The 64,828-nt window shown below is 46.2% G+C and overlaps 1 protein-coding gene across 2 annotated transcripts; it reads left to right on the top strand.

Moving 5' to 3' along the window:
• The first annotated feature begins 7,271 nt into the window (after nucleotides 1-7,271).
• ARRDC2 (arrestin domain containing 2) lies at nucleotides 7,272-61,281 on the top strand. 2 transcript variants are annotated; one of them, XM_040417663.1, is made up of 8 exons: nucleotides 7,272-7,611; nucleotides 52,417-52,483; nucleotides 53,696-53,843; nucleotides 55,199-55,301; nucleotides 56,362-56,618; nucleotides 56,724-56,886; nucleotides 57,593-57,744; nucleotides 59,428-61,281. In XM_040417663.1, the coding sequence occupies exons 1-8, from the start codon at nucleotides 7,350-7,352 to the stop codon at nucleotides 59,479-59,481; spliced, it is 1,206 nt and encodes a 401-aa protein (XP_040273597.1). In that variant the 5' UTR covers nucleotides 7,272-7,349; the 3' UTR covers nucleotides 59,482-61,281. The 2 variants fall into 2 exon arrangements, with proteins under 2 accessions (XP_040273597.1, XP_040273596.1); XM_040417662.1 differs by lacking the exon at nucleotides 7,272-7,611 and adding an exon at nucleotides 51,655-51,975.
• Nucleotides 61,282-64,828: the final 3,547 nt, after the last annotated feature.

Raw genomic sequence — 64,828 nt, 5'->3', positions numbered from 1 at the left:
CAGCCTCTCCTATCTACGTGGAGAAGATAATATCTTTATTAGTTTTGTTTATTATATTTGTGTGTGTCCTTACTTGTGGGTTACTTTTAACTATACATTGATTTAAAGGCTATGTTTTATTAGGGTGGTAATCTGTGAAATCTCTTTTTGATATATACTGTCCCTACTACACTTATACCCACTGGCGGATGATTGGACTTTTGTTCCATTTGTTCCATTTATTGGTTTTTGGTATGGCAGGCTTTCTTAGCACTCAACTTGATAAGGACAGATGGCTATTAGAAGCTACTGAAATATTTTTGGAGAAAGAACTATCCTCTCTGAATACCATGACCCCTTCGGTTAAGACCATCTTTAGGGACTTGGATAACACCCATAAAGAACATCTCAAATAGTGGGGGGAAATCCAATCCCTTGATAATTACATAAAAAAAAACTCCATTATACCACAGGGCTTACGTATTTTCATCAAACCAGCGAAATGTATATGCACTCCAGATTTATTGTCCAAATGGGAAGCAGAGGTTACTGCTAGCTCGCTACGTTTGATGAGGTTGTTATTAGATCAGGAAAAGACTAATATAGAAATAATTGAGCAACAACTCAAAAGCCAAATAGAGGCAGCACTGCGGTTCAAGGATCATGTGGAATTTTCCAAAAGAGAACACGAGTTGCAACAGAACATAGAGAGGTTAAAATCTGGCCTGGTTGAACGCAAACATCGCCAATTCATTAAAGAACGGAGTTTAGGAACAAAACAGCATACAAAGTGATCCAATCTAATCAGAAGGGATCCGTAATGAGGAGTTCCCTCTATGAAGCTTATAGCTCCGATCTGGAATATAGTCAACCTCAACAATATCAGAACCGACATTTCAATTGGAGAGGTAGAGGACGAGGTAGGGGTAGATCTAGGAGTTCCATTTCCAGATACCAATCAAGGGGAAATCAGCAATTTCCCTCCAAACAATGGGACCCCCAACACCCTCAGACAACAGGGGGAGAACGTATGATTGCTCGGGGTGGGGAACATCAAGTAGTGGTAAAATCATCCACACTCGGGTGCCTCCTTCTCCTCAATATCCTCCACTATAAACACCACACCTTTTTTAGGTCAACCTCCTATGAACTCTTATGCCCTGAGAGACCGAGCACAACTACCACCCCAACAGAACAAGAGGCACTAATCTCATCTTGTACCAATTCAGTGGTTCTCAATCTGTCAGGAGTGGTGCTATCTAATACTGAACAAGCCACTTTAGCGAAAGGCTTGTCTTTTGTACCGACCACCTGATTTAACCTGTTTGCATGGGTGAAGGACCTTCACCTGTTCATCAGAAAATTAAGGTGGCATAAAATCTTCTGCTCCTCTGACAGAAAGAGATGCTTAGAGTTGGGGCTTGAACCCAGTGATCTACAGGGTTATGATGATCTGATTGGACTGTTAGATGAAAGTGAACGCCCCAAGTGACGGGGCCCCTTCACCACCCTGAAAAATAAGAGCACTAAAATGCCCCCTAAAACCTTAGGGGAGGCAAATATTGACCTCTTTTTGAGATCTGTCACTAGGGACCGTGAGAGAATCGAACCAGGATATGGCTACAAAAACTATACGTCTACAGAAATGGAAGCATTACAACACCTTAGCATGAACAAAAAGCTGGTAATTAAGCCCTCAGATAAATGGGGTAATGTGGTAGTCATGTCTGTCCAACAGTATAGGGACATGTGTGTATCACTTTTGTCCGACATAATGAGTTACGAAGTACTCAAATCTGACCCCAACTCTTTCTATTCACAGAAGCTGTCCCAGATGCTGCAGGGGGCCGGAAAACTAAGGCCTCTTTCACACGGGCGTTGCGGGAAAATGTGCGGGTGCGTTACGGGAACACCCGCGATCTTTCCGCACGAGTGCAAAACATTGTAATACATTTTGCACTCGCGTGAGAAAAATTGCGCCTGTTTGGTACCCAAACCCGAACTTCTTCACAGAAGTTCGGGTTTGGGTTAGGTGTTCTGTAGATTGTATTATTTCCCCTTATAACATGGTTATAAGGAAAAATAATAGCATTCTGAATACAGAATGCATAGTAAAATAGCGCTGGAGGGGTTAAAAATAAATAAAAATAAAATTAACCTTAGTCCACTTGTTTGCGGCCCGGCATCTCCTTCTGGCTTCATCTGATCTCTGTGCAGCAACAGGACCTTTGGTGACGTCATTCCGGTCATCACATGATCCATCACCATGGTAAAAGATCATGTGACGTACCATGTGATGACCGGAGTGACGTCCTCAAAGGTCCTGTAACTGTATTTAATGCTCACCACAGGTCCTATTCAAGAAAGGAGACACAAGGAGATGCCGGGCTACGCGATCAAGTGGACTAAGGTGAGTTAATTTTTTTAAAAATTTTTTTTAACCCCTCCAGCCCTATTTTACTATGCATTTTGTATTCAGAATGCTATCATTTTCCCTTATAACCATGTTATAAGGGAAAATAATAATGATCGGGTCTACATCCCGATCGTCTCCTAGCAACCGTGCGTGAAAATCGCACCGCATCCGCACTTGCTTGCGATTTTCACGCAACCCCATTCACTTCTATGGGGCCTGCGTTGCGTGAAAAACGCAGAATATAGAGCATGCTGCGATTTTCACGCAACGCATAAGTGATGCGTGAAAATCACCGCTCATTTGAACAGCCCCATAGAAATGAATGGGTCGGTATTCAGTGAAGGTGCAATGCGTTCACCTCACGCATCGCATCCGCGCGGAATACTCGCCCGTGTGAAAGGGGCCTAATTGATCGGAAGGAATTTGAATACCTTAGACCACCTTATCCTAGAGTAGCAGTGTCCTGCAATACACTACGGATGTGTGAGTGGACCCTAAAGGCGCAATGTTGCAGATCGCAAACCGCAGATCAGCTGTGTGTACTCAGCATCGTTATGCGGACCCATTGGCTTCAATGGATTTATGATCTGCAGAATGCGGCTGAAGATAGAACATTTGCTATCTTCTGCGACAGACACAGAACCAGAAGCACACTGAAACACACGGAAGCCCTTCCATGTGCTTCCGGGTCCATGCCTCCGCACTTCAAAAGATAGGACGTGTCCTCTCTTTTTTCCGCATCAGGCAGATCACGGACCCATTGAAGTCACATCTCATGATCACGTGAATGTGGCCTAAGATTAACAGGAGCTGCCCAAAACTATTAAGTCCCTGTATGCTAGATCCCAAAGTTACTGACCTTGACCACTTCACTTCATAGAACCACAGGGAAGGTTTAATAAATATTTTTTTGTGGACTAAACCTGGGGTACATCTCATAGGGCCAGATTTATCATTAGCTCACGTCAAAATAATGGAGTGAAAAAGTCGCAAATTTTTGCGCAATCGCTAAAACCGCAAAAATGGGTGACTTTTATTAGCTCTGCGCTATGCTCGCCAGTTTTCTGAAAGTGGGTGTGTTTTCTTATGTAAATGAATCTCTAGACAGATTTACTATTGCGACAATTATGCAACTTTTTAATAGCACATGCGACTTTTTCGTAAAGATGTGCGACTTTTGTAAAGCCGCTTACGTCAAACCACATTTATCACAGTATTAAAGGACCACTAATAAATCTGACTTAGCCAACAGTGACTTTGGACATATGTAAAAGTGGAGTAAGATGTAAATGTAATGATAAATCTGGCCCATAGTCCGAAAAAGATGGTATGTTATCCTGCACTTTTGACACTGGCCACTAGGTCTAATAATAGGTCATGATTGTATGTTCTGCTAAGCTGACTTTTCAGTAGCTATTATTATCACAGGCAGAATTACAGTGACAAGTAACACCTCTATACAGATAAGACAGGATCCACCATTCATAATAGGTGATATCACAGCTGATCGTCGCCACACCGCATGCCTAGAAACTCTCTCATACAAGTCAATGGGATCAGCTATTGTCCATTGAGTGTATGGTCTGTGTAGCTGCTAACAAAGAATAGAAAGTCTTAACCCCTTAGTGACCAGCCTGTTTTGGGCCTTACTGACCAAGCGTTTTTCTTCCTTTTTTCATTTCGATTCATACATTTTTCTGTTTATATAGCTTTATGAGGGCTTGTTTTTGTGGGACAAGTTGTACTTTTAATGGCGCCATTTTGGGGTACACATAACTTTCTGATTAACTTTTAACACTTTCTGGGAGGGAGATGGGGAAAAACAGCAATATTGCCACTGTGTTTTAATGTTATAAATTTGACGGCGTTTCGGTATAAATAACATAATATCTTTATTCTCTGGGTCAGTACGATTACAGTGATACCATATACATATAGCTTTTTTCTGTTTTACTACTTTTGTGCAATAAAACCCCTTTTTTTTAAAGGAATAAAATCTTTTTGCATCGTCACTTCCCAAGACCCATAACTTATTTTTTTCTTTCTATCGAGTTGTGTGAGGGCTTGAATTTTGTGGGGTGACTTGTATTTTTCATTGATATCATTTTGATCGCTTGCTATTATGTTTTTTGTCAGTGGAAACTGAGTATAAGTGAGCAATTCTGTAATTCTTTTTATTTTTTTTACAGTGTTCACCGTAGGGGATAATTTACATGATATTTATGTAGTGTGGGTCATTACGGATGCGGCTATACCAAACATATGGGAATTTTATTTTATTTTTTATTGAAATGCGTATTTTTTATGGAAAAAAAGGCATATTTTACTGGTTTTTATTTATTAATTTTTTATTTATTTTTTAACTTTTTTTACCACTTTATTGTCCCACAAGGCAACTATAACAGCATTCTGATTGACTTTAAAATACAATGCACTATTCCTATAGTGCATTGCATTTTAATCTCAGTACTATACAGACCTTGAGCCGCAGGCTGCGCGAGAGAGGCACAGCCTGCTGGAAACTACTCGAGGCTGGTTTGGGGCCTACATCAGACCCCAGCCTTCACACACATGCAATGAGATGCGGGGTGCCTATGGGAGACAGAGGGAGTCCGCTCCCTCTGTCAGTTCTTTACATGCGGTGGGCGCCATTGCCCACGGCATATAAAGCATTAAACAGCCTGGATCGGCACTCCTGCCAGTGCGGGCTGTGAGAGCCAAGCACCCACTTCCCGCTGCATGGAGGACCCGTGAAGGGCTTAGACTGAGCCGCCATAGAAAAAGCGTTGGCCCAGCCTAAGACCCCTCGGTGACCGCCGTATAAAGGAATATGGGTGGTCACTAAGGGGAAAACATGTTTTAGGCCTAGTGGCGAATGTGAAAATTGCAGGATTATATAAATTTTTTTAAAATATAACGACATGGAAAAATTTAAAAATGTTTAAGAACTTGATTTAAACAATGCAGTAGGTCATTTTCTGATGACACATTACCTTTAATCCCTTCATGACAGTGATTTGTCTTTGCTTTTTCATTTTTCACTCCCTGCCTTCCTAGAGTCATTAGTTATTTTCTATTCACATAGCCATATGAGGGTTTGTCATTTGTGGGACAAGTTGAACTTTTCAATGACATCATTTAGTATTGCATATGATGTAGTGGGAAGCTGCAAAAAGATTCCAAACGAGGTAGAATTGGAAAGAAATTTGGCCGTAGTTTTACGAGTTTCTTTTTATGGCATCCCCTTTGCAGTAAAACTGACCTGTTATCTTCATTTTCTGGGTCATTATGATTACAGCGATTACCACATTTATATAGTTTTTCTTGTGTCTTATTACTTAAAATTAACTGCAGAAAAATATTTTTTTTCTTTTCATCACAATATTCTGACTCCAATAACTTTTTTTATGTTTACCTTTTTGTTTTTACTTTCTTAATTTCCCCTAGGGGACCTGAACGTACAATTATTACATTGCTTCTCCCATACACTACTGTGATTCAATACAGTAGTGTATGGGAAATTCTGTATATGCCTACATTGGGATGTCTTCTTGTTGACACTATTTCCGATGTTCTGTTTCTTTCTTGTTATATTATATGGATGTTGTTACTTTCATCCTTTGTATGTTTTATATGAAAACCCAATAAAATTATAAAAAATAAAAAAAAGTATATCAAAGATACAATGGAGTCACGTAGTATTAATCCTACTCTTAATTCCCTGATGTACTGCAGATTTACAATCACAGTATCAAGTTTATCGAACAATTTGACATTCTTGGATTCTTCTTTCTAGAGTTTTTCTTCAGTGTCTTTTTCAAGAACATTTTATGTATAAATGTCTAGTCTGTTGAGGCCTGTCTACTAGACCGCCCAGAATCCCAAGAAGAAGAGGGTGTGGTCACCACCTAATGTAGTGAGCATATTGAATGAGTGTGCTTGGCTCTTTCCATATTTCCAGAGACTTTATGGCCTCTTGCACACGAACGTGTGCGCCCCGTGGCCGTGCTGCGGGCCGCAATGCACGAACACCCACCGTGGGGCAGCTGAAGCGGATCTAGGACCCATTTACTTTAATGGGTCCGCGATCCGGCTGTTCCGCAAAAAGATAGGACATGTTCTATCTTTTGCAGAACGGAAGTATGGGACAAAACACCACGGAAGCATTCCGTAGTGCTTCCGTAGGGTTCCTTTCCGCAACACGGCCACGGAGCGCACACGTTCGTGTGCAAGAAGTCTATAACGGACGGCCTACCCTCAGGATAGGTCATCAGTATCTGATCGTGGGGGCCGACACCCGGAACCCCTGCCGATCAGCACTCCTCTGATAGACGCAGCCTTCTCGCAGCTTGGCCTAACATTTTTACCGGTCTGCGCATGTGCAGACCGGAAGGGCAGATCCAGCATTTTGGTATTTTGAATGCCGGATCTGGCACTAATACATTCCTATGGAAAAAAATGCCGGAGATAAAACCGTAGCATGTTGCGGTATTATCTCCGACCTGATCAGTCAAAAAGACTGAACTGAAGACATCCTGATCGGATCGCTCTCCATTCAGAATGCATTAGGATAAAACGGATCAGTTCTTTTCCGGTATTGAGCCCCTAGGACGGAACTCTATGCCGGGAAAGAAAAACGCTAGTGTGAAAGTACCCTTAATGTATACTGCATATGCCATACGGAAAAACGTAACGGAACCCCTACTGGAAAAAAACAAACGGAAAAGCAGCCGCAAAACACTGAAACAGACATATGGTCCTGTGAAGGAGCCCTTTAATTCACGCACGATCTGTTTAGAGGGCTCCGCTCCCTGTGTTGACTAGGTGATGCAGCAGGGGGCGCGGTCCTGCTGGGCGGAGCTAGCACTTCATTCCCCAGCCGTCAGTTGTACAGTGCGGCCTCCAGATAACAGCTTCCCTGCCCTGTGCCCATTCTACCCTGCGAGCCTGGTACATGATGCACTTCAGTAAGATAACGGACTTCAGCGTGGAGCTCAGCCCCAGTGCCTACGGGGTGTACACGGCCGGGGATGTGCTGACCGGGCAGGTGGCACTGGAGCTCTGTAAGGCCATGAGAGTTACCGCTCTGGAGGTCTGTGCCAGGGGGCTGGCCACCGTGCACTGGCTGGAGACCCGCAGCATTGGCATGAATACAGTCTACAGCGACTTTACCGCCCACGAGACTTACTTAAGAAAGAGGCAGCACTTGATAAGAGGTAGGTGGGTATCGTGCCCCTTACAGAATGAGATTAGCTACAATGCTCCCTCTGTGTGGTGGGTACAAGCTCCAGAAGCAGCAGGGGATGCCAGCTCTTGACCAACTTACCCCCGCGCAGGTAATTCAGGCTTCTTGGCAAAAAGCTGGTATTCACCCACTGGCATAACTTCTCAGCTGCCCTCATTTTCCAGCGGTTGTTCCAGCATTTACCTCTGGACCGCTGCCTATATTCCAACTGCCTACAAGTTGGCATCAGTGTTCTCCTGATAACCTGCATGACTGGCACCATTTACCAGGCAGAACCATTCAGATCATAGCAGAACTGCATATAAAGGAAAACAAAATGCTCAGCCTAGTGGTAGCAAATCATCAGTTCCTGTAAAACAGAGAAGGGCTGTGACTCCATTTTGGGGGGGTCACTTTGCAATATGCTTTATGTACATATTTGGTGCAGCAGACGTGAGTGGTAGACACCCGTATACATGGCTGGCAGATAAGAGTATGTTCACACCTGCTGCGTATCCACTGCGGTTTCTCATTTTGACAGCTCAGTTGAATGGATTTTGCTGTTGACAGGCTCCTACCGCAGCGTTGTGTGTGGTAACCTCCATAGCACGGTCTAGAAAACTGCACGTGAAAAATCATCAGCCACATAATCTGCGGGCAGCGGAAGTGGTCTCCGCGCAATTTCGGCATGACATCTGCGCCGAGACCCCAGCCAAAAATCCATTGTGTGAATACACCCAGAGGGTGCCTTCACACGTAGCAAATTGTGTTGCAGAAATGATCTCGGACTGAAATTCGGTTCCATTCACATGAATGAGGCTTGCCGAAATCAATGTGCTTCCTGCCAGATGAATGGAATAGGCCCCTAGCAACATCCCTCATGACAACACTTCCTGAGCCTCTGGGATCAACAGGGGTGTTCCTGTTGCACCTAGAGCTCAGCTGTTTCTGCAGCTGCTGTGCCCCCTACACGTTAATTGACAGGGCCAGGTATGATAATGGTTTCAGTGCCTGACCCTATCGATGAAAGTGGAGAGGGTGCAGCAGTTGCAGAGAGCAGACCCTCTAGGTGTAATGACCCCCCCCCCCCCCACCATTGCTCCTAGAAGCTCATTTGCATATATTAAAACTTCATTTTCCTCAGCAATGCGGGCACATATGGACGGGGACCAACACAGATGTCTTCAGCTGCCAAGCGCACATGTAACAGGTCAGCCAGTTTCATAGGTACACATCTGCTGACCGATGCCCTCTAAATTAAAGGGGTTGTCCGGGATTGGGGACATTGGTGTAATAGTACTACAGTGACATACATACATCCATGTCCTACCTTTGCCACATATTTCTGAAGCCCTGTTTTCATATAGGAAATTCTTAGCCGGAAGTGACTGTTTTCTTATACTCAGTGACGTGCCGGGTCTCTTGCAGGCGAGCGGAAGCCTCTTCTTCCGACTGCTCAGGGAGCCTGGTGACATCACCGGCACTGATGGGCGGGCTTTATCGCTGCTCTAGCCAGTAAAACGGCTAGGGCAGCGCTAATGCCCACCCATCAGAGCTGGTGACGTCACCGAACACACTGCTGGGCGGAAGCCTCTTCCCAGCAGTGTGTTATCGTAAACAAAAGAGCCTTTGCCATGTGCGATTTAGTGCAGCGCAAAGGAGAGCATCGGAGCAAGTCAGGGGGGCTGCCTGGGTGAAAATGGAGGTTTGCTCAGAACCTGGACAACCCCTTTAAGCCTCATTCACACGTCAGTGATTTTTGAGCCAAAACCAGGTGCGGCTCTAAACACAGGACAGGTGCAGATCTTTCCCTTATACCTTATCTCTGCAGAGGCTCCAATCCTGGTTTTGGCTCATAATCACTGACCAAAGCAGTGACGTGTGAATGAGGCTTTATGATGAGGCAGTCCGTGCCCCTTAATTGAAATCTATGCAGCGACTGAGTCCGCAGGAGCAACACATGAGGCATGGTGGGCCGATGGGGGTAGTAGTTGATTTACTCATGGCTAGCAGAACCTCCCTGGACCGGCGTGTAGTGATGGGAAGGACAGCACCAGTTCTTTTGGGGCACTCTGTTTCTCCAGGGAATCCCGCCAGATGGTGTTTGAGGTGCCCTGAGTGGAATGGGATTTTTGTTAAGGTGCCTTGGCGGCAGGGTCCCTGGTATTCATGACGCCAGCAATGTTGGGTACAAAAGAAAAGTAATAAACGGAGTCCAGACCTTGTGTGAAGTTCAATAGCAGCTTTAGACCTTATGCAAACGATCGTTGTGTGTTTTGCGGTCCGCAAAACACAGATGGCGTCCGTGTGTGTTCCGCAATTTGCGGAATGGACAGCCTTTAATTTAACTGCCTATCCTTGTCCGCAAAGCATCCGAGCCTCCAAAACTGCATCTCTGATGCGGACCAAAACAACGGCTGTGTGCATGAGGCCTTACTTGAATAAATGTTCTCCAACAGTTTACAGGCGTTATCTTGGTTCCAGCAGGCATTAGCATTAACTCTGGCAGGCAAACACACTCAACTCTGCTACATCGGTTGCTCTCTGACTCTGCTGTGCTGACAAGCTTAAAGGGCTTCTGTCACCCCACTAAACAGTTTATTATATTTTTTTTTTGGTTACTTATAATGCGATTTATGCATACAAAACAAACTGTAATTAATCATTTTCGTTCAGCAGATTCTGTTAAAAACTTACTTTTAAAATATGCAAATTACCTTGCTACCAGCAAGTAGAGCTGCTACTTGCTGGTAGCAGCCGCATCCTCCTATCCTAAAGTCGCCCCCTCCGCATGTTGATTGACAGGGCCAGCGGACGGGATCTTTCTCTGCTGGCCCTGTCTGCATTCAAAATCTGGCGCCTGCGCCGTACCTGTCTTCAGTCGGCGCAGGCACACTCAGAGAAGGACGCTCGCTCGGTCGCTCCTTTCTCAATGCGCCTGCGCCGGGTGTAGATGTGACGTCATCGGCGCAGGCGCATTGAGGATGGAGCGACCTAGCGAGCGTCCGCCTCTCAGTGCGTCTGCGCCGACTGAAGACAGGTACGGCGCAGGCGCCTGATTTTGAATGCAGACAGGGCCAGCAGAGAAAGATCCCGTTCCCTGGCCCTGTCAATCAACATGCGGAGGGGGCGACTTTAGGATAGGAGGATGCGGCTGCTACCAGCAAGTAGCCGCCCTACTTGCTGGTAGCAAGGTAATTTGCAAATTTTAAAAGTACGTTTTTAACAGAATCTGCTGAACGAAAATGATTAATTACAGTATGTATGCATAAATCGCAGTATAGGGATTATAAGTAACCAAAAAAATAAATAAAAATGTTTAGTGGGGTGACAGAAGCCCTTGAATGGAATCTTTGCTTCTTACTTTAAGCTGAAACTTCTCTCTCTGTAGTCTGACTCTAGATTAATCCAGGGAACTTTTCCTCCTGGCTGATGAGGTTTCAAGCTATCCAGCAGAGCTGAAGGTGCTCTAACTGGTTTAGGCAGGACACGTCCACCAGGGACGTGGACCTACTTCTTCCCTTGGCAGGGGGTGAGCTGAAGCTGAACTAAGGGCTCTTTCACACTTGCGTTGTTCTGTTCCGGCATAGAGTTCCGTCGTCGGGGCTCTATGCCGGAAGAATCCTCATCAGGATTATCCCAATGCATTCTGAATGGAGAGAAATCTGTCAGGATGTCTTCAGTTCCGGACCGGAACGTTTTTTGGCCGGAGAAAATACCGCAGCATGCTGCTCTTTTTGCTCCGGTCAAAAATCCTGAACACTTGCCGCAAGGGCGGATCCGGAATTAATGCCCATTGAAAGGCATTAATCCGGATCCGGCCTTAAGCTAAACGTCGTTTCGGTGCATTACCGGATCCGACGTTTAGCTTTTTCTGAATGGTTACCATGGCTGCCAGGACACTAAAGTCCTGTTTGCCATGGTAAAGTGTAGTGGGGAGCGGGGGAGCAGTATACTTACCGTCCATGCGGCTCCCGGGGCGCTTCAAAGTGACGTCAGGGCGCCCCACGTGCATGGATGACGTGTCGCATGGATCACGTCATCCATGCGCGTGGGGCGCCCTGACGTCATTCTGGAGCGCCCCGGGAGCCGCACGGACGGTAAGTATACTGCCCCCCCTAAGCTCCCCACTACTACTATGGCAACCAGGACTTTAATAGCGTCCTGGGTGCCATAGTAACACTGAAAGCATTTTGAAGACGGATCCGTCTTCAAATGCTTTCAGTTCACTTGCAGTGTTACGGATCCGGCGGGCACCTCCGGCAAATGGAGTGCACGACGGATCCGGACAACGCAAGTGTGAAAGAGGCCTAACCCTAACTAACTAGTCTCTTCCTCTCCTTAGAGAGGGAGTTTAGAATGGAAAGAAGGGTTCCATCATCTGCAAAGTAGCACTGCCATGTTTGCTGCCACCTCTGGTGAACCAGGTACATTACATTTGAACATAACAGTTACAAGAAATAGATAGGCACATTGTTATGGACCTGAAATAAATACACAAATGACATGGAATTAGCCTATAGGAGACAGTAGCAGGGTGCAGAAGTGGTAATGGCACTCTGGGTCATTACATCTACACCAGCCCATAGCTGGCTTAGATTTCAGTCATCATTTACTCCAGTTTCTGGAGTACATGATGATCAATGTATCAGGGCTGATGGTCCCGCCAATGCATTCCCCCTGCCATGCCTCTATTCAGAAACTGGTGAGCGTGGCATAAAAATACCAATTGCGACTAAGTTTAAAAATGTGGCAAAACTGACTTTTACAACTTTGTAATGCCAAATACAAGGCGTAGGGGATCTCTCCCCATGTTCCCATGATAACAGAAACGACTGGACGTAGGCGGGAGGCTTTATCACTGCGGACACTGGGCTATATTTCTCCATGTTTTATCTTGTATTATAGCATTTGTAGTTGTTCACCTCCTATGTCTGGGGAGATTTCTTAGGACTGTGTGTACGCCAGTTGATAAAAATGGCGCAGACTTGTAAACAATGTTGAATTGTTTGGCCACACCCACTGTTACAGACGACTGTTGCCTGAGTAACTGTTAGGCCCCTTTCACATGAGCGAGTTTTCCGCGCTGAAGCCTGACCCATTCATTTCAATGGGTCTGTGTACACGAGCATTTTTTTTCACGCATCAGTTCTGCGATGCGTGAGAATCGCAACATGTTCTATATTCTGCATTTTTCATGCAGCCCTGGCCCCATAGAAGTAAATGGGGCTTCAGTGAAAAACGCATTGAATCCGGAAGTTTTTTATCACGCCTGTGAAAAACGCATCAAAACGCATTGCAATCGCACAGAAAAAATGAACGCAATCACAGACAAAACTGACTGAACTTGCTTGCAAAATGGTACGAGTTTCACTGAACGCACCCTGAACGCATCCAGAGCCAATCCGTCACGCTCGTGTGAAAGAGGCCTAATGTGACATATAACCTATATACACTTTTTACAGTTGAACTTGACCTAATTCCTTAAATATCCAGTTTTACTTGGTGAAATTAGAGCTAAAAAGATAAAGATCAGAAATAGAAACTAACACGCCTCTGAAATTCTTATAATATTTTCTTATGCTTGGAAGAAAAAAAAAAAAAGCTACTTTGCCAATTCCATCTAGAAATGAACCCAGTCACCCCTGAGAGCTTTCAATGGTAGGACATGGACGTATGCGCCCTCTTGTGGTAGTGTTGTGAAATGCCTCTGTACGTGGCCAAAGCATTACATTGAAGGTCAATAGAGGACGGAACTGTTTTCTATTGTGCCAGATTGTGCCATAGAAAACGGATCCGTCCCCCTTGACTTACATTGTGTGTCAGACTCTGCAAGCAGCGTTTTGGTGTCCGTCTCCAGAGCGGAATGGAGACTGAACTGATGCCTTCTGAGCGGATCCTTTTCCATTCAGAATGCATTAGGGCAAAACTGATCCGTTTTGGACCGATTGTGAGAGCCCTGAACGGATCTCACAAACGGAAACCAAAACGCCAGTGTGAAAGTAGCCCAACTGGTTTATAGTTAGCAGCAAAATCCACAGTAGGTCCGTCTAATTTATAATTTTCTACGCCTGTTTTAGGCGTAGAAAATGGTATAAATGTAAGACGGCTAGGAAGCTGGCTTACATTTAGACTGGCGCTGGTGTAAATAAATGTGCCTCTATATCTGTATAATTCTACACAGTTTAATGTCAAACAGACATACGGTAACCTGATTTTTCTTTTTTCCGGCCACTGAAGGGAGACTACAGGTGAGGGATTATTACTTGGAAGTCATGTTAATCCAGAGTGGCGTGGTCAGAGACATGGAAAGTTGTGCAGCCCCTGCTGAGAATGCTAATACTAAGCACATGCTACAATACAGAACACATGCTTACCATAGGGAGTGTGCCACCAGGTCCTACTGTTGTCATGCATTAAAAAAATCCACTTCCGCCTCAGAATCTGATGTACTAAAACGGATGTTTCATATGTCTTAGTCCACACTGCGTTGGAGTAGGATGTGCAGGCCTCTTCAGGGCCATTCACACAACTGTGCCTGCTTTGTTGTTTGTTCCGCAAAACACGAACATGTGTTCTGCATTTTGCAGATCGGCATGCCCCGCGCCCTTTGTTAGAAATGCCTACATGTTCTATGTTTGTGGGGTTTTTTGCGGGCCCGTGGAACAGACATGTCCACATCTTTTGCAGAGGGCGCTGGGGGCAGCCAATAGCAGGCCGCGACAGGCCTCCGTACTGTCCCCCACTGTCGCCGGATGTTTTGATCTGCGTGACTGGGAGATGCATTGGTGGGTGCTGGGGGGCCATTACCAATCAGTTCCTGCTATGTAAAAGATCCTTGAATACGCTGTTTGGCCATCTACTAGCGCCTCTCTCCTGTACAGTACAGTACTATATGTCCTGTTCTGCCTTCTGTTTGTGCCAGGATGAGTTGCTCCTTTGGACACCAAAGAGGGTGGCTCAATTTAATTTTTTTGGTACATTGTGTACTAAACAGCACTCCTCTCCTCATCATGGAAAGTGTTTTCCAGCTTCCAGCAGCTATTTCTAGTATATGTAAGAGCTTGCTGAGTGAGCGCCAGAAAGCTGCTAAAAGGGGTTGTCCATTTACTACAATTTTTCCTCTGTCCCCAGGGAGGACCCCAGTGGTTGAAGCCCCACCGACCACTAGAATGGGAGCTCGTGTTCTCCGTTCTGAATGAGCGCCTGACACACATGCATATGCAGCCTCTGCCTTCCATGTATGGGGCTCTATAGAGATCAATGGAGCAGCACTGTGCTTACGCATCCTCTGCTCCATTCAAACAGGGGGAACACGGGCCCCCTTTCTAGTTTCTGAAGGAGCACCACTGGTCTGTGAATAGAGGATAAGATGTCAACCCCTTTAGGACAAAAGAAGCCATTTACCATTCCATCAATGAAGCTTTGGTCCCAGCTGCTGCAGCCCCCATTGGACCAGAAGTAGTCATGTTAACTGCTGCCGCCATAATTTCATAATTTGGCACCTCTTTAAACGTAACATTTTTCTCTAAAATTGTTACTCCAGTTTTTTACACTACCCATTACTGGAGTAAGATTGTGTCTACACTTAATTAACATAGCTAACCGTGTCCACTTTTTCACCAACTTTGAAAAAGTAGCAAGTATGCAGTCAAATCAAAAGAAGTTGCAAAGTAATAATAAAAAAAATGTAACCAACTTTTTTCACGCCAGAATTTTGGCACATAAGGGTTGATAAATACTGTTCACGGTCTTATGTATTAGGTATTTAGAGCACTCTAAAAGCTTTTCGAAAACCTAAACACCCCTTTAGCGCCACTTTGGAAAACACACATACCATATTGAGCTTGTTTTTGTTCCCGTCATGACCCAATTGTTGGAATGCATCCAGCCCTGTATTAGAACAAACAGATGGGAATCTGTGATTTATATTCTAGAGAGGGGAATGAGGCTTCACATGACTGAGGATTGAGCGCAGAAAAAGAGTAATGTCAAAAAAAAATGTACCAAGCAATGTTTTTCTCTACAGATATTTTTGTGGGAGAATTTAAAGAAACTTCCAGACAGCTGCTTTATAGAGGAGCAGAGGACAGAGCACTGGATACAGCAGGGACTGTTTGCTGACAGTGGAATGATATCACAGGAATGTGCTCCAAACCTGCCAAATCTTTCTCTATATTGGTCTCCTGGGAGGCTCTGCAGAAGGAAAAAGCTGCGGATGGTCAGCAAAACATGTTTACTATGAGGGGCCTCTTTGCTAGAAACCATAATATGAAGTATCATAGCATGCAGAGCCTCATCTATGGTCATGAAAGCATGAATGTGGGAAGCAGTGGAAACACTGACCACGTATTAAATTAGTGTGATATATAGCTGAGTCTGCTGGCATGGAGCGAGGTCACCAGTCATGGTCTGCAAGAGAGGTAGCATCTGTAGTGGACACAGCGGGGAGATTTATCAAAACTCACAGCAACCAATCAGATCTTTTCATTTTTCAGAGCTCCTTAAGAAAATGAAAGGTGGAATCTGATTGGTTGATATGGGCCACTAAAGCGTGTTTCACAATTGCGCTGTGGCTTTCTGTTTTTGAGATCCAGCAGAGGATCTCCAAACCGGAATTAAACGGATCCGTGTCATCCGTGTCATTTAATACATCTGGATGCATCAGTTTTGGCCGGATCTGGTTGTATTAAATCTAAACTGGATCTGGTATGAAAATCATTATAAGGCCTCCTGCACACGACAGTTGTGTGCACCCGTGGTCGTTGTGCCGTTTTCAGTTTTTTTTTTGAAAAATCGGAAAATGCACCGTTTTGCAGCCGCATCCGTGATCCGTGTTTCCTGTCTGTCTAAAAAATATGACCTGTCCTATTTTTTTGATGGACAACGGATGCACACAAGATTGGCATTCGCGTCTGTGATCCGTGGCCATAGGTTACTTTCATACAGACGGATCCGAAGATCCGTCTGCATAAAAACTATTTCAGAGATGAGTTTTCACATCGTGAAAACTCATATCCGACAGTATATTCTAACATAGAGGCGTTCCCATAGTGATGGGGACGCTTCTAGTTAGAATATACTACGAACTGTGTACATGACTGCCCCCTGCTGCCTGGCAGCACCCGATCTCTTACAGGGGGCTGTGATCCGCACAATTAACCCCTCAGGTGCTGCACCTGAGGGGTTAATTGTGCATATCATAGCCCCCTATAAGAGATCAGAGGCTGCCAGGCAGCAGGGGGCAGACCCCCCTCCCTCCCCAGTTTTAATATCATTGGTGGCCAGTGTGCGGCCTCCCCTCCCCTCCTCCCTTTATTGTATTATCATTGGTGGCCAGTGTGCGGCCCCCCCTCCCTCTATTGTATTATCATTGGTGGCCAGTGTGCGGCCTCCCCCGGCCCCCCCTCCCTCCCTCTATTGTATTATCATTGGTGGCCAGTCTCCTACTGGTAAGTGACAGATCATTAAGCAATGCGCCGCACAGACCTGTCACTTACCAGTAGGAGGAGCTCCCGGCCGGTCACAGACAGCGCAGCAGGTAAGTATGATGCTTCTAATATTGTAATATTGCTAAGTAACCATGGCAACCAGGCCTGCAGTAGAGTCCTGGTTGCCATGGTTACCGATCGGAGCCCCAGCGATTAAACTGGGACTACGATCGGAACTCTCCGCTGCCACCAATGATCGGAAGGGGGGGGGGGGGAGAGGGGAGGTCGCACACTGGCCACCAATGATATTACAATAGAGGGGGGGCGGGGGGGCCGCACACTGGCCACCAATGATAATACAATAGAGGGGGGGCCGCACACTGGCCACCAATGATATTACAATAGAGGGAGGGAGGGGGGGCGGGGGAGGACGGATCCTCCAAAAATCAAGGAAGACCCACGGACGAAAAAACGGTCACGGATCACGGAAAAACGGAACCCGTTTTTGCGGACCGCAAAAAAAAACGGTCGTGTGCAGGAGACCTAAGTCAATGGGTGCCGGACTGAGGTCGCTTTGCTGGGGTGGATGGGCACAGATATTTTTGATCAATATACTGGTATATTTTGTAAGCACTCTCTTGTTTATATTCATAGTAAATGTGGTATTAATTTATATATAGAAAAGACTGTATACTTTTTATTACATTTATAACTGCCGATTTTTGCCTAAAAACAAGTTTAAAAAATGCTAACAAAACAAAAATACACCGAAAACCACACAACACAAAGAAAACAACTTTGTATGACACCAGCCTTATGAGAAATTATTCAGCCCATGTTTTTGGGCATACATTCTCCACTCTGTGGCAGCTTATTAACATACAGGTAAAAGATTTCTCAGCACAAGGTAACACAAGTGGATATTGGATAAAACAAAGGGGGTCATTTACTATCAGTGCTACGCCAATTTTTGGCTTCGCAAAAGTCAGAAGACCCCATTGTTGCACAGGCGTTTTTTGCACTTTGCCCTCCACTAAGGTGTGGTAAAGGATTGGAGGGCAGGAAATTTACTAACACTTAAGTGGGTTATCGGGTGACCTAGGGAGTCTTGTCCCCTTTGCGGCCCGCTATTGGCTGCTGCCCCCGTCGCCAGATGTTTTGATCCATGCGACGGGGAGATGCAGCGGCTGCAGTCAGGGATTGGAGTAGTTTTTACTCCTGGCACATGGACTGCCGTAGGTGCGCCTAATTTATGACTAGGCCTGCGCTATCAAAGACCAGCGTAAAAAGCCGGACTTTGATAAATGAAACCCTAAAAGTGAATCTAAGGCACAATGAAGGCAGATTAGACTTTCCTGTTCTATCTATCTGAATGGGACTTGCAGAAACAATCTAATGGAGATGGATGGAAAATTAGTTTCTTCGTCAAAACTGCCACATGAACTAAGGACTCGCATGCGATTTTCTTTTTTCTTTTTTTTTCTTTCAGCGTTTTGGAGTGCATGGTTTTAATGACCTTTTATCAAGTGATTAGATTTAGTATAGTTCATACATGTATAGTGTACATGTGTTTCTCCTATTTTTGAAGTCCTATATGGACTATGGAGAAAATAGAAAGAAAAACACCATTGACCACAAAAACGTTAGAAAAACACCAAAAAGCACAAAACACATTTTAAAGGGGTATTCCCATCTGTACATTTATAGCATATCCAGAAAATGTGTCATAAATGTCCAATCCGCTCTTAATGGAAGAATGGGACCCCATCATGCTGCAGTGAAGGGAGCGGTGGCTACGCATGTTCGTCTCTCTCCAGCCACTGCTTTTGGAAACTCGCCAGGTGTGCTTACTGGGCTGTACAGTACAGTAAGGCCTCATGCACACGGCCGTTGCCCAGCCGTGGCCGTATTGCGGCCCGCAGACAGCGGGTCCTTAATACACAGGTACCGGCCGTATGCACCCCGCATCACGGATGCGGACCCAGTCACATGTTCTGTATTTTTTTTTTACGGTGCCGACGGATCTCTGATAAAGCTGAATGGGTCTCGCTCTGTCCCGGGCACCGCACGGATGCAAATTGCGGTACCCAATGAACGGAACTGCCTCACAACGGCCGCACAGTCTTTTATATTAGTGAATGGAAAGAGCTGCGCATGTGCCCCCACATTTATATTCACTGCAGCGAGATGGGGTCTCATGCTTGAGATTCGAGTGGGTCCCAGAAGCAAGATCCACACCTATCAGACATTTCTACCAAATGACCTAAAATGTCCAGAGGGGACAACCCCTTTAAAGAAACATCTGACCATAGCATTTTAGTTCAGAAAACCTTTTATTTATTTATTTTTTAACATCCTGTTTAGTTTTAAAAATTCTTTTTGCAAAGGCGGCTTTGACTTTTTTTTTTTTAAGTTAAATTGAAATTCTTACAAGGACCAAACATCTTGGTGGCATACACTAGCTCGTCCTACATGAACGTCGCTGTGCAAGCTCAAGAGCAGAGCCTGCAGCAGTTGTCACCTGAGAAGACTTACCTGGCCATTTCAAGGTGTTGTCTGGCCGATCACTTTCTTTTTAGAAAGGCTCATACTGGCAAAAACAAACAATAAGTTTATGGGTCCATTTAACAGGAGCATATGGTAAATGGAAACAATGGGAAAAGCCCATGACTAATACCATAGGAAATTCCAGTAATTACCAGTTTCCCTTTCAGTTCTCTATTTAGACAGTATTTCAACAAAACGTATTGACCTGAACAGGAGTTATGTAAGGTCGCGGTAATATCTAAGCGGCTGAGGCACACTTTGTAAATGCTGCTACATTTATAAAGAAGTCTATTCAGGGGAGAGAGCTATGTGGTTCGGAACCTGTGACCTTGTCTACTCTCCACACTGTAGTACTGCATGTGTACACTAGATGGCAGGATCCTCCCAGTCTTACAATGTGCTGACAGTGGTATCTTTGACTTCTTTTCAGGATGTAGACCATTTTGTGGCTTAGGAGTATAAACTGTATGCCATTGGGGAGGGGGTAGTTTTCCTTTCTCATAACTTTCCATAGATTTCATAACTTTTTTTTTCCTTTGATTTCTGCACATCTCCAAGTATCATAATGTCATAAGCCTCAAAACATTCCCTACTTCACATCCCAATATCCCTCTATGATTCTTAAAGGGGTTGGCCACTTTATTTCAATGTTATACCCGGAATCTTGCCGTGGATGAAACATCACTTGCTAATACATGTTTATTACAGCTTCTGGGCCATTTTTACATTTATTTGAAGCCCCCTGGCCTTTAGACAGGGCCAGAAGTTTTAATAAAGAGGTATATTGGTAAGTGATTATCATCCACAGTAAGGTGTCAATACTGAGTAAGGCCGAATGCACACGGCCGTTTTCCGCGGCCGAGAGCGGTCCGTGGTGTGCCGGGCTGGATTCCTGTTCAGAGCAGGAGCGCACGGCGTCATTGGTTGCTATAACGCCGTGCGCTTCATGTCGCCGCTGCACTACATTAATACACTATACGAGTGTATTACTGTACAGCAGCGGCGGCATGAAGCGCACGGCGTCATAGCAACCAATGACGCCGTGCGCTCCTACTCTGAACAGGAATCCAGCCCAGCATACCACGGACCGCTCTCGGCGGCGGAAAACGGCCGTGTGCATTCGGCCTTAAGGTCCTTTTACACAAGCGATTATTAACCGAAAGATCATTGTTGGTATGACCATTCCTGATATTTGACCAGTGTAAACATGTCAAGCAGTTGAACAAGAGTAGCAGCAGATCTTCTAAACATGCGACTTGTTGCTATTTGTAATGGAAATGAATAGTAGTATACAATAGTAGCATAATAGTACTATAACAGTAGTATACGCAGTACGGGCACGGAGCCCTTGCGTTCGTGGGCAAGAGGCCTAATTGTGTATCCACAGATACCTGTCAGTCACTGATAGTTGTATATGGGGAGATGCTATCAAGGATTGATAGCATTCTCTGTGTAAGTGTGTATACATACATAGCAGTTAGTCATTGGTAGTTGTATACAGGGGAGGTGTTATCAGTGATTGATAACATTCTCTATGTAAGTGTGTATACATAGATAGCTGTCAGTCACTGATAGCTGTACATGGGGAGCTGTTATCAGTGATTGTTAGCATACCCCGTGTGAGTGTGTGTATATATAGCTGTTCTTCACTGATAGCTGTACATAGGGAGCTGTTATCAGTGATTGTTAGCATACCCTGTGTGAGTGTGTATACATAGTTGTTCTTCACTGATGGCTGTACACGGGGAGGTGTTATCAGTGATTGATAGCATTCTCTGTGTGTGTATAAACAGATCACTGTACAGCTATCAGTGACTGACAGCAATCTCGAATAGCATTTTCTGTGCAAGTGTGCATACAATCACTGATAAGACAACCCTGTGTACAGATGATCTCGGAAAGGGCGGACACTTTTCCCGAAAAACGCTATATGAAACTGCTCATTGGCTCCTTCTCTATACACTGTATTTCCTGGTGACTGGTTCTCTTTAAAGGAGAGCTGTTCATCATGAAGTCCAGACCTAAGCGCTGTGTTTGTCACATTTGCCTATTCATGACCATTCCACTGTAAGGGCAAATTGTGAAATAGCACACGGGCCACGATCTGCAATTTGCAGACTGCAAAGTCTACGGTCGTCTGAATGAGCTACTATCCTTATTGAGGGGTATAAGCCCTGGGTGTTATTTTGGAATTTGTGGTATATGCTGTCATATGAAATACCAGCATGGAAGGGATTAAAATAATTATGGATTAGCAGAATGAATATGGTTTCCACTTCACCACCATGACGGCCCAGAGAGAGATTGACCCCTGACCTCTGTAGGGGCAGGAACAGAGATAGGTTAAAGGACCCCTCCCACCACCATTCACCAGTGTGTTCCTGCCCCTATAGTGGCCAGGACAGAGAAAAGTCCTCTCTGGCTTTCAGGGAGGTGAAGTGGATAAGGACCTCTTTTTTATTTTCTGTACCTGGGTGTCACGGATGGTGTACAGGAAACAATATGATACAAATAACAAACGATGACTAACTGGATCCACAACTAAGGAACAAAAAGGGAGACCCCTGCAATCGACCTGCCGCTCTCCCTTATTGCTCAGCCTATGCGACCACTCTAAAGGTGAATGGGCGCATATCCACGTACCTCGGCTATCTTAACCTGAAGGCCCTACAATAGTGAGGGGACACGACCACCGGCTCCCTACACAGACACGGAGGGAGTCAGGGTCACCTGGATCCAGACAACAGAAAATCATAAATACTAAAACAGCACTTATCTGAAGACGACTGTGAACTGCGAACTGGTAGCTGCGAGCTGGGAGCTGATCTGCAGACGACTGTGAACTGAGAACTGGGAGCTGGGAGCAAAAGACAGCATGCACACTCAATCCAGGAAGTTGTATCAGCCACACCCAACTACCTTATGGGGGAGAATATAAAGGGAGGTAATGAGTCTGACTGCATGACAGCTGAGATAGCCTAACAAGGTGAGAAACAGAAACCAAAACAAAGAAACTCAAAGGGGAGGATCTGAACGACTCCTGTCAGAGCTTCTCAGCTGTCTGGTTGTGACAGTACCCCTCCCTCTAGGAGTGGACTCTGGACACTCAGGGCCCACCTTCTCAGGATGGGACCTATGGAAAGCCCTGATGAGGCGAGAGGCCTTAATGTCCGTCACTGGGAGCCACATCCTCTCCTCAGGACCATAACCCTCCCAATGAACGAGGTACTGGAGGGAACCGCGGACAAGACGAGAATCCACAATCCTAGAGACCTGAAATTCAAGATTCCCATCAACCATAATCGGAGGAGGAGGCAAAGGTGAGGGTACAATAGGTTGAACATAAGGTTTCAATAAGGACTTATGGAAAACATTATGGATCTTCCAAGTCTGAGGAAGATCAAGATGGTAGGCAACAGGATTGATGACAGACAGGATCTTATAAGGCCCAATAAACCTAGGACCCAACTTCCAGGAGGGAACCTTCAATTTGATATTCTTGGTAGACAGCCACACCAAATCACCAACATTCAGGTCCGGACCAGGCATACGTCTCTTATCTGCCACACGCTTATATCTCTCACTCATATTCTTTAGATTATTCTGAATCTTTTGCCAAATAGATGACAAAGACGAGGAGAATCTGTCCTCATCAGGCAAACCAGAAGAGCCCTCTCCAGAGAAAGTCCCAAACTGCGGATGAAACCCATATGCACCAAAAAATGGTGACTTATCAGAGGACTCCTGACGACGGTTATTTAAAGCAAACTCAGCAAGGGACAAAAAAGAACACCAATCCTCCTGATTCTCCGCCACAAAACAGCGCAGATATGTCTCCAGATTCTGATTGACACGCTCTGTCTGGCCATTCGACTGCGGATGGAAAGCAGAAGAGAATGACAAGCGGACCCCCAAGCGAGAACAGAAAGCCTTCCAGAATCTGGAAACAAACTGCGTGCCCCTATCAGAGACTATGTCTGAAGGAATCCCATGCAATTTGACAATGTGGTCAACAAATGCCTGCGCCAGCGTCTTAGCATTGGGCAAACCGGGAAAAGGGATAAAGTGCACCATTTTGCTAAAACGGTCCACCACCACCAGAATCACAGACTTCCCCGAGGAACGAGGCAAGTCCGTTATGAAATCCATGGACAGATGTGTCCAAGGACGGGAAGGAATGGGCAAAGGAAGGAGAGGACCTGATGGCCGTGAGTGAGGGACCTTGGCACGAGCGCAAGTCTCGCAAGCTGCCACAAAACCCTCAACCGACTTACGAAGCGCAGGCCACCAGAATCTCCGAGCAATGAGATCCAGTGTGGCTCTTGTCCCCGGGTGCCCAGCAAGGACCGTATCATGGTGTTCTTTAAAAATCTTGTGTCTCAAAGCGAGAGGCACAAACAACCTCCCAGGAGGACAAAGATCAGGAGCTTCTGACTGGGCTGCCTGCACCTCTGCCTCCAATTCAGGAAAAAGAGCAGAGACCACCACACCTTCAGCTAAAATGGGACCCGGGTCTTCAAAATTCCCACCTCCCGGAAAACAACGTGACAGGGCATCTGCCTTCACATTCTTAACCCCAGGGCGGAACGTAACAACAAAGTTAAACCTTGAAAAGAACAAAGACCATCTGGCCTGTCTCGGGTTCAGACGCTTGGCTGACTCCAAGTAGGCCAGATTTTTATGGTCAGTAAACACGGTAATAGGGTGTCTGGCTCCCTCTAGCCAATGGCGCCATTCCTCAAAAGCCAACTTGATGGCCAACAATTCTCTATCTCCCACATCATAATTTCTCTCTGCGGAGGAGAGCTTCTTTGAGAAAAAGGCACACGGTTGCCACTTGGCAGGAGAGGAACCCTGAGACAAGACCGCACCCACCCCTACCTCAGAAGCATCAACCTCAACTATGAAGGGTAACGAAACATCAGGTTGTACTAGGATGGGAGCGGAAGCAAAACTCTCCTTGATATTAGAAAAGGCCTTACGCGCCTCTACCGACCAGGAAGAAAAATCTACCCCCTTTCTGGTCATATCCGTGAGTGGTTTAACAACAGAGGAATAATTCAAAATAAATTTCCTGTAATAATTAGCAAAGCCCAAAAAACGCATCAGCGCCTTCTGATTCTCAGGAAGCTCCCACTCAAGCACAGCGCGGACCTTCTCGGGGTCCATGCGAAAACCAGAAGCGGAGACAAGAAACCCCAGAAATTGGATCTCTGGAACCGCAAACACACATTTTTCCAGTTTCGCGTATAATTTATTCTCCCGCAGGATGAGTAAGACCTGACATAAGTGTTCCTTATGAGTCTTGAAATCAGGAGAAAAAATCAAAATGTCATCCAAATACACTAATACAAATTTTCCCATTAAATGATAAAAAATGCTGTTGACGAAATGTTGAAAAACGGCTGGGGCATTCATCAAACCAAAAGGCATAACTAAATTCTCAAAATGGCCCTCAGGGGTATTGAAAGCCGTCTTCCATTCGTCTCCTTCTCTGACCCTAACCAGGTTGTATGCTCCTCTTAGGTCTAATTTGGAAAAGACTTTCGCCCCAACAACCTGGTTAAACAAATCTGGGATTAAAGGAAGCGGATACGGATCACGAATAGTGATACTGTTCAGCTCCCTGAAATCCAGACAAGGTCTTAAAGAACCATCTTTTTTCTTAACAAAGAAAAAACCAGCGGCAACAGGTGACTTTGAGGGTCGTATGTGTCCTTTTCTCAGACTCTCAGAGATATAAGCACGCATCGCGACCCTCTCAGGTTGGGAAAGATTGTATAAACGAGATTTAGGCAGCTTGGCGCCTGGGATGAGATCAATAGGGCAATCATACTCCCTGTGCAGAGGCAAATCCTGAACTCCACTCTCAGAGAAAACATCCAAAAATTCAGAGAGGAAAGGTGGTACGGTTTTAGTAGAAACCTCAGAAATAGATGTTATGAGGCAATTCTCTCTGCAAAAGTCACTCCAACCATTTATTTGCCTCGCTGGCCAATCAATGGTGGGGTTATGTTTAGTGAGCCAGGGTAGCCCCAACACTAGAGGAGTAGGCAAACCGCTAAGGACGAAACATGACACATCCTCAACATGAGCATCATTCACAATTAAACGGATATTGTGAACTATGCCCTTTAATGATTTCTGAGAAAGTGGAGCTGAATCAATAGAAAAAACAGGAATATTTTTTCGCAAAGTGCATACCTGGAAACCATGAGTTATTGCAAATTGGTTATCAATGAGGTTGACAGCTGCTCCACTATCCACAAAAATCTCACAAAAAATGCTCTTGCTCTCTAGCGCCACCCTAGCAGGCAGGACAAAACGGGAACTACAAGCAAAAGACAATTCTTCAATTTCCGCCTCAACCCTGCCAATAGTAACAGACGGAATATTCTTAAAAGATTTCTTCCTTTTTGTCTCTTTATTACTCCCAGAAAACTGCCTGAATCTCCTAGAGGGACAAACATTTGCCAGATGATTTATACCTCCACAACAAAAGCAAACCCTGCCCTGCGGGCTGAATCCTCTATTATCAGAGGCAATCAACCCCAGCTGCATGGGCTCCTGCTCAGAAGGGGCTGACAGCGACTGAGACCCCTGTGCACAGAATGACACCGGTGCACTGTCCCGGGACTGAGCATGACAAGAAGGAGAAATCTCTCCTCTTTCTCTAAGACGCCTGTCAATACGAACAGCCTGAGACATAGCAGAATTCAAGGAGGTAGGTCTTTCATGAAAGGCAAATGCATCTTTTAATCCCTCAGAAAGACCATAGCAGAATTGACTTCGGAGTGCAGCATCATTCCAACCCGTATCTGCTGCCCATCTCCGAAATTCTGAGCAGTATATCTCTGCGGATTGTTTACCCTGGCATAACAGACGTAGTCTAGACTCAGCCAGAGCAATACGATCCGGATCATCATATATCTGACCCAGGGCTAAAAAGAATTCATCCACTGAACGGAGGGGTTGTGCCCCCTCCGGCAGCGAAAAGGCCCAGGACTGAGCATTACCCCTGAGCAGCGATATAATGATGCCCACCCTTCGTTCTTCATCACCGGAAGAATGGGGAAGAAGGCGAAAATGGAGTTTGCAAGCCTCCCTAAAACGTACAAAATTCTCACTACCCCCGGAAAACGTATCCGGGAGCGAAATCTTAGGCTCAGCGCAAACTCCATGAACGCAAGCTGAACCGGTCACTTGAAACTGAGAAAAAGTCTTACGGAGATCAGCTACCTCCAATGAAAGACCCTGGAAGCGTTCAGCCAAAAGTGTAACCGGATCCATGCTTGAGACGGTTTTGGTGGCTGATAATGTCACGGATGGTGTACAGGAAACAATATGATACAAATAACAAACGATGACTAACTGGATCCACAACTAAGGAACAAAAAGGGAGACCCCTGCAATCGACCTGCCGCTCTCCCTTATTGCTCAGCCTATGCGACCACTCTAAAGGTGAATGGGCGCATATCCACGTACCTCGGCTATCTTAACCTGAAGGCCCTACAATAGTGAGGGGACACGACCACCGGCTCCCTACACAGACACGGAGGGAGTCAGGGTCACCTGGATCCAGACAACAGAAAATCATAAATACTAAAACAGCACTTATCTGAAGACGACTGTGAACTGCGAACTGGTAGCTGCGAGCTGGGAGCTGATCTGCAGACGACTGTGAACTGAGAACTGGGAGCTGGGAGCAAAAGACAGCATGCACACTCAATCCAGGAAGTTGTATCAGCCACACCCAACTACCTTATGGGGGAGAATATAAAGGGAGGTAATGAGTCTGACTGCATGACAGCTGAGATAGCCTAACAAGGTGAGAAACAGAAACCAAAACAAAGAAACTCAAAGGGGAGGATCTGAACGACTCCTGTCAGAGCTTCTCAGCTGTCTGGTTGTGACACTGGGTGACCGCATCGGCGGAAAATATTGCCTCCCTTGCGGGCTTCTTATCCAGGACTGCGTCCCCTGCTCTCCGGCGGACTTCGTTCCAAAGCTGACAGGGAGACGCCAGGGTCACGCTCCCTGTTGCGGGAAGTCTGCCCTGAGCTGCCGCTGGGTCGCCTACCTCCCTATGTAGGTAGCTGGCTGGGAGGACGTTTGCGCAGGCGCGCGCGTCTGACGTCACTTCCGGGCCGCCGGATGAAACCCGGAACTGGACGTCCTTACAAAAGCTCACATGAACTTTCCTGCTGCGCTCTCTGCATTGCCGGACGACATGTCGGACCAGGAGAAGGAGCCGCAGCAGAAGGAGCAGACTGCTCCAGAGCGCCCCTGTGTGAGTAGACCACCTGGGCATGCCGGCAGCTTGACAGATGCGGGGTCAGTGGGGAGGGTGCCTCAGTATTACTGTTCTGATAACCACTGGTATGAGCCCCCCTCCCCTAGGGTCTTCTGGTTTACTGCATCTAAAGTTTATGCACCTATACTGGATCGGCACAAAATTGATGGGCTGCTCTCTCACTTTAGGCCAAACTTGCTTTGAAAAGGCCCAGGAAGACCGCCAGATGCATCCAGTGCTCCGTCAGGCTTCCCGATGATTATCTTAAGAAACTTTGCAAAGATTGTATTGCCAAGTTGGTGAGAGAAGAACAACCCTCAATTATGCAGGAATTTAGAACTATGATTCAGGAGAAAGTTAGATCTTCTCTAGCCTCCCACCGTGAGGACACCCTGGGGGCTCGCCTACCCAAGCGTCCTAGAATGGCAGACATCTCCTCCTCAGACTCCGAGGATTTGGGGGGTGAGGCCTCATCTTCCAAAACGGAGGACGACGAGTACCCCCTATCAGAGGGCGAAATCGTCGAGGACTCCAGAACATTCTTCTTCACTCCTAGCGAAATGAGTGACCTTCTAAAAGCAGTCAGGGATACAATGGGGGTGGAGGACATCCAGCGACCCCACTCAGTTCAGTAAGAAATGTTTGGGGGATTGAAGGTCAAACGTTCCCGTGTATTCCCCATAAATGAAAATGTTAAAGAGATGGTGATGGACGAATGGGCCCATCCAGAAAAGAAACTAGGTATTTCCAAGGAATTCAGGAATGTATTTGACCCGTCAGACTCTAGGATCTTTGACGAGGTTCCCAGAATTGACGTCCAGGTGGCCAAAGTTAATAAAAAAACCTTGCTACCATTCGAGGACTCCTGTCAGTTAAAGGACACCATGGAGAGGAAGGCGGACAGTCTATTAAAAAAATCCTGGTTGGCAGCTATGTTCAGTGTGTCATAGCCGCTACTTTCGTCGCCAGGTCTATGTACCTATGGCTGAATGAGTTAGAAAATCATCTAATCAACAAGACGTCCAGGGAACAAATACTAGACTCTATTCCCTTGTTAAAATCCACCACAGGGTTCTTAGCGGATGCCTCCGCCGAGACAATTTGATTCTCCGCCAAGGACGCGGCTTTGTCCAATGCTGCCCGGAGGGCACTTTGTATGAAATCTTGGTCAGGCGACATCGCTTCCAAAATAAAGCTGTGCTCTATAGCCTTCTCAGGTGAATACGTGTTCGGTCCTGTATTGGACAAGATCTTCGAGAAGGCTACTGATAAAAAGAAAGGGTTCCCTGAAGAGAAAACCCCTAAAAAGAAACCCTCCTTTCGTAACCAATACTCCCAAAATAGCTCCTTTTATGGTAAAGGTAGATCCGGACGTTGGAATTACCCAAGAGGGCGGAAAGATAGAGGGTTCCTCCTTAATCTCCAGAACAAGGGCGGTGAGAAACAGTGATGCCAGGATAGGGGGAAGACTATCCAAATTTTTTGCCCAGTGGCATCAGACTTCTCCCAACCCCTGGGCGCAAAATCTTATCAAAAACGGCTACAGGATAGAGTTATCTCCCCCCCCCCCCCCCCCCCCCCCCTCCGAATGTATTTCTGGTATCTCACCACTCTTCCCCATTTCAGCAGAATCAAATTTGGAAGGAGGTCTAGAATCTTCTGGACTTAAAAGTAGTGGTTCCTGTTCCCGAGACTCAACGGGGGCAGGGATTCTACTCCAACCTTTTCTTAGTAAAAAAGCCAGGGGGTTCCTTTCGCATGATTATAAACCTCAAAAGGTTCAACAGATTTGTAGTTTACAAAAGGTTCAAGATGGAATCCCTAAACTCTACCATTCCTTTAATTCAAAAAGACGCGTACCTTTGCACAATCGACCTGAAGGACGCATATTATCACGTTCCTATTCACATCCAGTCTCAGAGGCTCCTGCGTTTTGCATTGAGGGATCACAGGGGCTCTGTTCACCATTTCCAGTTCGTGGCTCTCCCCTTCGGGCTGGCCTCAGCCCCAAGGATTTTCACGAAACTGGTGGTAGAGATGGTCGCCTCCCTGAGATCTCAGGGGGTGACTGTCGTTCCTTACCTAGACGACTTTTTGATGATTTCAGACACGGTGGATCAGTCTATAGCGGATCGAGAGACCTTCTGTGCCCTTCTAACAGCCTTAGGTTGGGTGATAAACCTAAAAAAGTCATCCCTAGTTCCAGATACCAGGGTAAAATTCCTAGTGGTATTGCTGGATTCGGCAAAACGGACAACCTTTCTTCCAGCAGAAAGAATTCAGAACCTTCAGACATCAATCAGGGCCTTCCTAGGACATCGCTCCTTCTCTTTCAGAGAAACATTGAGCCTTTTAGGTCAAATGACAGCCTGTATAGTAGCAGTCCCTTGGTGCCAGGCCCATTACAGGGCTCTTCAGTCCTGGCTTCTAAGAAGACAAACATCTGTCCTCTCTAGACAAAAAGATCCTAATCCCGGGCCATGTAAAATCTTTAGTCCGGTGGTGGCTTCCCACAGAAAATCTAAAAAAGGGCATGGTCTGGCTCAAGACCCCAGCAGTGCATGTTCAGACAGATGCCAGCATAAAAGGATGGGGCGCAAAAATATACTCCAACCTCTACCAGGGAGACTGGTCCCCAAAAATTGCAGCTCAGTCCTCAAATTACAGGGAGCTCAGGGCAGTTTGGGAGACAATACGCGCAGCTGCTCCAAAACGAAAGAACCAGCATATAAAAATCTATTCAGACAATGTAACGACCGTGTCCTACCTCAAACACCAAGGGGGCACACGGTCTCAAAAACTAGAAAGTCTGTGCAGAAGAATCTTCCTTTGGGGGAAAAAAATTTAAAATCAGTATCTGCGATTCATTTAAAAGGAAGCCTAAACAGCGCTGCGGACTTCCTCAGCAGGACCACTATAGACCAGGCGGAATGGTCTCTAAACATCAACGTCTTCAATCTAATTGTCCAGAGATGGGGCCTCCCATTGGTAGATCTATTCGCTTCAAGGAAAAACACAAAGGTATCAACCTTTTGCTCCCTAAACCCGAGGGACAGGCCTCTAGCGATCAACGCCTTCTCCCTGCACTGGAAATGGGATCTTGCATATGCCTTCCCTCCATTCCCGTTAATCCCAAGGGTTCTCCAGAAGATCATCAGGGACAAGGCCAGAATAATCCTGGTCACCCCGTACTGGCCCAAGAGGAGCTGGTTCTCGATCTTAACCAACCTCTCCCCACAGGAAGTATTCATTCTCCCAAGGAGGAAAGATATCCTGATCCAGGGGCTGGTTCTCCATCCACATCCAGAAATCTTCAACCTCTTGGCTTGGATCCTGAGTCCGACCTTCTGAGATGCAGAGGTCTCTCAGAGGGAGTGATATCTACCTTGAAGGCCAGCAGAAAGAAAGTGACTAACTCCATCTATTTAAAAACTTGGAGAAGATTCTGCACCTGGTCAGGTGAAGAAGCCCCAGACCAGGCTAAACCAAATATACAGAGGATCCTGGACTTCCTGCAAAAAGGACTAGAGTCAGGATTAAGTCCATCTACCCATAGAGTCCAGGTCTCAGCGATTAGCGCTTTTTTCGATTCTGAATTTGGATCCATCTATGGCTGGCTAAGATTCCTGAGGTCTGCAGCCAGACTAAGACCATCTCTTAAATCAAGGGTGCCTACCTGGGACTTAAACATTGTCCTTAGGGGACTCACAGGTCCGCCTTACGAACCCCTGGACTCGGGTTCCCTAAAGCACCTTTCTCAGAAGGTGGCTTTTCTTGTAGCTATAACATCAGCAAAGAGACTATGCGAGATCCAGGCATTGTCAATAAGACAACCATACCTCACAATCCAGGAAGATTGAATTACCTTGAGGCTAGACCCGGGGTTTTTGCCAAAAGTAGTAACAGACTTCCATAGAAACCAGGAGATCGTTCTTCCTTCCTTTTGCGAGAATCCTAAAAATTCTGGGGAGGAACGATTCCATACCCTGGACGTCAAGCGAACAGTACTAAAATACCTAGAGGTCTGTCACGGAACCATGAACCAGACGTACAACAAGGGATAAGTGAAAATAAGAAGGCTTTATTGAAAATAAAGCTGTAAAGCAAAAGTCCAAACGGATGGCGAAACCGAAGCAGAGTCTTTGCAAAGCCAGAGGTCAGGAACCAGAAGGGTAGTCAGACGAAGCCAGGATCAGGAACCAGCAGGGTAGTCAGACGAAGCCAGGATCAGGAACCAGCAGGGTAGTCGGACGAAACCAGGATCAGGAACCAGCAGGGTAGTCGGACGAAACCAGGATCAGGAACCAGAAGCAGCAGCAGTCTAGAAGCATGTGAACACAGGAGGACCAAGCAAGGAACTGAAGCCACAGACCTCCTATATATATGAGCTAGGCATCCAGCTCCTCCCAGTGGGAAGGAGGAGCCGCAGGGTGGGAGGCTACAAGAAACCCAGAAACCAAGATGGCCGCCAGCACATGTCAAACGAAAGAGAACAGCAAGAGGGTAAGACCATGACAGTACCTCCCCCTCAAGGGCCCCTCCTCCGCGGAGTAAAGAACGGTTTCTGAGGGAAGCGTGCGTGGAAGGCTCGGAGCAAGGCAGGAGCATGGACATCTGCGGAGGGAACCCAGGAACGCTCCTCTGGACCATAACCACGCCAATGGACCAAAAACTGCACCCGACCGCGGACCAGGCGTGAGTCCAGGATATTGCTCACCTCATACTCCTCACGATTACCCACTTGGACCGGACAAGGTCGAGGAACCGAGGAAGTGAAACGATTACACACCAGTGGCTTCAACAGGGAGACATGAAACACGTTGGAGATCCGCATGCCAGGAGGAAGCGCAAGGGCATAGGCTACCGGGTTTACCCTGCGAAGCACTCGGAAGGGACCAACAAAGCGAGGCGCCAGCTTGGGAGTGGGCACTCGAAGGTTGAGGTTGCGGGTGGACAACCATACACGGTCTCCGACCTGGTAGGAAGGAGCAGGCGCTCGTCTGCGATCAGCCTGGAGTCTCTGGCGCTGCGCAGAGACCTCAAGGGACTTCTGGATCAGTACCCAAGAAGCACGTAGGACGGAAAGGTGATCCTCCACAGCCGGAATATCCTGGGGAGAGAATACCTCCGGTAACACGGCAGGTTGGAACCCATAATTGGCCATGAAGGGAGACGTCCCAGAGGAAGAGTTCACCGCCGTGTTCCTGGCAAACTCAGCCCAAGGCAGGAGGTCAACCCAATTGTCTTGGTGATCGGAGACATAGCAACGAAGGAATTGTTCCAAGGCCTGATTGGATCGTTCTGCGGCCCCATTGGACTGAGGGTGGTAGGCCGAGGAGAAGGAGAGATGAATCCCCAACTGGGAGCAAAAGGCGCGCCAGAACCTGGACACAAACTGACTCCCCCGATCCGACACAATCTCCTTGGGCAAACCGTGCAACCGGAAGACCTCCCTGGCAAAAATCGTGGCCAACTCTTGTGCAGAGGGTAACTTCTTGAGAGGAACACAGTGGCACATTTTGGAAAACCGATCCACAATCATGAGAATGACCGTATGGCCTCGGGATGCAGGGAGGTCCACAATGAAATCCATCCCCAGGTGTGACCATGGGCGCTCCCCGGTGGGTTGCAGAAGGCCCAACGGAAGGTGCCGAGGGGACTTACTCTGGGCACAAACGGAGTATGCCGCTACATATGCGGTGATGTCGGAACGTAGGGAAGGCCACCAGAACAGACGTGAAACAGCCCAGGACAGCTGATTCTTTCCAGGATGCCCCGCGGTCTTGGAGTTATGGTAGGTTCGCAACAACCGAGTGCGCAACTCCTCAGGCACAAAACATCTGCCGTTGGGTCTCCCAGAGGGAGCACCAGATTGAGCCGCCAAAATCTGCTCACCCAGGGGAGAGGTCAGGCTGGTGCGAATGGCGGCCAAGATCTGATTCGGAGGTATGACCGAAGTCGGAATCGACTCCTCCCTGGACAGCTCGGAGTACTGCCGTGATAAGGCATCCGCCCTGATGTTCTTGGAACCGGGTAGGTAGGAGACCACGTAATTAAAACGTGACAAGAACAGAGCCCATCTGGCCTGACGTGGTGTCAATCTCTTGGCCTCAGAAAGGTAGGTCAGATTCTTGTGGTCCGTCAGGATGAGGACCGGAACCACCGAACCCTCGAGCAAGTGCCTCCATTCTTTAAGGGCCTGCACGATGGCCAATAACTCCCTGTCACCAATCTGATAGTTGCACTCCGCGGAAGACAGTTTCCGGGAGTAAAACCCACAAGGAAGCAGAGGACCCTCTGGTGTTCTACGCTGAGACAGAAGGGCGCCTACTCCCGTCTCAGACGCGTCCACCTCGAGGACAAAGGGCAACCCAGGGTTGGGATGCGACAGAATCGGAGCCGACACAAAGGCGGACTTTAGAGCCTTAAAAGCTCGGATGGCCTCGAGCGGCCAGACCTGAGAATTACTGCCCTTCCTGGTCAGATCCGTGAGAGGCTTGGCTAGCATGGAAAAGTCCCTGATGAACTTCCGATAATAATTGGCGAAGCCCAAAAAGCGCTGCAGGGAACGAAGACCACTGGGCTGGGGCCACTGTAAGACAGCCGAAACCTTCTCAGGATCCATGGAGAACCCCTCAGCGGAAATGATGTAACCTAAGAAGGTTACCTGGGATCGGTGAAATTCGCATTTCTCAAGCTTACCGAACAGCTTGTTCTCTCGTAACCGTTGCAACACTCGTCTGACATCCAGAATGTGGGCCTCCATGGATTCAGAATATACCAAGATGTCATCCAAATAGACCACCACACACTGCTGCAACAGGTCACGGAAAACATCGTTGATGAATTCCTGAAAGACTGCGGGCGCATTGCACAACCCAAAGGGCATAACCAAGGATTCATAATGACCGGTCCTGGTGTTAAACGCGGTCTTCCACTCATCGCCCGCCCTGATCCTTACCAGGTTATATGCCGCCCTCAGGTCGAGTTTGGTAAAGACCGTGGCCCCTTTAAGGCGATCGAACAGCTCGGAAATCAAGGGTATCGGGTAAGCGTTCTTGATCGTGATGCGATTGAGACCCCTGTAATCGATGCAAGGCCTCAACTCACCGCCCTTCTTTTTCACAAAGAAAAATCCAGCCCCTGCCGGGGACGAGGATTTGCGAATGTGTCCGCGTGAAAGCGCCTCCCTCACGTACTCCTCCATGGCCTCATTCTCCGCTACCGACAGTGGATAGACTTTGCCACGAGGAGGAACGGCACCAGATTGTAACTCTATGGCACAATCGTATGGGCGGTGCGGAGGTAGGGCAACCGCGCGCACCTTATCGAATACATCCCGGTACTCCTCGTATTCAGGAGGCAACAGAGAGTCCGAGGAAGTACACAGCAACTTGACAGACCCATGGATGCAACTAGCCCCACACTGCGGTGACCACGAGAGGATCTCGGCCGATCTCCAATCGAAAGTCGGATTATGCTTCCGGAGCCAGGGGTACCCCAAGACCACCGAGTAGTGTGGAGACGAAATAACCTGGAGGCAGACCGACTCTCTGTGAACGGCACCAATGGCTATCCCCACTGGAAGGGTCTCATGAGTCACGTGTGGCGGCAGAAGGGGTCTGCCGTCTATCGCCTCAAGAGCCAGTGGGGAACCTCGAGCCTGCAGAGGAATGGAATTGGCGGCAGCGAACACATTATCAATGAACAAACCACCAGCACCAGAGTCCACCAACGCCTGGGTCGTCACCGAGCCCCCGACCCAGGAGAGGACAACAGTGATCAGTGGTTTGTCAACACGGGAAACCGGGGACGAGGAGACTCCACCCAAGATCTGCCCCCGACAGGATCTCAGGTGCAAGCGTTTCCCGGACGGTTCGGACATGCCAACCGAAAATTCCCACCGAGACCACAGTACATGCATCGGCCCTCGCGTCTCCGGAGTACCCTCTCCCCCTCGGACAGGCGAGCAAACCCCAGCTGCATGGGTTCACCCCCAGACAAGTCATCCCCAGGAGGCGTGGGAGGAGAGGGAGGCACGGGTGGGACAGCAAACGTAGGCGCCAATCTGTTAGAAAACCTCCGCAGGCTCTCCTTAAAGGAAGGTCTCTCCCTGAGTCTGGTGTCAATCAAAATCAGGAAAGAAATAAGAGACTCGAGCTCCACTGGTAGGTCCTTAGCTGCAACCTCATCCTTCAAGGCATCCGAGAGACCATGAGAGAAAGCAGCGACCAGAGCCTCATTATTCCAGCCCACCTCTGCTGCCAGGGTACGAAACTCAATGGCGTATTCAGCTACGGATCGTGAACCCTGTCTGATGGACATAAGGAGCTTCGCAGCAGAGGCAGCACGAGCCGGCACATCGAATACCTTCCGAAGAGAAGCAACAAAAACGGAAAACTCGGCAACCACCGGATTGTTGTTCTCCCATAAAGGGCTGGCCCAGGCCAAGGCCTTGTCCGAAAGCAGCGAGATCAAGAAGCCCACCTTTGATCTCTCAGTGGGAAAGGCATGTGGCAGCAACTCGAAATAAATGCCCACCTGGTTAAGGAAACCTCGGCACTGAGTTGGCTCTCCCCCAAAGCGCTGTGGAAGAGGGGCAGAACCGGTCATACCCCGAAACACCGCAGGTGCAACAACAGGTGTCGGGGTAGACTCTGGCGCAACAACCGGAGCGGCAGTAGGAGCGGGCCCAGGAGCGACAACCGACCCATCGGCAACGGGAGCGAAATGAGCCGTGCGTTCAAGCAGGGTTTGCAACGCCACAGCGAACCGACCCAACAGGTGATCCTGCTGATCAAGTCTGGCAACCAGCGTGGGTAGCGAGGATGGCCCTGTACCGTCAGAATTCATGGCTTGGTCCTAATGTCACGGAACCATGAACCAGACGTACAACAAGGGATAAGTGAAAATAAGAAGGCTTTATTGAAAATAAAGCTGTAAAGCAAAAGTCCAAACGGATGGCGAAACCGAAGCAGAGTCTTTGCGAAGCCAGAGGTCAGGAACCAGCAGGGTAGTCAGACGAAGCCAGGATCAGGAACCAGCAGGGTAGTCAGACGAAGCCAGGATCAGGAACCAGCAGGGTAGTCGGACGAAACCAGGATCAGGAACCAGCAGGGTAGTCGGACGAAACCAGGATCAGGAACCAGAAGCAGCAGCAGTCTAGAAGCATGTGAACACAGGAGGACCAAGCAAGGAACTGAAGCCACAGACCTCCTATATATATGAGCTAGGCATCCAGCTCCTCCCAGTGGGAAGGAGGAGCCGCAGGGTGGGAGGCTACAAGAAACCCAGAAACCAAGATGGCCGCCAGCACATGTCAAACGAAGGAGAACAGCAAGAGGGTAAGACCATGACAAGGTCACTAAGGACCTAAGAAAGGTGGATAATTTGCTAGTACTCTTCAGTGGTAAAAATAAAGGGAAGGCAGCTTCCCGATCTACCATTGCCCGATGGGTAAAATAGGCTATTTCAGACTGCTACAGGATCGAGGGCATCAGTTGTCCAGACGTCATTCGGGCTCACTCTACGAGAGCCATATCTGCCTCATTCGCTGAAAAGGCAGGAGCTTCCCTAGATCAGATATGCCGGGCCGCAACCTGGTCCAGTGTAAACACTTTCGTTAAACATTATAGACTTGACTTATCCAGGTCTTCCGACCTGGCCTTTGGTCGCAAGGTCCTACAGGCCGTTGCCCCACCCTAAGATGTATATAATCTGTTATGTCTCTCTGGGCCGTCATGGTGGTGAAGTGGAAAGCCGGAATTAGACTTACCGGTAATAAATTTTCCACTAATCCACCATGACGGCATGATATCCCACCCAAGAAATTATTATACGGATTTGGTATGAATTAATACCCCCAAAAAAATAAAAAACTTTTGAGTGTTTCACTTCTTAACCGGTGGTTGTGGCACTATAATCTGGAACTCACTGGTGAATGGTGGTGGGAGGGGTCCTTTGACCTATCTCTGTTCATGCCCCTACAGAGGTCAGGAGTCAATCTCTCTCTGGGCCGTCATGGTGGATTTGTGGAAAATGAATTACCGGTAAGTCTAATTCCGGCTTTTGCGCGTAAGTGTCTGTATGATTAAAGGGGTTGTCTGAGTTTTTTTTTTTTTGTTCCTTGTATGTTTCTAACTAGGCAAACATAAGGACTTTATAATTCACTTATTTTATCTCCCGTTTCCCCGTTCTCAGATTTCACTGAGGGGCACATGACCTGTGATGTCAGCTTTTCTCCCTGCTCTGATGATGTTTCGTGCACAAGCCTGAGAGCAGATACAGTTGCAAGAAAAAAAATGTGAACCCTTTGGAATGATATGGATTTCTGTACAAATTGGTCATAAAATGTGATCTGATCTTCATCTAAGTCACAACAATAGACAATCACAGTCTGCTTAAAGGATAACTGTCACATTTAGACCCTAATTTCAATTCTCATATATGTAGTTACTAATAACATGATATTCCAGAATCCGTTACTATTAGACCGACTTACCCCATATTCAATAAGATTCAGCCCTTAGCAACCAGTCTGCATAAAACTGCAATTTCACTATTCAGTTAAGTGGCCGCCACTGCCCTCACCCTGAGGCTAATCCCGCCTGCCCTCACTAGCCAGTAACAATAGCCCCCCAAAAGTGTCAGTAACCAGAGCCCTCCCCCTCAAGGGTTAATCTCCTGCAGCACAAAGGGGTCCTCTTACCACATGTTGCTTTCATTTATACACTGAGCAGATGGAAGATCTCCCATCCCTGTTGTGCGCTGCTGCCACTCTGCATTCTCCAGCTCTGCTGAGTGAGGGAGCATCTGCCAAGCGCAGGGACAGGGAGACGTGCACACAGCCCAGGCACTGTTATCAGCTGCTGGGGAGGACCTGGCTTTAATAATTTACTTACAGTCACTGGCTGTCAGGATTGTGACCCTGCACGCTGCGTGCTCCGTCCTTCAACAGATAGACGGACCATGCCTAGCAACCCTATTTTAAGCACAGGTAAAAGTAGGCAGTACAGGGAACAAAAATGTGGAATTAAGGGGTAATTGAATACACAGTGAAAAGTTGAAATAGGGCCACCAATAACTTCAACCAAACGTTTCCTGTAGTTGCAGATCAGACGTGCACAACGGTCAGGAGTAATTCTTGACCATTCCTCTTTACAGAACTGTTTCAGTTCAGCAATATTCTTGGGATGTCTGGTGTGAATCGCTTTCTTGAGGTCATGCCACAGCATTTCAATCGGGTTGAGGTCAGGACTCTGACTGGGCCACTCCAGAAGGTGTATTTTCTTCTGTTTAAGCCATTCTGTTGTTGATTTACTTCCATGCTTTGGGTAGTTGTCCTGTTGCAACACCCATCTTCTGTTGAGCTTCAGCTGGTGGACAGATGGCCTTAAGTTCTCCTGCAAAATGTCTTGACAAACTTGGGAATTCATTTTTCTTTCGATGATAACAATCTGTCCGGCCCTGATGCAGCAAAGCTGCCCCAAACCATGATGCCCCCACCACCATACTTCACGGTTGGGATGAGGTTTTGATGTTGGTGTGCTGTGCCTCTTTCTCCACACATAGTGTTGTGTGTTTCTTCCAAACAAATCAACTTTGGTTTCATCTGTCCACAGAATATTTTGCCAGTACTGCTGTGGAACATCCAGGTGCTCTTGTGCAAATTGTAAATGTGCAGCAATGTTTTTTTTGGACAGCAGTGGCTTCCTCTGTGGTATCCTCCCATGAAATCCATTCTTGTTTAGTGTTTTACGTATCGTAGATTCGCTAACAGGGATGTTAGCATATGCCAGAGACTTTTGTAAGTCTTTAGCTGACACTCTAGGATTCTTCTTCACCTCATTGAGCAGTCTGCGCTGTGCTCTTGCAGCCATCTTTACAGGGCGGCCACTCCTAGGGAGAGTAGCAGCAGTGCTGATCTTTCTCCATTTATAGACAATTTGTCTTACCGTGGAATGATGAACGGCAAGGCTTTTGGAGATACTTTTATAACCCTTTGCAGCTTTATGCAAGTCAACAATTCTTAATTGTAGGTCTTCTGAGAGCTCTTTTGTGCGAGGCATCATTCACATCAGGCAATGCTTCTTGTGAAAAGCAAACCCAGAACTGGTGTGTGTTTTTTTTTATAGGGCAGGGCAGCTGTAACCAACACCTCCAATCTCATCTCATTGATTGGACTCCAGTTGACACCTCACTCCATTTAGCTCTTAGAGATGTCATTAGTCTACAGGTTCAGATACTTTTTCCACCTGCACTGTGAATGTTTACATGGTGTGTTCAATAAAAACATGGTAACATTTAATTCTTTGTGTGTTATTAGTTTAAGCAGACTGTGATTGTCTATTGTTGTGACTTAGATGAAGATCAGATCACATTTTATGACCAATTTGTGCAGAAATCCATATAATTCCAAAGGGTTCATACATACTTTTTCTTGCAACTGTATGTGCCTGTACACCAGATGTCACTGTGGTGACCACGCCCCCTGCACTGCTGGCTGCTGCTTATTGCTCTCTCCCTGGATTTTTGAGGAAAAACATTAACCCCTTCAGCTGCACAGACTCGGGGCTGAAGGCTTTACTGAGTAGCTGCAGGCAGTGAGGAGACCAATGCTGGGTACAGGAGCTGACAGACTGGAGGAGTTCTGCAGAGCATTGCACAAGAACAGGTAGGGAGAAGATCCTGTGTATATCAGCAGTGTCATTGTACAGCTGGAACTTGTAGTCCTACAAATACAACATGCTGTTGAGTCTCCCAGCAGGCAGACATGTCACTCAGGGCAGCACTTGTATTCACTCCCTTTGCAGAGCAGGGGGAGGGGCAGAGAGTGTTATTGCAGGTGAACAAAGAACCAGGGAAATGAGGAAATATATAAAACTTGCTTAGCTCAGTTATATATTGCTGCCCATCAGATTTACAGTGCTATTTATTTATTTTCATAACTCTGACAACCCCTTTAAACAAGCAAGAGGATATGCAGTTAGAGGAGTTTAGAGGCAGCACCCTGTACAGGCCAACATCAGCTTTAAAATTCATCATAAAAGGAAGTTCCATCCTTTAACAGGGCGCAGAGGGTGTGTTTGTTTTCAGAATTGGGAGGTATTGCCACAATTACTTGGCTTTGGTATGTTGAAGTGTCTGTGCAGTATATAGTAGTCTAGTGGTCACAGTGGCTATAATCACGTGCATACTGTGACACATTCTTTAGTGTTATGGTAAATAATCGTGCCAATGTTGATATCCATTTACTGGAGTAAGATGCGCATAATTTATTGAGCGGTAGATGTGCATGTCTGCCCCTCTGTGCACCAGGAACTCCAGTCTATGCCAGCTAGGAGATGGTGCAGACTTGAACTATAACTTATGCCAGTTTCTTTATATATACACCAGCCTTGCAGGCTTAATACCAAATATGACCCAGATAAACAATTACATATCGATAAAATGTAACTTTTAATTGTAAGTGTTAAAAACTAAAATTGTGAGTCAAACAAAAAAGGTTTAAAAATAAACTGTTCCCTGTGTTTACTGTCTAAGGGTACTTTCACACTAGCGTTATTCTTTTCCGGCGCTGAGTTCCGTCCTAGGGGCTCAATATCGGAAAAGAACTGATCAGTTTTATCCTAATGCATTCTGAATGGAGAGTAATCCGTTCAGGATGCATCAGGATGTCTTCAGTTCAGTCTTTTTGACTGATCAGGCTTTTCAGAAAAACGTAGCATGTTGTATTTTTACCTCCGGCCAAAAATCCTGAACACTTTGACTGAACGCCGGATCCGGTCTTTTTCCCATTGACTTGCATTAACGCCGGATCCGGCGCTGTGTGTTCAGTCAAACCGGATCCGGCTTTTGCATGTTAAACCCGAAAAATGTGAAAAAAAAGTTAAAGTCCATAAATGGCGGATCCGTTTTTTCCAATGCATTTTTTCATTGTGATCAAAATCCTGATCAGGATTCAAATGTAATCCGTTTTCACACGTTTTTCTGGATCCGGCGGGCAGTTCCGGTGTCGGAATTGAACGCCGGATTCAAACAACGCTAGTGTGACAATAGCCTAACATATTAATATTGTATTGCTAATAGCAGGGATGTGCACTCTCCCTGCTAAGTAGCACCGTTGCTGCTGCCTCCTGAGTAATTGCCAGTTACTTCACTGGTTCTCTTTTGGAACCCGAAGTTCCTATTGGAAATGCACTCTTAAGCCTCATGCACACGTCCGTGGAACACGGTCCGTGTGATACCAGCCTGGATTTCTTCTGAGTGCAGGAGCACACGACGTCATTGGTTGCTATGATGCCATGCGCTTTCTGCTGCCGCCGCAGTACAGTAATGCACTCGTATGATCTATACCAGTGTATAACTGTACTGCGGCAGCAGGAAGCGCACGGCATCATAGCAACCAATCCAGATCCAGGCCGGTATCACACGGACCGTGTTCCACGGACGTGTGCGTGAGGCTTAAGAGTGCATTTCCAATAGGAACTTCGGGTTCCAAAAGAGAACCAGTGAAGTAACTGGCAATTACTCAGGAGGCAGCAGCAACGGTGCTACTTAGCAGGGAGAGTGCACATCCCTGCTATTAGCAATACAATATTAATATGTTAAACTGTTCCCTGTGTTCACTGTCTATTTTTAAACCTTTTTGTTTGGCTCACAATTTAGTTTTTAACACTTACAATTAAAAGTTACATTTTCGATTATGTAATTGTTTATCTGGGTCAATTTTGGTATTAAAGGGAACCTGTCACCGGGATTTTGTGTATAGAGCTGAGGACATGGGTTGCTAGATGGCCGCTAGCACATCCGCAATATCCAGTCCCCATAGCTCTGTGTGCTTTTATTGTTTAAAAAAAACAGATTTGATACATATGCAAATTAACCTGAGAAGAGTCCTGTACGTGAGAGGAGTCCAGCGTGAAGGAGCCCAGCACCGCCCCGCATCCTCAGAATCTCCTCCTTGCTCCCTGACGTCAGAAAGCCGTAATCTCGCGATGCGCGAGCTAGCACATGCGCAGTGTCGTCATTGTGTTCCTTCCCTGTGCTGGCATCAGCCTCAGGGAAGGAACTGCGCATGCGCTAGCTCGCACATCGCAAGATTACGGCGCTCTGGCTTTTTTACGCCAGGGAGCAAGTAGGAGATTCTGAGGATGCGGGCGGTTCTGGGCTCCTTCATGCTGGACTCATCTCAGGTTAATTTGCATATGTATCAAATAGGTTTTTTTTACACAATAAAAACTCACTGAGCTTAATTTTTATTTTATTTTTCTGTTAATATACCTATACCCAAATAGGGTCCTCCATTACTAGATGTATATTATGCCAGTTTTTGGCGTAAGGTATAGTAAATCCAGCGGGCTGCACTAAGACCTGCCCCACCCCTTTTACTGTCACCTTTGAAAAATGGTGACAAGCTTAAAAAGTCGCAAACTATTGCGCACACCACAATAGTGTAGCTAATGCATTCGCTTATCACTGAAGCAGATTGCCTACTTTTATCTTCATGTGGTTGGTTTACATATAAGTATCCTTCCTTTTTCTCATAGTAGTGTTACCCTTTTCTACACTGGAAGTCATTGGGAATGGCAATATGTCTTAATACGCCTATCTAGACAAAGACATTAGATGAAGTTCATTAAGGAACATAATTTTTGAGAAGGTAAATCTGTTCATTAAATCATCAAGTATTCCAACCAAATTTTTCCTGTTTTGGCCTACTCTGGGCCTTCTTCTTTAGATCATACATCCAAAAGTCGCTTTGGTTAAAACTTCGATTGAATGCTGTACGGAGATCCACCTCCATAGACCATACAAATGCACCGCGAGGTGAAATTCATTAGCACTTGAAAACCATTTTAAAACTTAAATACAAAGTCTGCTTCAGTAAAGCCGACTTTGGACTCAAGTTTTTAAATGGTTTTCAAGTTTAAAAATCAAAGTCCAAGGTTATTCACCAAAGTCTTGCGAGGCTTTAATGTTGACGAATTTCACCTCGCCAGAGCCCATACATTTGAATGCTGTTGTTAATGCCTAAAACGGACAAGAATAGGACATGTTTTTTTATTTTATTGCAGGGCTACGGAACGGACATACTGATGCGGACAGCACACTGTGTGCTGTTCGCATTTTTTGCGGACCCATTGAAATTGATAGGTCCGCATCCTATCCGCAAAAAAAAAACTGAACGGACACGGAAACAAACAATGTTCGTGTGCATGTAGGCTACTTTCACACTGGCGTTTTGGCTTTCCGTTTGTGAGATCCGTTCAGGGCTCTCACAAGCGGTCCAAAACAGTTTTGCCCTAAGGCTTATTGCACACGAACGTGTGCGCTCCGTGGCCGTATTGCGGACCGCATTTGCGGATCTGCAATACACTGGCAGCGTTCCGTGTGCATTCCGCATCACGGATGTGGACCCATTCACTTCAATGGGTCCGCAAATATGGAGATGCGGAATGGTGTGGAACGGAAGCACTAGTGGAGTGCTTCCTTGGGGTTTCGTCCCTTACTTCCGTTCCGCAAAAAGTTAAAACATTTTCAATCTTTTTGCGGAACGGCTGGATCACGGGCCCATTAAAGTGAATGGGTCCACGATCCGCTGCGGCTGCCCCACGGTGGGTGTTCGTGCATTGCGGCCCGCAATTTGCAGGGCACGGCCACGGAGCGCACATGCTCGTGTGCAATAAGCCTAATGCATTCTGAATGGAAAAGGATCCGCTCAGAATGCATCAGTTCAGTCTCCATTCCGTCTCCATTCCGCTCTGGAGGCGGACACCAAAACGCTGATTGCAGCGTTTTGATGTCCGTGTGACGAAACTGAGCCAAACGGATCTGCCCTGACATACAATGTAAGTCAATGGGGACGGATCCGTTTTCACTGACACAATCTGGCACAATAGAAAACGGATCCGTCCTCTATTGACTTTTAATGGTGTTCAAGACGGATCCGTCCTGGCTATGTTATAGATAATACAAACGGATGCAGACGTTTGTATTATCTGAATGGATCCGTCTGTTCAGATCCATGATAGATCCGCACCAAACGATAGTCAAAACTGGGAGCTCAGGGGGCTTGTCCATTCTTAGCAGATGGCGCTATACAGATACATTTTATTGAATAACACAGTAGCTATACTACATTTTTTAACTACATCCCGTCAAAAACATATTTAGATGGCGGTGCAGATTTTGGGTACACATCACATTTTTCATCTACGTTTAGCATTTAGGTGAAACCTCCAGAAGTACACACTAAACATGCCCATTAGTTAGATGGAAGATTAAAGAGTATCCTTCTGCCCTCCGTCTGGCTGGTATACTGCAATAAAACAGCACGGAATAACGTAGTAGACTGCGCTATTCCATCCTGCGGTGTCTTGTTAAAAAAAATATATATATGTTTAACGGAGGCTATGATTGCCTGTGGGTGACAAATGCCTCTGTATGGCATCAGTCACTAGCCTCCATTAAACGGATGCCTCAGAGAGATCCTGGATATGGATCTCATGGAGACACAGCAGAGGGAGCGCTGTACAGCCCTGCTGCCATGGAGAGGAGCTGTCTGCTATTCTGCTGGCAGGGCTGTGCACGAGTCCCATGAGGATTTGTATCTCCTGTGTCCTACTGCTGCTGCCATTGATTCCATGGCGCTGTACACATACATGTACAATGAGCATGAGCAGGACGAGTTACAAACTGGTACAGAAGGAGAGGACCCTGCCCGCTAGGGCTTACAATCTCCATACAATGCAATGGGGTACAAGCAGTGAGAACTGCCGGCAAATAAGAAAAGAGATGAAGGTCTCGTAATAGGCTGGAAACCCTTGAAGGATAAAAATGAGAACAGCATTTAGGGACAAATGGTTGATGTTACCTGTATCTGGAGCCACTCTGAGGTTTCATTCGGTCCATTTTTGCGTGGACAGCATGTGATATTATGTGCAGTCATTTTGTATATTCTAGTCCACTGTTCACACTGACACAAAGTTAGGGTCCATTCACACATCCGTATGTGTTTTGCGGATCCGCAAAACACAGACACCGTCAATGTGCGTTCCGCAATTTGCGGACCGCACATCGCCGACACTATAATAGAAAATGACTAATCTTGTCCGCAATTGCGGACAAGAATAGGACCTGTTCTATTTTTATCGGGAATGGAATTGCGGACCCGGAAGTGCGGATCCGCATTTCCAGGATCCAGGCAGCACATAGCGTGGCCCCATAGAAATGAATGGGTCCACAATTCCGTTCCACAAAATGACGTGGAGCCTTATTCTGATACCACAGGCAATCAGGTATTAACCCGATTTCATACTGTACAGCATACTTAAAAAGTATAGAAAAAAGTCACATCCAAAACCTAGTTAGACTTTGTTCACATTGCAGTTATTCCTCCACTTTTGACGGCAAGAATAATGCACCATTCAGCACTAGTCTTGCCGTCAAAATGAAGGAAACCTAAACGGATCCTAATAGAAGTCAAAGGGGGACGATAATGAGGAACAGACATTCATTCAGCAGATGATCGGCCCATCGATGAGAAAATGCTGATCGGGTCTGTCAATAATCACCGTCCTGTGTAAAGAGGCGACGTGCTGCTGGATGTACCATCTATGGAATGTATTGTAAAAAAAATTAGGTTAACCGCTTCCGCCTGAAAAAGAATGACACTACTATAATTACCTTTAATGTGAGTCACTCATTTGGCACAGCTTGAATTAGTATATCATACAACGTGTCATTGTATGGCTATACATAGCATTTCAAGGAAATACTGGCTACAACCTGAAGTCCTTCATGTCAGGGAGGGTTATGACGAATTTGAATAACACTGTTCTGGTTTCGAAGTGGCAACATAGCTCTGTGGTTTTTTTTTAATCTAAAATTGCATAAACCACCAGGATTTGATACTGACGCCCTGTCCTCTGGATAGGTCATCATTATCTGATCGGTGAGGGTCTGAGACCCGGGACCCCCGCCAATCAACTGTTTGAGAAGGCATCGGCTCTCCTGTGAGTTTCACGGCCTTCTCTCTGCTCACCAAGAACTCGTGGAGAAAGGGTGCCGGGGAAATATCTCTCAATGTTTGGGAATCTTAGTGTATTTGGAATGACTAAAAAAAGATATTACCCTCTATATAGCTGAGGCCAAGTAGGGGTCAGTGCCTGGTGGATAGTATAATAGGGAACATTGACAGTTTTGTTTTTTTTGCTAGTGGTTGCTGCTTTGGGGAAGCAAGGGGGGGGGGGATGTTAAGGGTTGCAGGTAAATTTCGTACTTTCAATCAGTGGCGTACATAGAGAAGTAAGGGCCCCATAGCAAGGATCAAACCAGGCCCCCACACAGGACAGAAGGGTTTCTGCCTAAACCCTTTTCAATGATCCTTGGGCCATTTATTTTCGACTGCCTCATTTGCTAAAAGATGTTTCTTAAGGCCTCCTGCACACGACCGTATGGCTTTTTCAGTGTTTTGCGGTCCGTTTTTCACGGATCCGTTGTTCCGTTTTTTGTTTCCGTTGTGTTTCCGTTTCTGTTCCATTTTTCCATTCCGTTTTTCCGTATGGCATATACAGTAATTACATAGATAAAATTGGGCTGGGCATAACATTTTCAATAGATGGTTCCGCAAAGAACAGATACGGAAGACATACGGATGCATTTCCGTATGTGTTCCGTTTTTTTGCGGACCCATTGACTTGAATGGAGCCAAGGAACGTGATTTGCGGGCAATAATAGGACATGTTCTATCTTTGAACGGAAATACGGAAACGGAATGCATACGGAGTACATTCCGTTTTTTTTTGCGGAACTATTGAAATGAATGGTTCCGTATACGGACCGTATACGGAACGCAAAAAACGGCCAGTAAACGGGGGGAAAAAACGGTCGTGTGCAGGAGGCCTAAGGCTGAGTTCACACGGGCGTTGCGGGAAAAGGTGCGGGTGCGTTGCGGGAACATGCGCGATTATTCCGCGCGAGTGCAAAACATTGTGATGCGTTTTGCACGCGCGTGAGAAAAATCGGCATGTTTGGTACCCAAACCCGAACTTCTTCACAGAAGTTCGGGCTTGGGATCGGTGTTCTGTAGATTGTATTATTTTCCCTTATAACATGGTTATAAGGGACAATAATAGCATTCTGAATACAGAATGCATAGTACAATAGCGCTGGAGGGGTTAAAAAAAATAATAATAATTTAACTCACCTTAATCCACTTGATCGGCTTCTCATCTGTCTTCTTCTTTGCTGTGTGCAGGAAAAGGACCTGTGGTGACGTCACTTCGGTCATCACATGGTCCGTCACATGATCTTTTACCATGGTGATGGATCATGTGATGACCGGAGTGACGTCACCACAGGTCTTTTTCCTGCACACAGCTAAGATGAAGACAGAAGAGATGTCGGCTGCGCGAGTAATTGGATTAAGGGCTCTTTCACACTTGCGTTATTGTCTTCCGGCATAGAGTTCCGTCGTCGGGACTCTATGCCGGAAGAATACTGATCAGGATTATCCTAATGCATTCTGAATGGAGAGTAATCCGTTCAGGATGCATCAGGATGTCTTCAGTTCCGGTACGGAACGTTTTTTGGCCGGAGAAAATACCGCAGCATGCTGCGCTTTTTGCTCCGGCCAAAAATCCTGAAGACTTGCCGCAAGGCCGGATCCGGGATCAATGCCCATTGAAAGGCATTGATCCGGATCCGGCCTTAAGCTAAACGTCGTTTCGGCGCATTGCCGGACCCGACGTTTAGCTTTTTCTGAATAGTTACCATGGCTACCGGGACGCTAAAGTCCTGACAGCCATGGTAAAGTGTAGTGGGGAGCAGGGGAGCAGCATACTTACCGTCCGTGCGGCTCCCCGGGCGCTCCAGAGTGACGTCAGGGCGCCCCAAGCGCATGGATCACGTGATCACATGGATCACGTCATCCATGCGCATGGGGCGCTCTGACGTCATTCTGGAGCGCCCAGGGAGCCGCACGGACTGTAAGTATACCGCTCCCCCGCTCCCCGCTACTACTATGGCAACCAGGACTTTAATAGCGTCCTGGGTGCCATAGTAACACTGAAAGCATTTGGAAGACGGTTCCGTCTTCAAATGCTTTCAGTACACTTGCGTTGTTACGGATCCGGCAGGCACCTCCGGCAACGGAAGTGCATGCCGGATCCCAACAACGCAAGTGTGAAAGAGGCCTAAGGTGAATTGAATAATTTTTTTTTTTTTTAACCCCTCCAGCGCTATTTTACTATGCATTCTGTATTCAGAATGCTATTATTTTCCCTTATAACCATGTTATAAGGGAAAATAATAATGATCGGGTCTCCATGCCGATCGTCTCCTCGCAACCGTGCTTGAAAATCGCACCGCATCCGCATTTGCTTGCGGATGCTTGTGATTTTCACGCAGCCCTATTCACTTCTATGGGGCCTGCGTTGCGTGGAAAACGCACAATATAGAGCATGCTGCGATTTTCACGCAACGCACAAGTGATGCGTGAAAATCACCGCTCGTGTGCACAGCCCCATAGAAATGAATGGGTCCAGATTCAGTGCGGGTGCAATGCGTTAACCTCCCGCATTGCACCCGTGCGGAATACTCGCCCGTGTGAACTCAGCCTAAGGGTCCATTCAGAAGTCGGCAAAATGGATCCGCAAAAAACGCAATTTTGCGGAACAGGTGTGGACCCTTTAATTTTCAATGAGGCCGGAATAGGCTGTCCACATTTGTGGATCCGCACTTCCGTTCTGCAAAAAAATTGAACATATCCTATTCTTGTCCGCAATTGCGGACAAGAAAAGGCATTTTCTAGGAGAGTGCCTGCAATGTGCGGTCCACAAAATGCAGAATGCACATTGCCGATGTCCGAGTTTTGCGGATCATAAAAACACATACGGACGTGTGAATAGACCCTTAGGAGGGTAGAGCCCTGACCAAGTTTTCAGCCCCAGGAGAAGAGGGTGATCCCAACTGGGCCCCTCTTGCCCTGGGCCCCCTAGCAGTCACATGGTCTGCCGCTATGGTAGTTACACCCCTGCTTTCAATATTCTTTTGTGATCTGGAGTTTTAGACATAGTGATATAGCACATGAAGAATATCACCTTTATTGGGCTCTGTTCACATCTGGGTTACAGGCTCAATTACAGATTCTGTCAAATTGGCCAGAAATTAGTCCCTGAGATGAGTCCAGCATGAAGGAGCCCAGCACCGTCCCCCAAATCCTCAGAATCTCCTCCTTGCTCCCCGTCAGAAAGCCAGAGCGCCGTAATCTTGCGATGTGCGAGCTGATGCCAGCACAGGGAAGGAACACTATGACGACACTGCGCATGTGCTAGCTTGCACATTGCGAGATTGCGGCTTTCTGACGTCAGGGAGCAAGGAGGAGATTCTGAGGATGCAGGGCGGTGCTGGGCTCCTTCACGCTGGACTCCTCTCAGGGACAGGACTCCTCTCAGGTTAATTTGCATATGGATCAAATCTTCTTCTTACACAATAAAAGCACACAGAGCTATGGGGACTGGGTATTGCGGATGTGCTAGCGGCCATCTAGCAACCCATGTCCTCAGCTCTATGCACAAAATCCCGGTGACAGGTTCCCTTTAAAGTCAGTGGCCCAGATTTACTAAGCCTATAGGTAGAATAAGCTTAGACAGGCTGTCTAGTCTGGTGCAGACACTTTTCTCTCACTCTATACCAAACATTGCTTGGTTTACCTTGAGACAGACTTCATGCCAGAATTGGGAGGCATCTTGTGCCCCACCCCTTCACCATGAAGCTGGAAGAAGGACAGATCTTTGGCACAGAATCAGTAGTAACTCTTGTCAGGTGATGGTCCAGCACTACTGGCATGTTCCTTGTTTTGCTCCTCTCTGTTCTCCTGACATGTCTCTTCTAATACATGGGGTCTTTATGAAGTAGCAATTCTGGAGCATCTTCGAAGTCTGTATTGTGCCAGCCTCCATTATTCCTATTAAAAGTTTCTGAACAGAAAATTGTGGCCTGTATCAGACTATGTAGGGGCACAACACTTTGACAGAGGGAATAGTAACACCCAGTTGTCAATTTATTTCTAAACCTTTCAGGAGGGATAACAGAGGAACTGCAGAATGCAGAGTTAGGCTACGTCTACACGACGACATTCGTCGCGCGACAATTTTTATAATGGCAGGCTATAGTGTCGCACTGCAACATGCAACATGCTGCGACGCGACAGTCGCAGAAAATCCATTCGAGATGGATTTTTCTGCGACTGTCGCAGTCGCAGCATGTTGCATGTTGCAGTGCGACACCATATACTGCCATTATAAAAATTGTTGCGCAACATTGGTGCAACAAAATGTCGCGCGACAAATGTTGCAGTGTAGTTGTGCCCTATCTGTCGCGCGACAAATGTCGTCGTGTAGACGTAGCCTTATAATGGCAGGCTATAGTGTCGCACTGCAACATACTGCGACGCAACAGTCGCGGCGTGTCGCAAGTTGATGGTGGACACCATAGACTGCCATTATAAAAATTGTCGCAGGACAAATGTGGTCTTGAAGGTCTTCCCTGGTGGCCGCCACCTCCAGGTGTACACCTGAAAGCACTCGCAGGCAGGGTGACAGGGTGTGTACTGCGCTTGTTTTGCTCAAGAAAACTTAGAGCTCCGTCCCCGAATCGGACGTTCATCGGTTAGCCACGCCCTCTCCGAGCTCCCATTGGCTGGGAGAGTTGTTTCTCCTTTGGGGACACGCCCCGCTGAGTTCTGGGTATAAAGGGAGTTGCTGGCGCTCGGCTTTGGTGTTGTGCGTACAGAACTGGTCAGTCAGGATGATATTTGATAACGTGAAGCAGTTCCTTGTAGTCCTGGACTGCTCCGAAGAAGACGGTCCTCCGGTGTTCAGCAGCGGCCACGCGGTGTCCGGGAAGGTGCTAGTGGAACTTGTGAGGGACGCCAAGGTGGAGTCGGTGAAGCTGCATGCAGGCGGCTACGCTAAGGTGCACTGGACGGAGTCCCGCAGCGCGGGCTCCAGCACTGCCTACACCCAGACCTACAGCGACGAGGTGGAGTACCTGAGTCTGAGGGAGAACCTAATGCAGACAGGTGAGGGCCAGTCCTGCTCCTTACACCTAGCCGTATCCAAAGCCCTTTACTTCAGCATGTCCTCTACTGCTCTCTGTTGTCAGCCCGTACTCTTCAGTGGGGTTACTGACCTGAAATCCCTTCCCCCAACCAGCCATGTAGTATCAGTAGCTCTTATATGGTACATGTGTATATAGTGTAAGCCTGTGCTCATGGAAGATGCCATGCTCCAGTATGCCAGTGGCTGCCAGCTGTGCTGCCACTTTTACAGGTGCTGGAGGCAGCTGTATTCGCTTATGTCTTGGTGGTGTGGTTTCCTGTCATTTAACATACTGAACCATGTAAAACCCAAGCATGTGACTAACCACAAATTTAAAGGTACCGTGTAGTGGTATGTGTGTGGCAGGAAATACTGTAAGATCCAGTTCACATGTCTGGCATTCTCTTTGTGTCTCTATGCAGACAACGGCACGATTCATGTTCTACCGGCAGGAAGACACGAGTTTCCCTTCACCTTTCAGCTGCCAGAGTAAGTCTATGAAGCCAAGACTTTGCCATTATGAGGACCTGCCTACACCAGGTTAACGAAGACTTGCATGTGACATAGGGCAGATGACAGCCTGTGCTTGTGTTTATAGACTTCGAGAGTTAAGGTGCATTGAGAGGACAATGGGCGACTTTCATCTCCGGGTGGTGTCTGAGTGTAGAATGGGCACGGACCATTGGTTTTTGGTAATAAAATGGCAGCATGCAATTTGCCTGTGAAGAAATCCATACTCATCTGCTCTGTTGTGGCTGTCATCACTGGATTTCCAGGCTCCATCTATCAACTTCTGCACAGACCTGGTCATGTGTGCCACTGCTGCCAATGGCTGGCAGTAGTAGCCACTTGTCCCCAAGAGGCATGTCACTGCTGGGGCACATGACACTTGGATATGTCACTGCTGAGAACAGCCATTTGGTTCAGTGGTGCACGTGAACCTGTCTAAGTTGACAGATGGGGTCTGAAAATCTAGTGAAGAGCTCTGCAGAGCAGCAGGTGAGTATGGACTTTTCCACAGGTACTGCTGGCTGGGGGGGGGGGGGGGGGGGGCAGGTTTAAAAACTTTGCAGTGTGCAGACAGCAAGGAGTCCTAGTATGCATGCACCCCTGCCAGATTTCCCTGTGCACAGTAAGGCTCCATTCACACGTCCGCAATTTCGTTCCACATTTTGCGGAACGGAATTGCGGACCCATTCATTCCTATGGGGCAGCATGATGTGCTCCCCGGACACAGAAATGCGTATCCGCACTTCCGTGTCCGCACTTCCGTTCCGCAAAAAAATAGAACATGTCCTATTCTTGTCCGCAATTCCGGACAAGAACAGGCATATTCTATTAGTGCCGGCAATGTGCTGTCTGCAAAATGCGGAACGCACATTGCCGCTTTCCGTGTTTTGCGGCTCCGTCGATCCGCAAAACACGTTGCGGATGTGTGAATGGAGCCTAATGGGAAGAAATCTGTCAGTCGATAGTTGTAAGCGTTTGGAAGCCCACATGTCATGAATACATCAAACTCCTCACTAGCTGCTTGACCGCCGCTGAAATCAGAGGATGGCATAGCAAGGGTGATGGGGTTCCTTTTAAGCTGTAGGATCATGCTTGGCGAACTTGCATGTGTATATCAGGGTGTTGCAGTTGGCACTTTGTACCATCATGGCTCTTCCTCTGCTAATGTAATATCTTGGCCATATCTTGCAGGAACTTGGTGACCTCCTTTGAAGGTAAACATGGATGTGTTCGCTACTGGATCAAAGCAAAACTGCACCGTCCATGGTCAACAGTCAAGAAGACAAAGAAGGAATTTACTGTGATTGAACCCATAGATATCAACACCCCAGACCTTCTGGTAAGATAACAGCCATTGTTTGGGGTACCTTAATACACCACTAGTCTATCCCGAGAGTCCCGTTGTGCTTAAGTGGAGTAGCGGCAGGAATAGGGGGCATGTTCTTGTGGTTGGAACCCCCCTGATCACACATGTATCACTTAGCCCAAAAAGTTGTCATTCTGAGACTGCTACAGAATGCTACATTTAAAGCAGTACATTTTAAAGGGAACCTGTCACCTGGATTTTGTGTATAGAGCTGAGGACATGGGTTGCTAGATGGCCACTAGCACATCCGCAATACCCAGTCCCCATAGCTCTGTGTGCTTTTATTGTGTAAAAAAAACAAAAACGATTTTATACATATGCTAATTAACCTGAGATGAGTCAGAGCTTGAAAATATGCCTCTTATCTGGTCACACAAGTAAGATATGACTCTTTTACGTTAATTTGCATAAAGGGAGGGAAACACAAAAATGCATAATACTTATTGAATTCGTCTGCAAATGAAATTAAAAGTGTAATTTATATGTTTAGGGTAACACCATGAACATTTAGAAATGCTCAGTGAGGGTAGCATAGTAGAGGTGACAGGTTCCCTTTAAGTCCACTTTCACACTGGCGTTTTGGCTTTCCGTTTGAGATCCGTTCAGGGCTCTCACAAGCGGTCCATAACGGATCAGTTTTGCCCAATTGCATTCTGAATGGATAAGGATCCGCTCAGAATGCTTCAGTTTGCATCAGTTCAGTCTCCATTCTGCTTTGGAGGTGGACAGCGTTTTGGTGTCCGTCTGATGAAACTGAGCCAAACGGATCCGTCCTGACACACAATGTAAGTCGATGGGGATGGGTCCGTTTTTCACTAGCACAATATAAAACTGATCTGTCCTCCATTGACACCTCCCCCCCCCCCCCCCGATCTAGTGAAATGAATGTCAAATTGAAAAGGAAAAGTCCAGCTTCCAGACAACGTGTTCAAGCTTTAATAAATAAGTGCTTTAAAATCCAACATGTACATCCAAGTCTATGCATTTCAGATAATTTCATACAGATCCTTACTCATGACAAAGAGAAACTTTTTTTTGTCATGAGTAAGGATCTGTATGAAATGATCTGAAATGCGTAGACTTGGATGTACATGTTGGATTTTAAAGCACTTATTAAAGCTTGAACACGTCTGCAAGTTGGACTCTTCCTTCTCAATTCGCTATCACTTAGTTCCTGCCGTATGTCTTCCTACAAACGCAAGACCAGGTGAGCCTCTCTACACCCCCCCCCCCCCTCCCTTTATGGATTGAAAGCCGTAAACGGAACAAAAAAGTTTGTGTGCAAGAGGCCTAAACTGTATAGCTTACTGACCTAAACCTTTCTTCAGGCTCCTCAGGCTGGTACTAAAGAGAAGATTGCACATGCCTGGTACTGCAACCTGGGACAAGTCTCAGTCACTGCCAAGATTGACCGGAAGGGATATACTCCAGGTCTGTAGAGATACGTGGCTGCTTTGCTTTCTCTGCATACAGATGACAATTGCATAGTTATATCAACCACATAGGCGATTAGTTTTAAGAGAAAAGCTATCACATCACATGGTCATAAAGGGCTTGTTTAGTTTACAAAAATAAAATCAGACAACGCCTGTAAATCCTTATTTTTTTTTTCCCTGGTGGAAACCACTGTTTAAAGGGGGTTCTGCACTTTGTTTTAACTGATCTATCCTCTGGATAGACCATCAGCTTCTGATCGGCGGGGGTCCGACACCTGGGACCACCGCCGATCAGCTGTTTGAGAAGGCAGCGGGGCTCCATCAGCGCCGCGGCCTTCTCACTGTTTACCGCTGCCCCACTGACGTCACGACTAGTATCAACTAGCGTGGGCGTGGCTAAGCTCCATTTAAGTGAAGAGGTTAGCCCCGCCCACGCGAGTTGATAATAGTCGTGACGTCAGTGGGCCGGCGGTAAACTGTGAGAAGGCCGCGGCGCTGCTGGAGCGCCGCTGCCTTCTCAAACAGCTGATCGACAGGGGTCCCGGGTGTCGGACCCCCGCTGATCAGAAGCTGATGATCTATCCAGAGGATAGATCAGTTAAAACAAAGTGCAGAACCCCTTTAAAGGCTCGTTCACATGAAAGTGTGCTGCCTGTTGCATTTGTGGCTCCGCAATTACACGGGCACTGTTCCGTGGCCATTCCGCATTACGGATGTGGAGGTATTCATTTCAATGGGTCCGGAGATGCGGAACGCAACACTACAGGAGCGCTACGGAGTGCTTTCTGGTTCAGTTCCGTACAAAGAGAACTTGCTCTATCTTTTTTTGCGGAACGGAAGGATCGCGGATCCATTCAAGTGAATGGGTCTGCGATTCCCATGTGCCTGGTCCACAGCACGGGCTTCACAGTTGTGTGAACGAGCCCTAACAATGTGGTTTAACCAGTGACAGGGTCATGTGACCTGCCACAGTTTGTGACTTGAATACCCCTTTTAATTCTCATTTAAGGTTATAAAGGGGTTCCACAACAGTTAACCCAATTTTTTTCCTTCAGGTGAAGTAATTCCTATTTTTGCGGAGATTGATAACTGTACCAGTCGAACTGTTCTTCCTAAAGCAGCCATAATACAGTCTCAGACCTTTATTGCACGTGGTGCATTGAAACAGAAGAAATCTGTAGTAGCTACCTTGGCTGGAGATTCTGTACTTGCAGGAAAGCGAGAGACTTGGCATGGTAGAGCTCTGAAAATCCCTCCACTTGGACCATCCATTATGCAGTGCCGAATTATTAGAGTGGAATATGCTTTGAAGGTAATGCTTCCTCATAATCCCATTAACTCTGTATAATGTCTTGAGGTTTACCGGATTACATGGCATTTATACAGTATCACTTTATTTTTATTTTTATCCTTTTAGGTGTGTGTAGAAATCCCAGGTTCCTCCAAATTACTCTTGGAGCTGCCATTGGTGATTGGAACCATTCCACTCCATCCTTTTGGGAGCCGAACCTCCAGCGTTGGTAGTCAGTACAGTGTGAATCTGGACTGGCGGTATATGACCGTCCCAGAGCTACCAGAACGTAAGTTTCTAAGTAATCCTGTATATATTCAGATATGTGGCACTCAAGTAAGTGAAAGAAGCATTTATTTTACTTCATTACTTGGCAAGCACACGTTATTAAACTGCAGTGTGTGGGTGTTCTTACAAGGCAATAAATTGTGACGTTTCGGTCCAAAAAAAACTTTTTCGAACACTCACTTAGAAATAGTGAGGTATGGTGTAACTTCAACTAATGCAGCAAGTTACACCATACCTCACGCTATTTCCCTATCTCTATGGTGATAGTGTTTTGAAAAAGGTCACAATTGTGATTGCTTTGTGAAAAAACACAATAAAAGAAGAATTCCATTACTTGCAGTGTTCAGCTTCATATTTTTCTAAGGCTGGATTCACATATGTGCTGTGAATTCCAGCAGTCTGTTCTGGCGGAGAAACAGACTGCCGATATCCAGTGTATACTGGCTTTCAGCCTGACAAAAAATACTACATGCCTGACAAAAATACTACACTCAGTATTTTTTTTGTCTGTCTGAAAGCGCCTGGATCCCATTAAATGAATGGGGATCTGGCGGTGCACATCCAGCTATGCTGAATACCATGAACTCTGGCAGTCTGTTTCTCTGCCAGGACAGACTTCCGTAGTTCAGTGCATATATGAACCCAGCCTTAGTCTTCTTAAGAAGTTCTATTTCTAGATAACTAACATTTATTGTCTTTTACCATAGCACCTCCTGAATACTCATCCATTGTCTCAGAAGAGGAGGTTCAAAACCGCTTAGCTCCTCCACGCCATGCTAGTATGGGCTGTATTCTAGAAGGGCCATTTTATGCATATATCCAGGAGTTCAGAAACAGACCTCCTCCTATCTACTCGGAGGTAAGAATTGACATTAGCCTTAAAGGGAGTCTGTTGCCTAATCTGAGCATTTTAGACCGCTCAGATCAGGTTATAGACTGTTTGGGGCCACATTACAATGGTACATCTTGTTTGTGTCCCTTGTCGAGATCGTGAAAAATACACTTTATGAACTTATGCAAATTAGCTTTGGCAAGCACCATGTGGCGGCGTTACTGTCGCAAGTGCAAAGGCCCCTCTGATGTGCCCAGAAAACCACACCTCTTTATGCCCTCCGGCCCGCCCTTCTTTCCTACCATCACGTCCTCCTCTGCCTCCCAGATCTTTTCCTCCACGGTTGGCCTGCACATGCACACTGCTCTGCCCATTATGGGCAGAGGAACCACCAGTCATATTGCGCATGCGCTGGTCTTTTGGCACGGAAGTGACGAGTGGCACCCAAAGACCGGCGCATGCGCAATATGACTGGTGGTTCCTCTGCCCATAATGGGCAGAGCAGTGCGCATGTGCAGGCCAATCGTGGAGCGGTGCACGAGCGAGATCTGGTAGGCAGAGGAGGATGTGATGGTAGGAAAGAAGGGTGGGCCAGAGGGCTGAAAGGTGTGGTTTTCTGGGCACATCGCCCAGGGGCTTAGGCACTTGCGGTAGTTACGCCGCCCCTGAGCACTTGCTGAAGCTAATTTGCATAAGTTTATAAAGTGTATTTTTCATGATCTCAACGAGGTACAATTGTAATGGGGCCCAAACGATCTATAACCTAATCTGAGCGGTCTAAAACACGCAGATTAGGTGACAGACTCCCTTTAATATTTAGATATTTTAGCCTTTTTTTTTTTTTACCTGGTTGCTATAGTAATAATTTGTAATTCTCTCTGGCTAGAACATCTACTACCTTCTGCTGATGAACTAAATTTTACTCGGCACTCTTTAGTTAAATGTACAAATTGTATAGTCGTTATGTGGAGTTTCGGACCTGTTAAGGGTGTGTCTATAAAAAAAAATAACCCGTCAGCAGGATGAGCCCCACTAAACAAGACATACTGTCTGGTAGGGTTGATACTGCTGATTAAAACGATACTTGTATTGTGAAAATCTGTTGTGATGTTTGAGAGGGAAAAAAAAATGTTGTGCATATGTGGGAGGGCTTCAGTGCACCAAGGGCAGGGGCCAGCACTTGCAAACCGAGGTGCACTAAAGGTGTATTACACACCTCTTGGTGCACTGGAGCCCTAATTTGCATAAATGTTTGCTTGTTTGTTCCCCTCTGGAATGCTGAAACTAATTTTCACAAGACAGTATCAACAGTGGGCCTGGTTTACGAAGGTTGATCCTGGTGACAGGACCTGTTTAAAAACCAGGTCTCTTGGACTCCTTTCTTAAAATACAAACTCTGGGTGAGCCTTGTCAGTCTGTGTCCTCCCATTGTCACACTGGGTGCATCTAGAGCCATACTATACTGGCATGGCTGTTGTGCCCACCAAGCAGACCCTCACGGATACCACATTGATGCCTAACCTAATATTCATTAGTCTTTCACCCTGAAAACTCTAGAAACTTTTTTTTTTTAATCCTGTCCTAAGTGGGAACCAAGCTGTGTCAACCACTTAATGGCTTTGTTAAGCAGAAGTCTAATCAATACCTAGAAGATGAAGACACTGATTCAGAGTATAAAATGCAAACACTGAATATTTTTATTTTTCGTAGGTTGATCCCAATCCACCCACTCCAGATATACGTCCACGTTGCATGACCTGTTGAAGGAGGATGCCTAAGAATTTTATCTACAATTCAATGAAAGCAGATGATTCTTGCAAAGACTGAAAGTGCCCCCTAACTCCTGTCCATAGGGCTGTTTGTCATTGCATCTCTCACTGGGATGGGACTCGAGGCAGATTTAGGAGTGTGACAGGTCTTTTTGCAGCTGGGATCTTACAACCCACTCGGTATGTAGGGAGGCTGCGCAAAATGAATAATGTGCAGGGCCCTTAAGTCGGAGATGGGTGATCCAATAACCACTAATAATTCCCTGGTCATTGCAGGCCAGGAGTGTTAAAGGTTCCATTTGACTGCACTGTGGATGGTCTCAAGATGGTGTTTTTCCCACAGATAAATCTTTAACCCGAAAGCTGTTGCCTTATTTTGAAGGATTGGAAACCTTTCATGCGATATATTAATCCTGACTAGCTGTTCTGAGACGTTTCCCTCTCTTGTCTAGTAATATTGCATATTGTAATGAAGGACTTGGTATACTAGACACAAGCTATATTTTACAGCCAAGACAATCTAATTATACCAAAATCTTTCACCACACGTTGCTGTATACAAAGAGTTCTGTGGCCCCAATTAGCTATTTCTTGCTGTCGATTAGTTGTTAACTCTGGTTTATATGTAGATTGAAGTACATGTAAAAGTAACCATTTTATCTGGTGGACTTCTTCTGAAATGACATCTTTATGAGGAAACTCATAAACACTGCACAATGTAAAAGCCATATATAAAAAAATGTGAAATAACTTTGAAATTATGTTCCTGATGAATTTGGCTTTGTCAAACACCTTGTAAGCTCTTGGTGTGAGTGAAGAAGTCAATTGCCATAAAGTAAAATTAATGAATGATTCTGTTTTTTGTATGTGAAGCACAAACGTACTTTAAAATGTGGCCATTTTTCAGTATTATTGAATTGGAAAAATTGGTCAAAGATTTAAAGTGACTTTGAACCTTATGGTGCTAAAGTGCCTTAAATGTTCGGAGATTTTTTTTGATGTGTGTGTGTATATATATTTTCATATAGCCTTTTGTTAAATAGGTCTATTACTTTGCCTTATTGTATATTATAGCCTTCTTGCCTTTTTGGCCATGCAAAGGTACTTTGGTGGTCTATAGTTAAATTACCAAACTCGTTCCTCAGAACTTAAAGGGTTTTTCCGGATTTAACTAATGACCTATCCCTAGGATAGGCCATAAATATCAGATCTGGGTTCCAACACCTCAAACCCCTGCTGATTTTTGGTGGTGGGGGAGGAATCCGGCAGTAGAAGTGAACGCCAGAACTACACAGCTCCGTCTACTGTGTAGAGGACGGAAGTGGTTACTACAGTGTTGATCCCATTTCCTTCAATAGTAGCAGTGTTCCAGCTCCATACACTACACAAGGTATGTTGCTGCCTAGTTCTGGTTCTTGACCTTCTCCCAATAAGCTCATCAGTGAGGGTGTGGGATGTTGGATCCCCCCAACTGATCATGGATTGTCAAATCCTAGCTCTGTTTACATCTGCATTGTGGTTTCCATTATAAAGGGAAACCAGGACACTGTCCGATTTTTCTCATGTTGGACATCAATGAACCTGCTTTACTTATAACGGAGCCTCTGATGCAGGTTTAAACAGAGCTTATGTGTAAGAAGTGAAATGTTGCATATTTGCTATGGCATTATTATTGCACTTTATTGTGTTACTGTATTGAGATAAGAATTGACTCACTGTCTGCTTTGAGCCAAATGTGTCTTTTTTTTTTTTTTTTTTTTTTTTTTTTTTTTTATGCATTTGTATTGACCAACTTGGTTTTTCCTAAAATAAAGCATTTTATATTACTATCAAATGGTCCCCGCCTTTTAACAATCTTTTATTGCCTCGTAGCAATCCAGACACACTTCAGAAGCCAGTGACGGTTAGTTACTGTTTGATCAGTTTGCATGGAGATTTTTATTTATTTTTGCAAAAGTTTACTGTCATGTTTTGCCTTCACTCATGATAGCACCACAAGAGAGGATCCGCCCCCATAGACCGGAAACCAGTAGTACAAAAAAGCGTAGGCTCTCTTCCCACTTCAGTATGGTTTCTTGGCTCAGGAGGGGAAACCTGTAGTGCATGTGTGGCTTCTGCACTTTGAGAGCCCTTTACCTGCAGTTCCACGTCCTCATGGTGAGCTGCATTTTCTGGAGTGCACTGTGGGGGATCTGCAGAGACACAGCAGCCTCTGAGAGGGGGCTTGGAACGTTGGAGGGCATGGTACTTGGTTGCGTCAGTTGGCGCACTAAAGTACAGACTTAAGTCTACTTGGGGTGGGGGTGGAGAGTAGCAGGAAGTTCCTGAGCCTGACCAGCATTCCAGGAAGTGGAGCACCCTGCAAAGGAGGCTTGGGACCTGACATTTGTCATGACGCCTGTGTATGACGTTTCAGGAGCGTGCATATGAGACTGCGGCACCCGGAAGTAGCTGCTGGCATGGTATATGGGAACTTGTAAACACTGGGTGCGTGTTCTTAAACAGGAATGCTGCATTTCACTGGCAGCAGTAGGAAAGGAGGGGCATCCACTCCAGCCCTGGTACCTTGTGAAGGCAGGTGAGCGGCCTCTAGCCAGGTCATATGTGAAGTTTGTTTCTGGTGTGTATATGTGTGTATGTATGTATGTGTGTGTGTGTGTATATATATATATATATATATATATATATATAATAAATTTCAGGTCTGCATGACGAGACTGTGGCAGAAGAATCTCCATTTTATAAGTATAGGCAGGCATGCCACGGGAGCAGAAATCTAAACTTGTCCAGCCAGTCAATAATTAGTTTTCCTCAGAAGGTAAAGGATTTTTGCTCTTTTGACAATCTCTATTCTGATGCTTCCTCTTTCTCCTCTGACGATGATGGAAAAGTAGGGAGACCTTGTTATCCTTTGGAAGATGTAAATAGGTTAAGTCAACTATAGGCATAGAAGATTCAAAAGTTCAGGATATCATGGTTGGAGGACTCGAATCTAGGCATCATATTTCCGGTGCACAAAACGTAGCGGCTTTAATTAAGGGTGAATGGAAGAAACCAAATAAGTTTTTATTTAAAAAAAATATATAGAAAATACCCCTTTTCTGAGGAAGACTGTGCTTAGTGGAATAAGGCCCCTAGGACAGATGTTGGCATTTCTAAAGTAGCCAGAAAATCTGCTCTACCTTTTTGAGGATATGGGGACAAAAAAAGGCTGATGGCTTTTTACTGGGTGTATGGGAAGCCTCCTTTAACCAGCTATTGTGCCCACTTGTACCACTTGCTCTTTGATTGTTTGGCTATCTGAATTGGAAGACCAAATTAAAGTAAATTTCCTAGGAAGGAGTTTTTAGCGGGGCTTCCTACCATTAAAAAAGCAGCCGATTTTTTTTTTCTTTAGCAGGCGCCTTCGCAGACTCCATTAGGCTGGCTGCTAGGTCCTCAGCTATCTCTAATTCTGCACGCAAGGCCTTGTGGTTTAAAAATTGGGGTGGAGACTCTCTTTTCAGAAAGTCTTTGTGCAGTCCCTTGTGAGGGAGAATATCTTTTTGGTACAGCCTTGGAAGAGCTCTTGAAAAAGGCGGCAGATAGAAAGAAAACTTTTCCAGGTCAGCCTTTCCTCTCCTCCAGAGGAAGGTTTAGCCGTTCCTTTTATCCCTTCAGAAAGCATAGAGAAGAGAGACAAAGAATATAGGTTCAGATCCCAAAGGAAGGGTGGAAGAGGATTTTTCTTTAATCAATCCTTTGGTGAGAAAAAATATAATGTTCTGGTGAAAAAAACATACTGTTCTTACAGAACAATTTTATAAATGTAAAAAAAAAAAAGCGACATCGTTTCCAAGTAAAAAGAGAAAATTCAGGATGGAAACAGTCTGCAATAAATTGGCTTTTTCCCTGGTTGTTTAATGTTTTAGACATAAAAGATGCCTATTCTCACGTCCCTATGCATCGAGACAGTGGCAGTAGAATTAGATGGGAATACCAGGCATCTGCAATTCCAGGTAGTTCGCTTTGGACTTTCAATGGCACCAAGAGTGTTCACAAAGGTTGCATTAGAAATGGGGGGGAGGAGGAATGGATATTTTGTTTATTCCTTATCTGGATGATTTTGTAACTGAGCTGGAGGAGGGCAGTAGATGTAGTCTCAGATTTGAAGAAACTGGGATGGATCCTGAATCTAGAAAAGTCAAACCTAAACCTTCACAGATCCAAAATAATTTTTGGGCTTAATCTTGGATTCAAAGAAGCAGCAGTGTGTATATGTGTGTGTGTGTGTGTGTGTGTAATATATATATATATATATATATATATATATATATATATATATATATATATATATATATATATATATATATATATATATATATTTTATTTCCTGATCAAAAGTTTAAGACCACTTAAAATGGCAAAAAATCATATTTAGCATGGCTGGATCTTAACAAAGTTCCAAGTAGAGCTTCAACATGCAACAAGAAGAAATGGGAGTGAGACAAAACATTTTTTTGAGCATTCAATTTAATGAAAACAACAAACTGAAACGGGCTGTTTTTCAGCTGATCAAAAGTTTAGGACCACACCTCCAAAAAAAAAAAAAAAACTGCACGAAGGCCATCTACTGCCTGGAACTGTTGTCCATTTTTGTAAACTTCCCTTGCCATCCATCCCCAAAGTTTTTCAATTGGATTTAGATCAGTGGAACACGCAGGATGGGCCAAAAGAGTGATGTTGTTCTCCTGGAAGAAGTCCCTTGTCCTGCGGGCATTGTGTACTGTAGCGTTGTCCTGTTGAAAAACCCAGTCGTTACCACAGACGAGGGTCCTCAGTCATGAGGAATGCTCTCCGCAACATCTGGACATAGCCAGCAGCTTTTTGACACCCCTGCACTTCCTGAAGCTCCATTGTTCCACTGAAGGAAAAAACATCTCAGGTGGGATCTGCTTGTCATGCCAGTAACTTTGGAAACCATCAGGACCATCAAGGTAAAAAAAAATTCTCATCAGAATAAAACTTTCTTCCACCTTTTTGAATGTCCCATGTTTTGGTGCTCTTGCAAAGTCCAAACGAGCAGTTCTGTGGTGTTCAAGGAGACTAGGTCTTTGAAGACGTTTTTTGTTTTTGAAGCCCTTCGGTCTCAGATGCTGTCTGATGGTTATGGGGCTGCAGTTAGCACCAGTAAGGGCCTTAATTTCGGTCGAGGATCGTCCAGTGTCTTGACGGACAGCCAATTGGATCCTCCGGCTCAGGGCTGATGAAATTTTTTTTTGGGTCTTCCACTTGACTTTTTTGTTCCATGACCCTCAGGATCATTTAAGAAATTCCAAATTACTGTCTTACTGCGTCCCACC

This window comes from Bufo bufo, chromosome 2 (assembly GCF_905171765.1).
Source record: "Bufo bufo chromosome 2, aBufBuf1.1, whole genome shotgun sequence".
Lineage (NCBI taxonomy): Eukaryota > Metazoa > Chordata > Amphibia > Anura > Bufonidae > Bufo > Bufo bufo.
Note: the sequence above shows the minus strand (reverse complement) of the source record. Positions and strands in the feature narration are given on the sequence as shown.

What these genes read in the sequence shown, in the direction of transcription:
- ARRDC2 (XM_040417662.1), top strand. Translation starts at nt 51,702, where the DNA reads ATGATATTTGATAACGTGAAGCAGTTCCTTGTAGTCCTGGACTGCTCC. An exon ending in GGAGAACCTAATGCAGACAG is followed by an intron (nt 51,976 to 52,416) that starts GTGAGGGCCAGT and finishes GTCTCTATGCAG; the next exon opens with ACAACGGCACGATTCATGTT. An exon ending in TCAACACCCCAGACCTTCTG is followed by an intron (nt 53,844 to 55,198) that starts GTAAGATAACAG and finishes ACCTTTCTTCAG; the next exon opens with GCTCCTCAGGCTGGTACTAA.